At 36.0% G+C, this 72,089-nt stretch overlaps 3 protein-coding genes and 1 long non-coding RNA gene across 5 annotated transcripts; 2 read left to right on the forward strand and 2 right to left on the reverse strand.

Annotated features, from left to right (window-relative positions):
• The first annotated feature begins 5,572 nt into the window (after positions 1 to 5,572).
• LOC110677268 lies at positions 5,573 to 6,532 on the forward strand. Its single transcript, XR_002501072.1, has 2 exons — positions 5,573 to 5,867; positions 5,936 to 6,532. It is a non-coding gene; the product is annotated as an uncharacterized LOC110677268 (long non-coding RNA).
• Positions 6,533 to 11,949: 5,417 nt separating this feature from the next.
• Positions 11,950 to 30,982, reverse strand: LOC5571825 (charged multivesicular body protein 4b). Of its 2 annotated transcripts, none has more exons than XM_001659907.2 (5): positions 30,813 to 30,982; positions 30,443 to 30,696; positions 13,421 to 13,598; positions 13,097 to 13,350; positions 11,950 to 12,644 (listed from the first exon to the last, which is right to left on the reverse strand). In XM_001659907.2, the coding sequence occupies exons 2-5, from the start codon at positions 30,621 to 30,623 to the stop codon at positions 12,586 to 12,588; spliced, it is 672 nt and encodes a 223-aa protein (XP_001659957.1). In that variant the 5' UTR covers positions 30,624 to 30,696; positions 30,813 to 30,982; the 3' UTR covers positions 11,950 to 12,585. The 2 variants fall into 2 exon arrangements, with proteins under 2 accessions (XP_001659957.1, XP_021697144.1); XM_021841452.1 differs by having other exon boundaries at positions 30,443 to 30,718.
• Positions 30,983 to 41,263: 10,281 nt separating this feature from the next.
• LOC23687581 (U6 snRNA-associated Sm-like protein LSm6) lies at positions 41,264 to 44,130 on the forward strand. The gene is made up of 2 exons (XM_011494660.2): positions 41,264 to 41,397; positions 43,825 to 44,130. Exon 2 carries the CDS (start codon positions 43,826 to 43,828, stop codon positions 44,063 to 44,065), a length of 240 nt encoding a protein of 79 aa, XP_011492962.1. The 5' UTR covers positions 41,264 to 41,397; position 43,825; the 3' UTR covers positions 44,066 to 44,130.
• On the reverse strand, positions 44,122 to 56,238 carry LOC110675733. Its single transcript, XM_021841454.1, has 4 exons — positions 56,079 to 56,238; positions 55,864 to 55,996; positions 48,347 to 48,432; positions 44,122 to 44,446 (listed from the first exon to the last, which is right to left on the reverse strand). Exons 2-4 carry the CDS (start codon positions 55,891 to 55,893, stop codon positions 44,329 to 44,331), a joined length of 234 nt encoding a protein of 77 aa, XP_021697146.1. The 5' UTR covers positions 55,894 to 55,996; positions 56,079 to 56,238; the 3' UTR covers positions 44,122 to 44,328.
• Between the last annotated feature and the right edge of the window lie 15,851 nt (positions 56,239 to 72,089).

Below are 72,089 nucleotides of genomic sequence, written 5' to 3' on the forward strand. Positions count from 1 at the left end.
CTTTCGATCTGTCAAGTTTAACCATGCTCCAGAGCAGGGTTATTTCTAACCTGAGGGGAAATAACTATCGATCTGTCAAATTTTAACTAAAAGTTAAACGAATAGGTGAAACGGTTCACAGCCTAAGTCTTAGCAGGCAATGATTTTATGTTGTTGATTGAACTGTCATTAATTTTCACTCGATGTGTTTTTTGTAATTGTAATTGCTCAATCCACACCCTGGCAGACAATTATCCGCCAATCTAGACACGGGCTGGGTGAGGACAGACCCCGATTTGGGGGGGTGCCAAGGGGGCAAATGCCCCGGGCCCCCCGGTAGATGGGGCCCTCCGAGGAATCAAAATTAAGAACAACTATATAAAATACCTTTCCATATTTTCGCTTTAAATATTTGATCATATAATTCAAAGACAACTTTTCAATATTTGAGTTTATTGTTTTTCTTCACCTAATATCTGAATCGCACAGTATATTACAAGAAAACATGAATAATAGGCCAAAACCTTCAACATTCTTCTCTAATTAATTTAAAAAAAAATGGAATTAAAATTTTGCTCAACTTTTTTGTAGGATCCTACGGCTAAACCTGTAAAGCACTGCTAAATTCGAAGAGTTTATTTTATCAGAACTTCAAAATTTAAACATATTTGCAATTCTATCAGAGAAACTGAAGTGTATGGGAAATTCTTTTGTGACGCGGTGATCAGTATTTTTAAAAAACTTTTCTATTTTAAATGCCAGAGTTGATGAAGTTTTCTTTGGAATCAGTATAGGCTTAGTTTTGCTTTAGTAAAGGTTAAGCTATGAATAAAATCCATTGAACATACAATACTGGTAGGAAAACAGTACATAAAGGCCGATTTCCATACAAAAGGTTCAAGTTTAGGGAACTTTATAACAGCTTCTGACGAACTGATTGACCTGAAATTTGAATTACATCTAATAAATAACTTGAAATTTGATTTATGGGAAATTAATAAAACTCTATTCAAGAAATTGGAATTCATTTAAAAAACACTAAAAAATATATGCCAAAAATTTTTAAATTGGATTATTTTTAAGTGTGAATATTTAAAAGTAGGCATGCTTCTGCAAATTTGTTCACTTTGATGAAATGCCAAACTTTGTAAAAGATTATACTTATCGTAAATTGTTTGCTTTCAAAATATCTTAGGATCAACATTTGAAGATTTTTGTCAAAATGGGCGATTTTTAAGAACTTAGACACCTTTGCATAGAAATTGATGGATTCACAGATCTAATTTGAAGTTATTTTCAACATATGGTACAAATTTCAGGTCAATCGGTTTGTAAGAAGCAGAGATGCAGATCTCCAAACTTGACCAATTTATATTAAAATCATCCTTTGTAAACTTTTTCTTGCCAGTACTGTAAATCCTTTTTTTACCAGAGACAAACTGGAAACTTGCAGTAAGTAGAACCAAAAGGAGTCCAAAACGGCCTTAAACATTTTTAACAATTTTTCCCTCCATACAAATTATATGATCCGTGTTCAGACAGACAGGACTAGACAATATTTTGGCGTTCTAAATGAACATTGAGGACAACATCAATTCTGATTTTCCGATGCTATTATTATCCAAATTTGTCATCAAATAGATAAAAATAAAATATTTTGATATTTCGAATGGCAGAGGTACGTTTTCTTGAAGCCATTAAAAACAAAACACTAAGTCCAGTCCGTCTGAACACCGACCGTATAGAAGCCAATAGGGTGCAGAACTACTTGGGCACTTCCATGATTCGCTTTGGCATGGGGGGTTTTTCTCGGCCGTATCGTCTGAAATTTTGCTATAAGGAGCACTTCAGTACGACACATAATTGTGGCTTTGTAACTTTCAAAAAACCCCACTGCCGAAGTAAATCGAAAGTGCCAAGAATAGGATCCGGCTCCCTATTCTACGAATTGTTATATTTTTCCCATTGGACGGAAAAATCACCCAGAAATACTATTGGAAAGTTTGGAAACTGTTAAATTTTTCAATGTATATAGCTCACAATCGAAAATGTCATATACACCACTTTGCATTTGGGCCCCTCATATCTTTGGATCGTTCAAAACTCAAATAAACATATATAAAATAAAAGGGCCCCCTTTAGGAGATCTGACCCGGGCCCCCCGAAGCTCAAATCCGGCACTGGGTGAGGACCTACCAAGCCTCCCCCGTTAACATGTCCTATACCGTTTAGCACACCGGGTTCTTCCACAAGCAGGCGCCGGAATTAAAGCGGTCCCACAAGTTTCAGATACATTAAATAGATATAGTCCCTCTGGCACTAAACCGAATAGCACCCTCCACCTCATCACCAGCACTGCCATCCCGCACGCCAAACAAAATGCCGGAAGTGGCGTGTCGTGTAGCACATCAGATGTTCTACACAGCACACCACCTCCGACACCATGCTCAACGTACAGCAAAGACGGCGATAATAAAAACGGAAAGCGCCATTCAATTCAGTACCAGAGGGACTATAAATGTAACGAAGAGGAAATGAAAAGATAGTAGAAATGGTTTGGTTGTTGGATTGCTGAAACGAGAAGAAAGAAATAAAGTTATTACGTTAAAACGTGGTTTTTATGGTTGAATAAATGTATCGATAGTTTCTCATCTGTTTCTTTTCCGTATCGTAGTTCCGTCGATTCTATCCACCCCGAGTTTTGTCGACTCCGCTCGGGCAATGAGGACCGCGATGAAATGAAAAATATAAAAATATGTGCATTAGTGTTTATCTATTATTTAATGTGGTTCTTATTTGCTTTCAAATACCTAAGTAACATGTGAACTCTGCCTCTATCAGAAAAATCTAATAAATCATAATTTATTCTCCTACACTTTCCCTAACACAAAGTATTCCTATTTAATAAGACAAGTGCAAAAGCACAAATAAAAGTGTGGGACTGCATCGAATCATGTTGATGCCCTCAGAGCATTCTTCGATTTGCGAAATATGAGTCCGCTGAAAACACCGACCCGACTCGACGCAATCGCGCACCTCTACCGGCACCTCCGCACATGTAAAAACTTCTGCGATAAGGTACCCCGGGGCAAGTGGGACATAAAAAAAACGATAGTTCAAACAAATTGTTCAGAATAATTTTGAAATGTCAATATTTTGCAAATCCAACAACACGGTCACACTTTGGCAACATATTAGCTGGTGTGAGCATGAATTTGATCGAATAATTTCGAAATTGTGAAAACCTAAGAAGAAAGATGTACAATGAATTATTAGACGCAGTCACCTCGCTAAGCGGGGCAAGTGGGACACATCCGGTTTCGTGCGTAAAACCACATGAGTAAGTCAACCGTTGCAATAATAGGATTGATAAATCATAGATATTTTATTTTGAGTGCATATGTGATGTACATAAGGGATCAACCATAAAATACGTAACGTTTTAGGAAGACACCCAACATTTAATGATATGTCTCATCGCATTTAATTTTAACTGAAAATTTCTCACAATAAGCGTAAAGAGGCATAAAACATGTTCAAAATATATTATTTATAAGTTATCAATCAAAATGCAGCAAGTAAACTTTCAATAATTGACGAATTTTTTAATATGTTCTGTTATTATTGATATGCATGACGGAAAACCACTTAATGTGATGGATTCGTTTTCCGCAACTACTGAATTTGGTATAAATAGCACATAAAGTTCAATAGAAATAGAAAAGTAATGGTTCTCATGATGAATTTTGAATTACGTGTACACGGTGTGTTTGGTAGAGCAATTTCAAAACAAAAAATTCGGCATGTCTGAAATTTTGACACAAGAAAGCCATGATTGTCCCCTTTCATTTGCAACTAAAACGAAAATAATCGGTCGGGGGGTCTGGAGCATTTTTTTTTTTTTTTCAATATTTTTTACGGAGTTTGGGTCATAACTTTACCTTATTAAGCACCTAGGGCCTTTTGACCCATTTAAAAATTCAAATCATTGTAACCTTTGATTGAAACAACTTATTATTTTTTGTGGAATTTTATTTTTGCGAAAACAATAGTTTTGAATGACCCCTAGGGGAGCTTCTATAAAAAAAGTACAAACTGTGACTTAGGATCGTTTTCGACACGGAAATTTAAACTGCTTGAAAAAATCAGTGTGTTGACCGAATTTAGTTCTGTTGAGCTTATATGAAAGGTACACATGTCTAGTTTCAGAAACCCTTCCGGAGATCCGGAATCGGGTCGCTTTGGCCACCGAAAACCTGATACATCTGAAAAAAGTCCCTTAAGAGACCCTTACTTTGACGACCTGTAGTTTCGTAACTAAAGAAGTAATCTGAACCGTGTTGAATAGATTACTATGATTAAAGATTCTCAAATCATTTACTTATTCATACCCGGTTCTGGAAACCCGGAACACCCGAAAAGTAAGTTTCCATCTCAGTTTTGTATAAGTAATTCATATCAGAACTATTAATTGATGGACATTTTGGCATAAAATTTCTCTGCAATAAGGAATTAATTACCGGAGCACAACCCTTGAAAATTTCGGTCTAGTCTGGTTCATGCGGAACCGGTTCCTGGAGTCCCGGAAGGTAGTAAATCTGGACAATTCGATGAAATTACTCGAATTTATGCACCAAAACCAAATGAATTGTGTCCAACTCATAACGAGTTATTATGTTTGGATGCATTCTGCCAAAAGAATGAATAGATGGTTATTCCTTTTGCTCCTTTTGGAACACTGGAATGACCACCGGAAACTCCGTAATATAGGACCACTAAGTTTTATCACCAAAACTGCATGCGACGGCTCAAACTTCATGATTTTGAATTCTGTGACTCTTCTAATTCAATTATAGCACCAACTCGAACATCTTTTGATGGAACATTAGCATCAAAAGTCGTTCGAGTTGGCGCTTTCATAAGTTTTGAACACAACATATATACGAAACATAGTACTTGAGATCTGCTCGATATAAATGGCAAACAAGTTTGTATGCACTAAAGATCACCGTTTTTGGCTCGTTTTTGGAGTAATCGGATAGGGAGCCGGATCCTATTCTTGGCACTTTTGATTCACTTGGTCAGTGGATTTTTTTTGAAAGCTACAGAGCTCCATGCTAAAGTGAAGCATGGAATTGCCCAAATGGTTCTGCACCCTACTCTTATGATTTGCCTGAGATTTTTTTAAAGCTTCGTATGATTTCGTTATTAAGCTAGCAAAATCGTAAAATTACTAAGTAAAATTTTCAAAGCTGATTGAATTTATTTGTTTTATGTATTACTATAGAATTCCGTACAACTCTAATAAAACTATGCTAAAACTGAACATTTTTCTTCTTCTTTCTGGCGTTACGTCCCCACTGGGACAGAGCCTGCTTCTCAGCTTAGTGTTCTAATGAGCACTTCCATAGTTATTAACTGAGAGATTACTATGCCAATGTTCATTTTTGCATGTGTATATCGTGTGGCAGGTACGAAGATACTCTATGCCCTGGGAAGTCGAGAAAATTTCCAACCCGAAAAGTTCCTCGACCGGTGGGATTCGAACCCACGACCCTCAGCTTGGTCTTGCTGCACTCAAAAAAATCCACACGTCACTGCTACGTGAAAAATCATGTAGATCATTCCAAATTCATTTTGCCTAGACTTCACCTGACTAAGGTAATGATTACCAAAACCTATATAAACACCAAATGAAGACTTGGTCATTTTCACTGTAGTTAACCTATCGCACTTACGTGAAATTCACGTAGCCACTTAAATTCATTTTGACACTTGCATATCGCATTCATTCTGTGTTTAGCTCAAATTTCAAGATGGAGCCTGTTGATGTTCCAAGAACTTTGAGAGCGGACAGTATTGAAAACGTATTTTATTTCGATTTCAAGGTAATTGAATTCTTGAGGATTCTAGCTCAATTAATATACCAACAAATATTTTCATCAATTTCTTTTAGGAAACGAACAGCAGGATCGATTCAACTAGTAAACATTAGTACCGAAAGATTTACGGATGGGACTGGCCTTGGACGGACTTTTATTAGTTGAACGGAGATAGTGCGTTTGTAAATAGTTGATATTTAATTAGAGTATTTCGTAATATTCAACTGAATTAGTGTTCAGAACTGGATTATGTATCCGGTTTCACCACAAACGAAGTCGGCGGTTTCATTATTGAGCAGTGACACCCAGCAATACAATGCAGCAAACTAGCAGGATATTAGTTTACCTATAAACTGTTGATGACTATTATGATGCAAATATTTGATTCAAAATGTGCCTGTATCACCTGTATTCAATAAATAATTACGTCTATATAAATCGTTCAACATATTCGAATTGAAAAAATACTTGAAAAATAGAGTGGCTTCTATAAACATACTTCAATAATTTTCAATGAAATAACATTTAGGATCGATTGAAGCGCTTCGTAAAAGCTACGTGAAAATCCATGTAGCTGTTACGTGAAACTCCGATGGAACGGATTGAGTTCGAGAGTTCATGCGTTCATTTTGTGTTACTTATGATCCACGTAAGTGCTACGTGAAAAGTAGTATGGGAAAAATCCACGTATGTTTTCACGTAGCAATGACGTGTGGATTATTTTGAGTGTGAATAGCTGCGCGTTTACCGCTACGGCTATCTGGGCCCCCTGAAACTGAACATTACAGCATCTTATTGAGATCTCTAAGCAAAATACCACGATCACACCATCAATTTTTCACAGGTAGATTTGTTATGAATTAAACCTGTCGATTTTTGTTTGAATACATTAGCACTTTTCTACCATCAATTTAACAAGGAAGTGTATATTTGCCAGCATTTTTATGATTATTCTTATGTTTATTTAATAAATTTTCAGCCCTAGACTGGCTAATCCTAAAATATTTGTCAGCAATCCTGTTTGTTTTTCCATCGCAAACAAAAGAAATGTTCTGTCAATCTTCATAACCTGCACATGGACAATAGTGTCAACATTGTACTGCTATTGCATTTGGGTTGGAATATTGGATTTATTAAGTGTTATATTACGTCCACAGACAAACAGACGTCACACTCTCATCATTGTCCATCGACCACCTTTTTAACGGTCGATTCAAAAATATGGTAGGTGGCCAATCCGCCACCCGCAGCGCTCGCATCGTTTTTGTTCGTGTTTGACGTTTACACACTACCGCCATCTGTTGGCCAGTCGGCCAAACGCACCGATTTTAGCATTGGGCGTACATGTCCTCGTGACTATGATTTTGATCGAGATTTGTTCTAAGTGTTACGTCTGTTTGTCTGTGTTACGTCTGTCATTGACACAAATGTGAACTTTTCAATATTCTGGAATCTATGACATAAGGTCGAAAGGGCAAAAGATCGAAGAGGAATAAAGAGGGGATGAAAGGTCGAAGATCTTCATTCAAAGATGATTAAATTTTCCATTATGCAAATCACTTTCAACCTTTTGTCCTTTTGACCTTTTGCGTTTTCGACCTTGTCTTCCAAACTTTTGTTTTTCGATTTTTTGTCCTTTCGACCTTTTGTCTTTCGATCGTTTGTTCCTAAACCAAGTCAGAAAGATGAATATTGCTCTTGAGTTACAAATTAAAATTAATACTTAGTTGTAAAAGCAATGCAAATTTCAACAATGAATGAAGCAAAAAAGAGGCAACTCGGACCCACGCCTGTAAATGTTTAGGTGTAGAGCTGTCTAGAATATAATCTACAAGATATTGATACTAGATTTTTGCACCATTTTCACCTAAATCCGTTACAACAGTTCACCTCATCAAAATTTATTAATTTACGGTGCATGTAAAATGATATTACAAACAACAAAACTTCAAAAAAAAGATGCACTAGACCCCCCGATGGATTATTTTGATTTTAGCAGCAAATGAAAGAGGAAGGTCTTGCCTTTCATCGGTCCAAATTTGAGACATGCCGATTTTTTTGTTATAAAGTTACATGAAAAAGACACCGTGTGTAGGAAAAGTTTTAATTCTGGTGCTTGTTTTGATAGGTCCCACTTACCCCAGATATTAAGATATTTTGGGGTAAGTTAGGCCATAGAAATTTTCATATGAAATGAAAACAAAATACCTGTTTATCGTAAGCAGCCTGTTATAATACTTAATGTTGTAACTTACCGATGGTATTTCGATTTATAACACAATTATTTTTTGCGAGTCAATGCAGAACATGAAACGTGTCACAATTTATCATGCAAGTTGAAAAATGCCGCTGAGCTGACAACTGTTACAAGAAGCACTTGGTAATAAAAATAACAATATTTTTTGTACTAAATACATTCCTTATCATTGTATCTTCAACTTTCTAGAAGAATATCCCCTTGAAAAAACTTTCCTTAACGAGCTATGACGGAAGGTCCCACTTACCCCGTATTCTCACTTGCCCCGGGGTACCTTCATCCTGTGGTGTGAAAGAAATGCGCAATATTATTTTGAATGCAATCCTAACTTCATGACACGTAGGCTCTACGCGTATGATTGTTCATTATTTAGGCTAAATATACCTGTTTATATCTGTACATAAAAAAAAAAAAGAAAAACGACTACGAATATCTTGTAGCGTAAAGTACAAGTGATCAAATATGCATCCTCTCTTCGACCCTGCACTATAATAACCTCCTAATATAACGCAGAGCTAAAGATTCCTTCTTGCGTTACACAATCTGAACAAGAAACCATTTCCAAATACTTCCCATAATTTATGCGAGGCAAAACAGATTCCACTTTCTACGTAATGTAACCCAGCATAAACAGCTGACCAACTCACCAGACCTGCGCCCTCCAAGATCCAAGGTGCTACTGCCTTTCGTTCAAAACTTCTTTCCTCAAAGTCTGTCTATCAATTCCGAACTCTATTGCATACTACAATACCAATCAGACCCTATTTCTGACAAGACACAGAGTCACAACCCCAATGTGATGGATTTACCCACAACCTTGTCATAACCCCTCTTTCGTTTCGCTATCCTCGGAAGTCACCCATATTGATGCTTGGCAAAACATATCAGTATTCAATCCACAAATCCCAAATTACACCACATTACGTTGGTCCGTTTGGCGTCGCCGGTGGATACCTGTTCTGACATTCTTTTCTTTCAAACCCCATTTCAAGCCTGTCCCCCCACTTTATCAATACGAATGTTGACGAATCACGATAATCTGAAGATCGTGACCAGAACGGAGGTAGGATTTATCACTAGGGACCAACCACCACCATTAATTTTCACTCGATGTGTTTTGCAACAAAATTATTTTCGTGTTCAACTTTTTATATTGAGATAAACCATTTTCTTATAATTTTTAATTATTTCGTATGATTTTAGGCAACCAATGATTAGGATCCATTGAAAGTTTCCTGGTGTGAACGAGTTCCCATACAATTTTTGGATGGTCGGACTATTCGGTGTGGATTGTGGAAAACATACAAATATGAATATTGAGCGCTTTTCTACGCAAGCAAGGCACTAATTAATTGGCTATCGAGAAATTAAAGTTCTAAAATTTTGCTTGAACCCGCTACAAACTGATAGCTTTGCATGGAAAACAGCAGGTTTCATTTTCTAAGCAAGAAAAGTATTATCAATTTTCAAGGTTCATGGCAAGCAGCCGTGCGCTATGCTGTTGCGACCTTATTCTACTTTAGCGAACGACCGAAACCCTCAGCGCCAACTTCCTCGCATTTGTGAAGGCCAAGAAAGTCCTCCCTGATCGCAATATTATTTCTATTCCCACAAACTTCCTAGATGAATATTAAATTCTAACATTATTAGTAACAATGGATGGCACTAGATCCCACACGAAGTTTTCAATACCTCAATTTGGTATTATAATGGTATTGAAAAAAATCTTTTAAACAATTAAAAATACTTCATTGTGGTTGAGGTTCTATTGAGGTCTGCTGGAGGTATTGAACTACTATTGAAAAATTTCACTTTTATATGAAAATCCATCAAATATTATTGAGGTATTACCTGATCTAGTTATCAGTTTGGTGTTCGTAGAATATGGTTGAAATATTATTTGAGGTATTTTACCTCTTATGCAGGGCTCATTCATACCTCATTCAGGTTGTAAGTATTGGAAATTATCTGGTATGGAATACCTGAGTTTGGTATTCAGAATTTATTTTCTTCTGCTCGGGTAGACATAGATTTCTTCAGCAAAATCTCTACAGCACTTTTTCCAGATTTTTTTCCAAGGATACTCCAGGAATTTTCTCAAGGGATTTCTCCAAAGATGTATACAAGGATTCCTTCAGCTATTTACCCAGACCCTTCTGAGATTTTTCCAGCTTTTTGTTCAGGATTTTCCCCAAAGATTACTCCAGAAAACCCATTTTATTGTTCCTCCAAGAGTTGGATTTTTTCAGAAATCCCTCCAGAGATTTTCCCAGAAATTCCTCCAGAGATTTTCCCGGGTATTCCTACAAAAACTCCAGCAAGTATTTCTTCAGGGATTTCGCCAGAGATTTAACCAGAGATTCCTCCAGGATTTCTCCCAGAAGTTCCTTTAGGGATTCTTTTGTCAATTATACAGGGAATTCTTAATATTGTTTCTATAAAATTGTCCTTGGAAGCCTTCCAAGTATTTCTCCAGGAATTTATTTACGGATTTCTAAAAAAAATCTTAATGGAAGGAGTTTTTGCGAACATTCTTGAAAGAATCCTTAAAAGGATTCCAGATAGAATCACTGAAGCAATCCGTTGAGAGTCCACGAAAAAATCTCCGGAATAATTCCTGGAAGAATTTTGAGAGGACTACCTGTGGAATACACTAAATGCATCCTCTGAGGAATTTCTGGAGAAATATCTGGAGTTATCCTTAAAGAAATTGTCTTAGTGTAACCCCTGGAGGAATCCTTGAAGATATCTCTGCAAGAATCCCAGTAGAAGCATTCTAGAAGAATGCTTGGAGAAGTCTCTGGAAGAATTTCTGGAAAAATATCTGAAGAAACATCATGAGGAATCACTTGAAAAATACCTGGAAGAATCCCTGGACCAATCCTTGGAAAAAATCATGGAGGAATTCTTGGAGATAATCCTTGAAGAATATTATTAAAAATTAAATTCATGTTACTACTCTTGAGGAACTCGTTGCGAATTTTCTAGAGGAATCACTGTAGAGATTTTTCTTGAGGAATCCCTGGAATATTCCTTGGAGAAAACCCTGGAAGTATCCCTGGAGGAACTCCAGGCAGAATTTCTGGAGGATCTGCTGAAGGTGCTCCTGGAGCCCTGTCTGATCCGGTCCTTAAAAATCTGGTTGTGATCAAAACTTCTTCGTGATGGAAACTCTGTCAAAATTGTTGTATGGATCACTGTAGAGACTATCTAGAATAATTTTGTAGTAAAATCCATGGAGGAATCTTCCAAAAAATCCTGGACAAATATCTGGAAGAGCCTTGGGGAAATTTTCTACCAACACCAATGTTTTCATTCTCAATCTGACCAGGACGAATGAATATTTTGATTTCCTTTCCTACTACACAATTTTCTACCGTTTCTATACAACGCAAGTTCGACGAACCAACATGTTTGAATACACGAATATATTCCTACAAAATGTTCGCTAGTAGTTCGTGCACATATTACACAGTTCGCGCAAACATTCGTGCAACTTGCACAAATGTTCGTGCATTGCACGCACTGTGTAATCAAAGCTTAAGATATACCATTTTGTTTTGAAGTGCGGATGGACGAATACGCGATTGCCTCAAATCTGGTTCTGATGTCTTATGAGCACTTATTCTTTGGTTTACGTAAAACCAGTGCTTTTAAGACAGTTTTATTCGCGTTTCCGCACTCACATCAACTACTGCGATAGTCCAGTGCTGAATGAAATGTGCTCTATATTAATGTGCATGATGCTCCCATAAGGTTGGTAAGGATACTCGTGCGTGGCAGTATTTGATTGGCTTTCTCTTCACAGTCTATGCCATCTTCAAGCAAAAAACAACTTTTCAATGAACCTATATTAGTGTAACTTAGCGTGAGAAAATATATTTCCAAACTCTCCACAATGGGTCAAATATTATCGTTCTGGAACTCAAAGCTTCAAACATCCTTTCGTAAGTGACTATTGGGTATCCCTCTGCAACAGCTCAACTGTAGTACTGCATATATCACAACTGCACTGAAAGGATCGAACTAATTACATGTTTTTGGGCAAACTTCTACAACCGACACACAAACAATGCTCGCCGAGGCGAATGAAACTAATCCAATCTTTTACGGCACTGATAAATTAATTTTAAACGTTTTTTTAATGATTGTAAGAAAATAAACCAACGGAAAAATTATACATAAAATTTACACAGACAAATCGCCTCCCGAAGTCTTCAATCTCAATTTGAATCTTATCTGTTCGTTTTCCGCAGTGCAACGGGTAGGTACGGCTGGTTTTGGGTTACCCTTTGTTGACATATATTAAGTGCATTGGATAGAAGCCTAGCCTGTCAGTACCTATGTCTTAGCTTTTAATAGATATATGCATGTGGATAATGTCTTGTCTAAGGAAACGCTAGGTATCAAGGGGGAGATACGACGGACACCTATCGAACTGATCCGTTTCTCGTTCTATTCACCACCTTAGTTAGCCCACGACATCAGTTCCTTCATATCCGGATCATCATCATCCTCCGCAACAGCTGAAACAGAGAGGAAAGATTAGTTAGTAATAAGTAAATTTTACTAGGGTGGGAATATTTCCAAAAATCTTTCATATTCTAAATTAATAAAGTGAAATATAGTCCCAAAATAACATCCTGTGAAATAATGAAATTTTTTAGTGATTCTTTAGAGAAGGCGCAATAAGCCTAAGTTCATTATCGCGATTTTCGAGAATTCTTTATATTTTGTGTTTTTGTTGACCTTGCTGTTTTAATGATTTTAGAATCCATAATCGATAATGTAAGTTCGTTTACTACTTGGAGATAAGCCTGTTTATATAAAATTTGTCGAGAAATAAAATAAAGAGTGCAGTTATCGTTGAACAACCAATTCTCTAAAATCAATCGCGAAAAATACACATTTTTTCACAAGATGTTTTTGGAAGCAATGATCATTTCCCACTTTGTAAAGTCCCATTGTAATAACTTACCCTTTTTCTTCTCTTTCGCCTTGGCAGGCAGATCGGTTGCTGGCACCTCCGGCAGTTGATCCGTCTCCGGCTGCACACCGAGCAGTTCCTTGTCCAGCTCTTCCTGTTCCAGCTCTTCGAGCTCCTTCTCCAGCTCGTCGTCGTCGATGTCCTGGCCGAAGCCAACCGCCGACGAGACGGCGTTGGAGATTTCGTTGGCAATATCGTTCTGTTCGGCGATGTCGTCCATCATCTCGTGGACATCGTCGATATTCCTGTAGGAAATATAGAAAAGGTCAGTTAGAAAACCTTGAAAGCAAATAGTGATAGGCGATCCAGTCGTACATATCTTTGTGGGCCGCCTTCAGGGCATCTGATGCCTTCTTCATTGTGGTCAGCACGGCTGTGTTTGTATTGGCATTCTCCAAGGCTTCCCGTTGCATTTCAATCGTGGACAAAGTGCCATCGATCTGAGTCAGTTGTTTCTCATATCGCTTCTTTCGTTTGAGTGCCTGAAGTGCAGCTGAAAAGGAAACGAATAATAATTTTATAAATAAATTTTATTAAATGTTCAAAAGTAGTTTTCTGTTCAAAATGCATTTTTTCACTGTACAGTAATGTCCCGATTTTGTCAGCCCCATGCTGCATTTAGGGTTGACAAAATCGGGAAAGAGCTAAAATAGGGAAATTTCGACGGATTTCAAGTTTTACTTTAACTTAAGGACTTAGTTTTATGATTTTGTTAATAGTATATGTACCGTAACAAAAGGTAACATTGATCAGTTTCTTCGATAATTATTAAAAATTTAAAATTTCATGTGGCCATGGTCATAATTAAATTTGTGCACACAAAATTGCCAGTATTAAAACAAATATAGTGATTAAAACAATTATAAATTTAAGGCTGACAAAATCGGGCAAGAAAGGATGTTAAAATCGGGGGCTGACAAAATCGGGTCATTACTGTATTCCGAACTCAAGCATATTGCTTCCAATGTGTGCATTAGGGCAATTCAAATAACTAAAAACTTTGAAAACCCAATCTCTCATATCATTCGTTGAGTCCTTATAAATTAGAGTTTTGTTAAATCTTCTGCCATTTGGATAAGAATTTAAAATTGGACCAGGTGGTTGGTATATCTGAAAATTCACATGAAGAAACTATACACCACCATTTATATCTATACATTTAAGTTTTCGTTCACGTGCTCAGCTGTGCAAACCTCATTTTTTTTTTCATTTTTAACCTAGATTCAGCTTTCAATTTGCCAGATTGATTAGCAGCGAATTACGACTAACTGATACTCGGCTTTTATTTTCCGAAATCTCATCTCATGAAATTTAATTGCCGACTACTCGGCTGTAAAAAAATACGATTAAAATTAGCCGAGATTCGGCATATATATCATAGTGTGTACACTACCCACCAAAAGAATGGAATCGCTTCACACCCTTACACGAATTTAAGAAAACTTCTAAGTGATTAAATATTATAGTCAATTGGTATTTTTTTTTGTTGCAAAACTGTGATCTATTATCATATACAAGTAGCAAAATGGACAAATGTCGACAAAAATCTGTCAAATAATACCTAAAGGACCTCGCCATTCATTCATCGATTAATAATTTCGGCATGAACTCGTTAAGGATCCCGCAAGTAATTCCAAGCGAACGACTGGAATAACTCGTAACAAATCTGCTGAAATCCATACAAATTTTGCCATAGATAGACAAGAATTTCTTTAGAAAATCTTTTAGATCTCCGAAGAAATTTTCCAAAATATATTTTAGTTCGGCTTTTTATGATTGCTGGGAATTTGATACGAATGTCAAGAAAAATAATCGAAGGATCTGTTATAGATTCGATTAAAAAACTTATTAGAAAACCGAAATACACTGTTTACCTTTACAGAACTATTAAGTAACTTGTCTATCTCCTTGCCCGCTTAATAAATACCCTTCCTAATAAATCTTCAAGAATCTCAATGATGTTCCATTCATCCAGAAATTTACGAACAGGGTGTCTACTACCTGGAAAAACCTAGAATTTTCAGGAAATTTCGATAACAATCAGGGAAATTTTTTGATGCCGTAATTCATGGAACAAAGGACAAAGGTTTTTCTCGTCACTCTCAAAACGCACTTTGAGCTATCTAGTGAGGATCTTTTCCGGTATGAAAAGTCTTTATTTTTAAATCAAAATGGTCTCTATCGTCTCTTTTTCCCATATATCTTGCTTGCAGTGAACTCTGGTGCAAAATTCAGGGTGTCCATTCAAAATCAGTTTTTCGATTCCCGGATTTTTCCCGGATGCCCAAAAGATTAAAAAACGGATGCCTAAAAGATCCTGCACCTTGATATCTTTGTTTGTTTTTTTGTTTTATTTCATACTAAATGGTCAAAGTGTAAGCCCTTGATCTAAATTATTTATGTATAATTTTTTAGTAAAATTTCCCTGGGCGTGGAATTATATTTTCCAGCTATACTTGACCAAGTTTTGAAGATAATCAATGAGTGAAAGAGAGTGCGCATCGTACCTTCGTGCTGTGCGTACACGAATTCTCTCTGCTCTTGGAAGTTTTCTTAAAAACTACCTAAAGCAATAAAACAGTACTTTTCAGTGCTACACAAACAGTACTTTTCAGTGCTAAAATTAAAAACGGTACTTTTCAGTGCTACTTAAACAGTACTTTTCAGTACTATTTTTTCTACTATTGATCCCTTTACGATCCTTGTTTGGACCCGTGCCTTCGATTTTTCGTTGGACCCGTTGGCGAAAGCTAACGGTGGTAATCCTTCTTGGACACCGTCTAGGGAAAAAACCTCTCGAAGGTCACGTCTTTCTCGTTTATTAACTAAACATGGTATCAACAACTAACAAAAGGAAGGGTGAATCTCTGAATTCACTACTTCCTTCCAAAAAAGTGGGTTTTAAAACTGTCACTACACGTGGCAAGAATGGAAGAAAGGACGCTTCCCCGGAATGCGAAGTTTCTTCCAAGGGTGAAATGAATAATTGTATTGAAATGAGCAATCAGTTCGATGCTCTAGACAAATTTTCCGAACACCAAATCGAAGCAGCCTCTAGCCCAGGCTCTTTGATTCAAGTGAGGAAGCAAAGAGTGCCGCCTATCGTGGTCAGTTGTTCCGAATTTGGGGGATTTAGGCAGGAGATCTTGAACTCCATTAGGGGAATCAAGGTTTCCTTCCAAATCGCAAAGAAAGGAGACTGTCGCGTTTTGCCGGAAACTCTTAAAGATCGCGAACTTCTTCTCAGATATCTTGAAGAGAAGAAGCACAAATTTTTTACTTATGACGACAAAACTGAACGTTTGTTCAAAGTTGTCTTGAAAGGTCTCTCAAGTGACTATAAGTCACCTGAAGAGATCAAAAATGGAATAAATGATTTACTTGGATTTTCCCCAGTCCAAGTAATGAAAAAGAGAACCCAATCTGGCATTGTTCGGAAAGGGCTTTCTCAAGAATATTATTTAGTTCACTTTAACAAAAAAGAACTAAATAATATTAAAGCTTTAGAAAAAGCTAAACTTATGTTCGATGTCCGTGTGACGTGGGAACATTTCCAGAAACCTGGAGGAAATTACCAGAACCCCACTCAGTGCCGTCGGTGCCAAAAGTGGGGTCATGGTACAAAAAATTGTCGCATGGATGCTAAATGCATGATTTGCGGAGGTTCTTCTCACGCTAAGGACGACTGTCCTGTGAAAGAAGATACCAGAAAGTTCCAATGCGCCAATTGCAAGGGCCCTCACAAAGCTAACTTTTGGGAATGCATGTCACGCAAAAGAGTCGTTGAGGCTCGTGCCAAGCAGATGAAGGATAATATCCGTTACGATAACGGTCGTTTCCGGAATTTGCCTAGTAGAGTATCGAACAATGCTCATTTTTCAGTTAACGATCGCTTGATTAGGAATCATACCCACCAGGAAGATCATAATCATGCTCATTCACAAACAAATTTTAATCCGTCGGGTAGCCGTTCGAATCTTTCAATTTCGAATGTATCTACCCACGGTAAATCCTTTGCCGATATCGTAGCAGGTAATTTGAACTCTTCCCCTGTTCGTTCCATGAGTACCCATTCTACTTGTTTCAAATCAAATGGAAAAAACCCTACCGCCACAGGTAACTCCTACCCCGCTTCTTCGTCTACCGAAAATTCCAATGGGAAATCATCAGATGATATGTCTGCCTCTGATTTTAATTTTCTAACTGAACAATTGAATCTAATGATTGATGCAATGTTCAAAGCCACCACTATGACTGAAGCAGTCCAAGTAGGTGTAAAATTTACAAATCAAATTGTTATTGGATTACGTTTTTCTAATGGATCCAAATAATAATTTAAATATTTTAAATTGGAATGCTCGTTCTCTGAATGGTAAAGAGGACGAGCTGTTTAATTTTCTTACAGCTAATAACGTGCATATAGCAGTTATTACCGAAACTTATTTAAAACCTGGATCCAAACTTAAAAAAGATCCTAACTTTTTTGTTTATCGTAATGATCGACTTGATGGGGCATGTGGGGGAGTTGCAATCATCATTCATAGGCGTATAAAACATCAACTGTTTTCGTCATTTGAAACTAAAGTTTTTGAAACTTTAGGTGTTTCTGTTGAAACACAGTTTGGTAAATATACTTTCATAGCTGCCTATTTGCCTTTTCAATGCTCTGGACAGCAAGTTAATTGGCTTCAAACTGACTTGCGAAAATTGACTCGCAATAAGTCAAAATTTTTTGTCATTGGTGACTTTAATGCCAAACATCGGTCATGGAATAATTCTCAAAGTAATTCCAACGGCAGAATTTTATTTGATGAGTGCTCTTCAGGATATTTCTCAATTCAATACCCTGACAGCCCTACATGTTTTTCCTCTTCTAGAAATCCATCTACGATTGACTTGGTCTTAACCGACTCTAGTCATCTTTGTAGCCAATTAGTTACTCATGCTGATTTTGATTCTGATCATGTCCCTGTTACATTTCAAATATCGCATGAAGCGATTCTCAATCCTATCAGCTCCACTTTCAATTATTTACGAGCCGACTGGAATATATATGAAACGTATGTTGACTCTAATCTTGATGTTAACATTTCTTTAGAAACTAAAATTGATATTGACAATGCTCTTGAAACTTTAACAAATTCCATTGTTGAAGCCAGGAACATTGCAATTCCAAAATGTGAAGTAAAATTTGAATCCGTGATTATAGACGATGATCTTAAACTCTTGATCCGTCTTAAAAACGTGAGGAGAAGGCAATTTCAACGCACTCGTGATCCTGCTATGCAAATTATATGGCAGGATTTGCAGAAAGAAATCAAGAAACGTTTTGCAGATTTAAGAAACAAAAATTTTGAAAATAAAATTTCTCAATTGGACCCCGGCTCTAAGCCCTTTTGGAAATTATCTAAAATCTTGAAAAAACCTCAGAAGCCTATACCGGCATTGAAAGAGGAAAACAAATTATTACTAACTAATTGCGAAAAAGCTCAAAAACTTGCTATGCAGTTTGAAAGTGCGCACAATTTTAATTTAGGACTTACTAGTCCAATTGAAAATGAAGTTACTCAGGAGTTCGAAAATATTCTCAATCAAGAGAACGTTTTCGAAAATGCCTGGGAGACTGATTTGGAAGAAGTGAGAACTATTATTAAAAAATTCAAAAATATGAAAGCTCCTGGCGATGATGGAATTTTCTACATCCTCATCAAGAAACTTCCAGAAAGTAGCTTATCATTTTTAGTTGATATATTTAACAAATGTTTTCAATTAGCATATTTTCCTGACAAATGGAAAAATGCTAAGGTTGTTCCAATTTTAAAACCAGACAAAAATCTTGCTGAAGCTTCTAGCTATCGTCCAATCAGTTTGCTTTCCTCCATCAGTAAACTTTTTGAAAAGGTTATTTTGAACAGAATGATGGCCCACATCAACGAAAATTCAATTTTTGCCAATGAACAGTTCGGATTCCGCCATGGACATTCGACCACTCATCAACTTTTACGTGTAACAAATTTGATTCGTTCCAACAAATCTGAAGGCTACTCTACTGGTCTTGCTCTTCTAGACATAGAAAAAGCATTCGACAGTGTTTGGCATGAAGGTTTGATTGTAAAATTGAAAAATTTTAATTTTCCAACATACATTGTTAGAATAATTCAAAGTTATCTGTCAAATCGTACACTTCAGGTTAATTATCAGAACTCCCGATCTGAAAGACTTCCTGTAAGAGCTGGTGTTCCCCAAGGCAGCATTTTGGGACCAATATTATACAATATTTTCATATCTGACTTACCTGAGTTACCTCAGGGATGTCAAAAATCTTTGTTTGCGGATGACACAGGCCTCTCCGCCAAAGGACGAAGCCTGCGTGTCATCTGTAGTCGATTGCAAAAAAGTTTGGATATTTTTTCTTCATACTTGCAAAAATGGAAGATTTCTCCTAATGCTTCCAAAACTCAACTAATAATATTCCCACATAAACCAAAAGCTCTTTATTTGAAACCTTCAAGTAGACATGTTGTCACGATGAGAGGGGTTCCAATAAATTGGTCAGATGAAGTTAAGTATCTAGGACTCATGCTAGATACGAATTTAACTTTCAAAAATCACATTGAGGGCATTCAAGCCAAATGTAATAAATATGTAAAATGTCTCTATCCCCTTATTAATAGAAAATCAAAACTTTGTCTTAAGAACAAGCTTTTGATATTCAAACAAATTTTCAGGCCAGCCATGTTGTATGCTGTACCAATATGGACTAGCTGTTGTAATACCAGGAAGAAAGCTCTGCAGAGAATTCAAAATAAAATTTTGAAAATGATTCTGAGGCTTCCTCCCTGGTATTGTACCAATGAGTTACATAGGATATCCAATGTTGAAACATTGGAACAAATGTGAAATAAAATAATCAATAATTTCAGGCAAAAATCGTTACAATCTTCTATTGCCACGATTAATGCGTTATATGTTTAGGTTAAGTTAGGTTAAGTATATTAAAAACTTTTTTTTTCTCTTATAAGCAGGTGAAATCAACTCACCTGTAAAAAATCTGAACTGCTACGGCAAATGAAATGTAATATGTTGTTAACAAAATGTTAATAAAATCTTAGATTTGTTTTACCAAATTAGGATGATAGTGTTGTCTAATAACACAGAACACCTAGATATAAGAAATAATGAATGTAATGTTTGGAATGATACTAATAAAGAAATTTAAAAAAAAAAAAAAAAAAAAAAAAAAAAAAAAAAATGAGTGAAAGAACTACCTATTAGGAAAGTCACATACCCTAAGTCCATACATATACAAATGTTAGACACAAAGGGTCATGGCGAGCATTCAGTATGTATGATAATGACTGATTCTTACCTAATAAGGGTACTGGAAGACCACGCGAACAATTTTGAAACAAATTATTTATATACATAATTCTTACGATCCGAAAGGCTCAGCTATGCTGCAAAATCGTTATTTTGAAACTACTCATTAGTAACTGTCATATAACTAACAGAACGCAAGAGTGTGTGTTTCATTTTTGGGACGTATATGATAGTAAAGGCACTTGACTTCCTTCAGACCTAGAGCAGTAGTACGACATAATAGGTTCAACTTTTCATAGATATATTTTTTTAATTTGTTTGTAGGCATTTGACATATAAGATAAGTTTAAATTTCCATAATGACAATGATCATTAAATTAATCAAACTAAACATAATTAATAAAATGACATCACAGTTCAAAATTCTCCTACATTAACGACGACCTATCAATCAACATTCGATAACATCGACCTTTTATTCCTTTATCTTATACTACCTTTGGTCTCAAGTGTCTAACTACAAAAACAAATCGTAAACAGAAAAATACAGAAATCCATACAAAATCTCCTTGGAAGCACTTATTAGGCTTCGTTATAAATCAATAACTAGTCAAACTATTCCAAAAAAAAACTTCACCAAGAATCGGTGTTATCAATAACCTCAGTAATCCGCGAACGGAATTCTTAAGTAATCCGTCTGCTTTTGTAAATCTCTCAAGAAATTTTCCATATATTTTTTGACTCAGCTTTTTGCCAACCTTTAAACATGTACTAAGAATTTTATGGCTGATACATAAATATATTCTAGAATGATCTTAAAATCTCATTAGTATCAATCTAGTCATAATCTTATCAGTGCCAAAAAGAACTTACAAGAAATTGGTCAGTTATTTGCACGATTCCCGTGAGGATTCTAGCAAAAATCACATTAAAAGTTTGTCCTGAATCTAAATGGAAATCTAACAAGCATATTACCAAGAACCTTGCCAGGAATCTTTATATCCCCTTATAGGAGCTTTTCAAGGATCTTTATCGTTGACTACCCAACTAACAATTCAAAGCCACAAACAAGCATGCATGTTTAATTATTGTTCAATAATGGTAATGGCAGCTGAATAAAAATTTTGCTCTATAACGAGCTGAAAAGGTGCTTTTTTAACACAAACTGAGGTCAATGTTCAACGTTATGCATTAGAATGAACAAAAGTTGAATCGCCACTTATTAAACGTTTCCAAAGATTCTCATTCGACTAGTCAATATTGTTTTACTAATGAGCTGAACAAGACATGTTTCCTCCAATTAAACAGCCAATATTCCACTAAACAAATGTATATGTATAAAAGGATATTCAGAAGACTAACTAACGTTTTACTTGCGTCGCACTTCAGCTACTTGCACATGTTTAACAAAAGTACGAATAAGAGCTGAATAAGCATCTTATAAAATCCTTATTCAGCTTCAGTATATAATAAGAACAGTTGATCCAATAGAGGCCAAAATGACGATTAACAAACACATTGTTCAGCAATAAATAAGCCTTGTAAAAGCGATCACACTATAGCTAAATTTCATAAAATGGACAAAATATCCGAAATTCGTGTTGAGTTCCGAATGCATTTCGAAGCTTATAACTTATGCTTTCTCAAAACTTTTTTAAAAACTGAATATAAACATGGTCAACCTCCAGAAATGTAGGATTATTTTGGAACACAAAAACAAACATTTGAGCTAAGTATCCCTAGTAGTAGCGAAGTACTGACAAACAAAGCGTGATATTGACTTGATTGACATAAAAGATCTGAAGGCAACATCAAAATTTTGTTTGTTGTTTTTGTACGTAGTTAATTTTAGATATCATTTCCAGATCTTTTATATATTATATCTATCCAGTTAATATCACTTTTAGCGATCCATATTATAATTTGCTATTGCTAAGCTTTTTTAGCCTGCTCGAGATGTTGTTCCGTACAAGAAAAGTGGAATTTTTTTTGACAGAATTGATTACATAAATTTCTATAGCGAGTTACATTTGAAATGACATTTCTTCACAACTGAATAGTGAGATCTAAAAAAATGATTTACTTGGCCATTACTGAAAAAAATCCCACGCGTCAAGATATTCGAACATTTTTCTATTAGACGCATAGTCCTCAGAACACTTCAAATGATTTAAATATATTCATACAGAGGACTATTTTTTTAATGCATAATAGGTTTATGAAAAATACAAATGAATAATATAATTAATTAATACAAATATAATTTATAAAATAAATAAATGTCAATTTAAGTTAATGAATCATTCAAATTGAAGTTTTGAACAAACTAAAACTTATAATGAAATTAGATTAAGGTGAAGATGCATCGAAACCAAACCTTAAATTTTCAAGAACACAAATCTAGAGAACTAAACATCCGTTCAAACTGAAAACTTAATCGATTGGTCACCACCAGTGTGTGACCAATCGATTAGGTTTTCAGCTCGAACCGCTGCGCTGCCTGGTTCTCTAGATTTGTGCTCTTGAAAATTTGAGGTTTGGCTTCGATGCATATTCACCTTAATCATTTCAGACTGATTTCACTTTGTGTAAATAAACATTATTTTTGACCATCATTGACATTAATTTTCTCACTGTGCGCTAAAAATAGCCGACTGAACTCAGCTTGGATCAGCACTAAACAGCAGCTGAATAATACGCTTGTTCAGTTGTTGATTAGCGTACCATGTGTTGATTAGACGATGTCGAATAGAAGCTCAAACATGATCAATATTCAGCTATGAGAGGTTTATATTTTGCACTGGACGTTTTGTTCTTCAGTTCTAGGATGGCGCAGATGGCAAGGCATACCACTGACGATTGGAAGGTCTCGAGTTCGAATCCAGTATCCAGGCGATTTTTAAATATGGTTGTTATATCATGATAATTGTGTACACTACATTTGAAGCGCCAAGAAAAATATTTTTTGTTTTTTTATTTGTTTTTAATTATTTTTGGACCAGTCATATAAAAGCTGAACCAAATGCTTGTAAAACGTTTCAAAAGCTGAGAAATAAAGTTGGAATTCAACGACATGCTTTAAAGTTTCTCCAAATTTGTGTGAACAACGCTTGAACAAAGGTTGGCCATGAAAATTATTAAAAGGTTATTAAACATGATGCTGAATAAAACTGCCATAAGGCTGATACAAATATTAATTTTCTTTTATGTCCGAGATCACTTGGAAGGTACGAGGGGGGGGGATAAAAATAAATAAGGAACAAAAAAAATAAAAATGAAAAAAAGTTTTTTGTTCGAATATTTATTTTTAACGATTGTTGTAAAACTTTTTTCAATCGTCATCTGGATCATTATTTTACCTGGTTTTTACTCTAAAAATTAAAAAAACCTAACTGATGTCAAAAAAAATGATGAATCTTTTTTTTCTCCCCTTCAAAATTTTTGAATTTTTGAAGGGGGGGGTGACATAAAAGAAAATTAATATTTGTATCAGCCTAATGGTGTTTGTTAAATGAGTGAATGTTAGTTGGGTATCTCTATAACAACTCACCAAAAGATAGTCATGATGCGAAGTACGAGTTGACAAAAAGTTGTGCACCTCCTGAAAAACTTATAGTGCTTGAAATGGGAGCAACCCAGTATTCTAATGTTTGAAATATATGATTTCCAGGTGTATTCTTCCAATTCCCGGGTATTTCCCGTATTTTTCCCGGTTATTTGTAATTCCCGGGTTTTTCCCGGATTTCCCGGATGGATGGACACCCTGAAAATAATGCTGGCTCCAGTGAAAGCCACGAGGCTTTTCAACTAATTCTTCAAAAATTCCATCTCAGATTTCTCGAGGAAAAGCTTCAGGTATTATCCTAGTGATTTCTCCAGAGATTTCATCTGGAATGCTTTCAGGAGTCCAGAATTCGCTCCAGGAAATTTTCGAGCACTTCAACGTTACTATCTCCAGTAATTTGCTCAGGGATTACCTTGATTTTTTTACAAACACTATCTTAGGACTTCCTCCAGATTTTTTACCACTAATCTATCATCCGAATTTTCCAGTTGTTACTCTAGGAGATCTTCCAATGATTCTTACTGCGAAGCTTTGCAGTTTTTGAAAAAAAAACAACTGTTCAGGGATTTTTTTTTTTTTTTCAAGAAACCCGACAAGAATTTCATTTATTTCATTCACGGTAACTTCAAAGAATTCGTCGAATTCGACCCTGTGATTCATCATTGAGTTCCTTAATCCTCTAATACCCAAATTTTTATTTCCGATCTAAATATAATTTTCAGTTACGTAAAATCGTTCTAAACACGTTTTGGGCAATGATTTATTGTTATTCGCAAATCTATGGATTTTGGTTTTTGATTTTTATAAATTTTATTTTTGAACATTCCTATCTTTTTTCATTTTTTCTTGAAGCCTCTTCTAGTTACTGATTTTTAGCAATAATAAAAAAATATTTTTACGGTGCTTTCGAAAATATTTAATTTTTAATGTTGTTCTGTTTATTTTTTATTTTTCGTGTAAATAACGGAAAAACAAAAAATTTGAAATTATTTTAATACCACCAAGCTCTTCTTCTGTGACAGGTTGATCGTAAAAAAATATAAAAGTTACGATTTTTTATATTACACCTTAAATGAACCCCATGCATTTGTAGATTATATAAAAATATAATTTTTCAAACAATTTTCAAAAATACAAAAATAAATCAAAAAGACATAAACAATCGCTTTGATTTCCGAGTTACGAAAAATTCCAAAGTGTACCCCGTCTAATGGCGATCAGAGGACTGATTTTCTAAGAATTTTTACAGAATACAATCAAAGAATTACAATTGCAGTTTTTGCCACACTTTTCCAAAAAAAATCCTACACATTTTTCAAGGGATTCAGTCCGATGTTTTTCAGAAAATGCTGCAGGATATTAGCCAGAATTTTGATTATTTTTTTCAATCACCCTTACAATTTAACTTACTCTTCTAAAACTTCCTTTGACTTTTCATAATTTTTTTTTCAAGATTCATTGACATTTCTATGTAAAAATTCCTAAAAAAATACTTGGTTAAACCATAATAGAGTTATTTGAGAAATCTTAAAGAATTACTGTGGGAATTCATAAAGAAATCCCTGAGTAATTCTTGGAGATATCCTTAGAGAGATTCCTAGTCAATGTCTTAATGAAATTCCGAAGGAGAATTTTTAGGAAATCCCTGGAGGCATCTTTGGAGAAACTGTCTTCGAGGATGTCCTAGATAGATAGAATCCCGGACTATTTAGGTCTTTCTTGAAAAATATGTGAAAGCATATAAAAAGAAATTCCTGGTGATATCTGAGTTTATTTCTGTGGTTATATTTGTCAAAAACAGGTTGTATTCTTGAGATATGCAAAACAAAATTCTTTTATCGATTCCTTAGAAAAATTCTCGACGGGTTCCTATGAGAAATAATAATTAGACAAACTCTTGAAAAAGATCAGCTAGCCTCGGGTTGCAAATCTCTAAACTAAAGAAATCTATCAATTTTTAATAACCTGAGGAGAGTAATATCTGAATCTTTGGCCAAATACCTGAAATAATTTTTTAATTATTTGTCGTAATGTCTCGAGGATTTTAAAAATTAGAAATCTTTGGTCTGATTTCAGAGAAATTTCCATTTTCTACAAATGCAAACAATTCAAGCACTAGAGGACCAGATTTTGTCAGCCCCTCTTTAAAACCGTTCTTCTACTCCCATTTAAAACGTAAACAAGTTATCATAATTCTTTCTGCCTTATGTTGTGCATATTTGACATGTGCATACACACTAAGCTCTTACGGTGAATTTCACCGTAATCTCAACAGCTGAACAGTTCGGTGAAATAAAACACCGTAACTTCGTCGTAATTTAACGGATTCCGGTGATTTTTTACCGAATACTGTAAAAATTTACCGTACTCCGTTAATTTATTTTACCGAACTGTTCAGTTGTTGAAATTTTACAGGAATCCGTAAAATAATTTAAGTGTGTACTTTGACATGAGTTGATGAAAAATCGATTACGAAACTATTAGAACAAAAAGTTCCCCGCAGAAAGAGGCTGACAAAATCGGGTCAGTACTGTACAATGCAAATACAAAATTTGTTATACACGTCGGACTCGATTATGCAAGTGTTTGATTAACCTGAGTCTCGATTATCCGGACTGAATTAATCATCCAGGGATTCAAAAGTTTTATGGATTATTTGTGTTTACTTATATGGGAATGTATCTATTCAACTTTGTAGCAATTTAGTATTGTAACATTAACCAACCAGACATATTTTGAATAACTTGTTTTTTTTTTGCAGTTCATATGTTTACAATTATATGAGTTCAATTTAGAAAACAGCGGTGAACGTAAATTATATTGTACAATATTGTCACGAACATTAGTCATTAAACGGCCCACAGGGCGTTGAATTTATGGAGATGCGGGACATAAATAAAAATTGGAAGATCAAGCCATTTGCGTGCACCTTGGTATGCTTAGCTTAGCTTAGCTTAGACTGACTACACATATCAATGGTTGCTATTCCGTGATTGACCGAAGTCAGTGAAAATGCACAAAGAATCAACTAGAAGTTCGGCTGGGATTGGCCATAATCTTCTTCAGTGTGCATAATTCAGTGCCTCTGTTTATACAGGGTCAATAACGGCGCCGGCCACGTCCTTGCAGTCAGGTGGGATTGGGGGAAGGAATGTTAGTGTGTAACCTTTGCTTTTTGGAGACCGTGTTTGCCTCTGCATCTCCACAAAGGTTACTGGGAGGGATGTTTGTTAATGGGGAGGATCGTTGGGTCATAGGATTCACTTTGATAAGCGATTAGACCATAATAAACAATGATTTGTGAGATATATACATGCTTATACGTAAATATAATATTTTCATTTGATATGAACAATTTCTATGTAGAGGAAAATTATGCCGACACTTGAGGTGACGAACCATTCAAAGTTTGTTGAACAAATACCTAAATGTAACATTCCTACAGCTGTCAGGACGAAAGCATGTGTTATTATATTTTACTCATTTGAAAAGAAACAAAAAACTCGATTGGTTGGGACATCATAGAACACTCTTATTCTTATGCCGACACTTACAGTGGCGAACCATCCAAAGTTTGTTGAATAAAGTGAACCTTTCGCAAGTCTACACTTGTAGTGTCGAACCATTCAAAGTTTTTTTAATTACAAAAATAAAGGTATATAAGAGGTGTTCTGAAAAAAAATGTTAAACATAAATAAATCATGAATCAGAGTTTGTGTCGACACTCACAGTGACGAACCATCCATAGTTTGTTGAAAAATCATATTTACATCCCACCATTGTAACGATTGAATGTGCAGTCATACATATTTTATAGATTAGAAATAGTAGCATGAAACGAGCTCACCAATTGATCCGTTATCCTTGACTGAGCAGCCACAATCCACTTTCGGCTTCACTCGTTTGCTCGGCTATAAAAAAGCACTCAGGAAAAAAAAAATAAGCGCGCGACCCAAAAAGAATAAAAAAAAAACTGTTCGGGCTTTCTTGACGCACTGCCCAGGAGCAAGCGTCAAGGTCGAAGGATCAAACAGAACTAACCGATCGCGGCACTTTTTCAGTTACTCCAACCGAACTCACCGATCACGCCACTTTTTCACTTACGAGACCGACGCGCGACATGTTTGATCCTGCCCTCGTCGCTCGCCCCGGCAAAAGCAAGTGTCAAGGTCGAAAGATCAAACAGAACTAACCGATCGCGGCACTTTTTTACTTTCTTCAACTGAACTCATCGATCACGCCACTTTTTCACTTACGAGACCGACGCGCGACATGTTTGATCCTGCCCTCGTCGCTCGCCCCGGCAAAAGCAAGTGTCAAGGTCGAAAGATCAAACAGAACTTCCGAAAACAAGCATATAACAATGCTAGAAAAATCTGTCACCAATCACCTGGCAACACCGTCATCCCTTGCAAACATAAACCATACCGATGCAGAACAAAAATATGCGATAAATCCAATAAAAAACATAGAAATTCCGTTGCCTTTCATTAAATTGTAATATTTTCTTTTTATATGTACTATTGAACAGTTGATTTTGATTTCCAATACTCGTCAATCTATCAAATTTTCCATGTGTTTACATAAAAATATGCTTAACACTAATGTTATATATTTTGTTTGTTTGTTTTGAAAATATACATGGAAAGGCCACCATTTGCGTGCACCTTGGTATGGAAGAGAAAGTTGTTTCTGGTCAAAAGAGCTACAATTTGCATAATTGACATATGGTCGGTGTTCAGACAGACCGGACCAAGTGTTTTTCAAAGGTTTCAGGAATACATACCTCAAGCATTCAAAATGCCAAAATGTTTGTATTATTTTCTGTGATAATGAAACCTATTTATTTGATATCAAAATTTCAGCGAAAAAATCAGAACTGATGAAGTTCTTAACGTATCTTTAGAAAGTCAAAACATCATTTGGTCCGGGCTGTCTGAACACCGACCATATGATATACGTATAATCGCAAAACTGTCCCATGCGCCAATTTCATAATTTTTAAAGAAAAACCCTACAATCTGTACTTTTATTGCTCATAAGGATGTAAGACGTTATTTGCAAATATGTCCCTTGTTATTCGTAGCGGCAAAAGTGACTTATATGACTTTATGCAAAAAAAAATAGCATTTTTTAATTTTACAGTTTTTAATATAAAATTTGAATAAAATTTTGAAAAATTCATTTTAAATAGATTGTTTTAAGCATAAACTTGCTTTGGTGTAATGTCTGGTTGAGCCAAGATCACATAGTTTTGCACGATTTTCGGATTTTTAAACATAAACAATTTTAATTCGGGAGTATATCGAAAATAGTCAGAAATCTCGAAGAGTTGCATGTAGAGATGTACCGAATTATCGGCCGAATACTAAATAATTGAAACATAATTATTCGGCCAAACAAATATTGGGCCCAATAATGACTTAATATCCGGACAAAAAAAAACCTTACAATTCGGCCGAATAACACCCATGAGTTTTCCTAGAAATCCTTATTGATGAATAGTGAATTGGAAACTTACACTAGTTTTATTACGCTTTGAGATTTTTGTAATAAAATATCCCACAATTTATTTTTCAACAATTTCTCAAATAAATTAACTCATTACGCGTGGTAAAAATGGACAAATTATGGGTGAAATTGTGAAAAAAAATCCACGTGCTCGGCTCGGCCATAATTTGTCCATCTTTACCACGCGTAATGAGTGAATAAATGTAATAACCATGCGGATTGGATTACCGAACAGCTTAATATAAGCGTCAATTTAATTTCTCAAATTTCTGTATAACTGTATTGGAAGAAAGCTTGAACCAATCTGTGAAGAAAGAAGATTTGTCCAAGCGTTCCTTTGAGCTTTTCAGATATTCTTGGAATAATGTGAATGAAGAGAAATCTCAAAGAATTGCTGGAATAATCCCTAAAGCAATCTTAGGAGGAATCGCTGCGGTAAAACTGAGTAAAAATTGTGGGATAAAATCTGCCAAGCGTTTCTAATACTAGTGGTTACAAGGCTCAAAATCATCTAATTTGACCTGTTTGAATATCGACTAATTGGTTCAGAAAAATATGCATCGCTAACATAGCTTGCAAAAATTCATCACGTTTCAGAAACATGCATAATCTTAAATTTGTGTCTCAAAATTCTTGAATGCAAGGTGGTATTATTCAAAAATAAATGGTGAATCTGCATTAAATGAATATGTAGTTTATTGTCGAAATTATTAACTAAACATAGACTTCGTCAGCTAACTATATTGAAAAATTGGCTGACATAAAGAGCAATGCACTGCTAAAAAGTGTTTACGTTATCTCTCTAAGGTCCCTAATCTTTAAGCATTGGCATGAGTCATCCATCCTAGACGCTGATTTTGCACAATCAGTTCATTAATAAACAAAAGTGCGAACTTTTGCTACTCAACCCCCCTGTAAAAAAAACTTTCCCCATCACTCACCTCTCTTGTTTTTGGTTCCGTTCTTTCGCGCAGTGTCCAATTCAACTTCGATCTTTTTTTCCAGGAATTCCTGCTTTTTGGTCAGCATATTCTCGATGTCCCTCAGCTTCTGGATGGCCTCACTTGGCGTTGGCGCCGGTTCGCCTTTCTTTCCGGAAAATAGCTTCCCGAAGAAACTCATCCTGATGTGCGTTTCTTCTTCTGTCCTATGGGATCAACAAAAACCAAACGAGGAACTGCTGTTCAAGGACTTTCTGTTCGGGGGAGAAGCGAAATCTGATTAGCGAAATTCAATCATAAACAAAGTGTCATTTCACAGAATAATTATTATCGCCTTCGAATCGCACGATTAATGCTCAACAGTACTCACCTTCGGTCAAAGAACAATAATTATTTTACCAAGTGCAGTCTGCTCGGAACCGTGACGGAACAACCACTTTTCACAAGAATTTCGCAGTTTGTTTCCAGACGAAAAACTTTTGGTTTCCTTTTTCACTAAATCTTGCACGGATGCGTCACTTCGTCGAGCAAAACAGCAGCTTTTCGATCAGCGCCAGCAGGTGACAGATGTTATTCGTCGACAATCGATGAAAGGATGACGTTTCGAAGGTTTGTGTCCATGCTTCGGGCGGCTGATTAATGGAAACACCAGCGTTGCCAACCTTACAGATTTGTCTGGAATATTCCAGATTTTTGAGGCCTCGCTTTACAAAAATCTGGAAGATCCAGATAAAATTTGTAATGAATTTGTAAGGTTTTGTAAATAATTTGTAAGGCTCTCCTGTCAAATTTTCAAAATCTTAATGGTTTTGGAAAAATTTACGTGGCATCCCTGGGGTGCACGGAGAAACAAGAGTCTCGCGTTCAGTATGGACCTATGCACGGGTTCATTACTTGACGTTTTAGCGGTGCCGTGTTATTTATGTGACCATGGAAACCAGTGAATTCGGCACCGCTATAACGTCAAAATAGTGAACTCGTGCATCGGTCCATTATAAGGGCCCATAAGCCTTTTCACATGACGTTTCAAATCAGCTGATCCGGAAGCTCTTTGACAGTTCTTCTATGAAAATGACAGGCCCGTGTTAGCACCGGTCCTCCACCGATGTAAACAAATGCATAGACGGACCTGTCACATGAAAAGGCCTATTCGCAAATTTCATAACGCTGTAGGGGGTGGGTGGGTGTCCTAGTGTTGTTACAGCTCATACAAAATTCGAAAAACATTCATACAAAATGCGTTACGAGGGGGTGGGTGGGTATCGAAAATGACCATTTTCGGCGTTATGAAATTTGTGAATATACCCTAAGGCAATGATCGATTTATTTAAAATATATTATGCATCCGGTAGAAATCAAGACCAACACTTATTTAAAACTATTGTTTTCTCGGGCCCTGAGCGTCGCAACTAATATTTGAATAGTGCGCTGCTGAGACGAGACTCGCGAAGACGGTCTTCTTTTTTTGTGATTGCTGAGTTTTTTTCTTATTCCACTTTGTGTTTATACTAATTATGCGCAAGCCGTTCAAATCCTCACATGAACCTCTCAGCAAAAAATGATTGAGTTTGCATCACATCGAATCATAAATAGCCGTATGAGTGAAATTTCATGCCAGCAAACGTAGCAGACATTAGAAATAATTAATCTTCTGCTTAGATTTATCAGCAACTTTGGAAAAAAACTGCTCCGCTGACTGAGGTTTTCAATAACAATTTACTTTGAACTCAATACTTTTCACTTTTTCAGCCATAAAAACGGTGGGCTGCATTTGACGTTTCGTGAGAGGGGAATCTGGGCTGCATATGACGTTGATATTTTTCCTCTTCGCGAGTCTCTCTCAGGTGCGCTGTGTTCATAAAATTGTAAGAATGCAGCGCTGCCGTTATTCGCATAATTGTCCCATGTTCCAAAATATGCATTCGAGAAAAACGCGTTTAAAGATTTTAACATATTTAGGCCTCGTATTGACCAGGTGCGTGGTAAATTAAATTAAAATCTTTACAATAGTATAAAGAATAGCGTGTTTATTAAAGTGAAGAGTTTGTATTAGGGTATATTCACAAATTTCATAACGCCGAAAATGGTCATTTTCGATACCCACCCACCCCCTCGTAACGCATTTTGTATGAATGTTTTTCGAATTTTGTATGAGCTGTAACAACACTAGGACACCCACCCACCCCCTACAGCGTTATGAAATTTGCGAATGGGCCCTTATGGAAATAAAGTAAATTTACCTACGAAATTCAAAGTGGGACTGTTATGCCTAGAAATACGAGGTTTTTGGTGAATTTCTACGCATAACAGTCCCACTGACTGATAGTAGTGATCAATTATGTGCTAAGTATACTGCTGTAGATGACCGTTCTAACGTATAGAATGTATCGAATGTAGAGGAAGTATATCCTCAAGACTATGTTAAGGCACCTAATGAAGGCTCAAGGGGCATGTGCCAAACGGACCCAAGTAACACAGCTAGTTGTATATGAGTAAATAATTCAAGTTTTTAACATATTCTGTTGTATTCTTCTAGTAGTATTTACTTTAACACTTGTATAGCTAAAACAGCGCAAAAAATGGCGGCTTATATAACATCTTATAGATCTGACAACTAGTTAAAATCACATGCAATCGACGATTTATAAACAAACCCCCAACATAATAAAGATGTAAATTTAAGTTGCGGTGATCATTTGTTCTAATTATGTTATTTTTCAGTACTAAACACTCACAAATCAAGAGTATAGAGCGACATAGTTCATTTGTTGAAATTGAGATATTTGAAAGTGTAAATAACGTATATATGATACAAGATTGTTATTTTTAATACTGGTAAATGTTTTGGTTGTTGTGACATTATTTGTAAGCTATATAACTTGAAAAACACATTTGTATAACACACTATCTAATTAGAATGTCCAACGTCAAGATATATACAAAACGAATGAACTTACAGCAAAATCAAAACAAATTTTTCGTCATAATAAACATGGCTACTCCAACCTGAAAAACATTTTTCAAGTTATCATATCTATGATTGTTTTTTATCACTGAAATGAAGATTAATGAAAGTGGATTATGTTCATCGATACTTGGGAAGTTTGTTATGCGCTTCAAAATTTATGGTGAAACTTTCTATTTTACTCTTCAATAATTCATGGGCCATTTAAATAATCCTCAAATATAATGCAAATCCACCCAAATTGTGTTGTTTTCATGAATTTGCTTCAAATTTTAACGAAAACATAATATGGCAGGCTTTTAATCAATCCTACAGCACCGTCCGAAAATGTTCGAACTATTCAATTATTTTATTCAACTTTAATATTACTTTGATCATATCGGTCACACTCCAAATTGTAACTTATTATTTTACATATCTTGTCATGATTGCTTAATTCACTGAATTGAACCCAGATTTCTAACAAAATTATCTGGTTAATATCATCGACATGCGGCTTCAATTGATTCGAGTTAAGGTTATTCAAATTTTCAACCGGTACTGTAATCTAGATTATTTATTTGGCGAAATGTGAAATGGTTTTGTTTTGATTCTGAAATAAGCTGAAATTACGTTGGAATAACATCCTCAGAGCATCTTAACTAAGCATTTTTGATAGACTTATAATAACGTTTATAATACATCTTGAGAACATCTTTTCAACATTCTCTTTGAGAATTTATTTAATTGTTCTTTCGATAATAATAATAACACCCAAACAACTTTTATATAGCTTCTTGCTTAGTGAATCGATTTTTATCCGTCAAACGTCAAACATCGGTTAACAAATGTAAACATTGTAAAATTTGCAGTATTTTTTACGGAAAAAACTCGTGCGGTAGCTGTTTTTTATTCATCGATTTGGAAGCGTATTCGTCTACAATGAATGCAGCCAACACAGGGGAAAAGAGTTGCTTTATTTTAATAGATACTCGTTAAAGATCATGATTAGGATGTGCTTTTTGCTACCAGAGCAATTTGATATTATGTTGATTTCAGGTGTCCCTAGTACAGGTAACGCTCCGGATTATGTGATGTGTCAATATCGGTGTAAAAAATGCCGTCAGAAATTGGCCACCTTTTTGTGTTTCTTTGTCAAATCAAATACCGTCAACGTACCAGTACCCGCTAATGTTCCAGTAGCCCGCTCACGAGCTTAAAAAGTATGGTAATTTGAGAAAATACACAAAAAAAATGTCCACACCCGGATAAAAACGTATCATTCAGTGAATGGAATAAACCATTAATGTACAATATAACGTATTGGATACAATACAGCGTATTGTAATTGAATGTCGAAGCAATATTATTCATGTTTGGATATACAATTCAAAAACAATATAATATGTTGTAACAGAACATTGTATTGTTTTTAATTGGTTTTATACCTTACAATTTTGGTCAAATTCCCATTTTCGCGTAAAACAACTGTTGCTTTTTTCTATGTAGCTTTGCTGAAAGAAATAAACAAAACAAGTTCAAAAAGCAAGAAATGTTGGGTGGAAAATATTCAAAAAGTCAAAATAAGTAGTTTTTTAGAAGTCACTTGACATTAGCTGACATGCAACCATGATACAGTTTGTTGAATTGTTTTTGTATTGTACAACAATACACGAATTGCTTATCAAGACAATACATGAACAATATATCATATTGTGTTTTCAAAATATTTGTATGAGAAAATATCTATATTTGTATTGTTACGATACTTAACCACCCATACATTATATTGCAAAAATCTCATATACCATACAGTGAACTGTTGAAAACAATATATTGTACTGTAATTGTATTGTCATTTCACAAAATACTGTATTGTATTTCCAATATATTGAATGGTACTGTTTCAATACGTTATATTGTTTTTGTATTGTATTTTTTATCCGGGCAGTATGATTAAATTTGTCAATTTGAACCGTATAGCGGCTATAGTTTTCAAATTGACTTAATGCAAACTTATCTTTTTTCAGTGTGAGCGGGCTACTGGAGCATGAGCGGATACTGGTGCACTGATGGTATAGCGAAATTCGTGAAGTTCGTGGCTAAAACAGGGAATCCTAGAAGAAGAGACAAACGAAATTGGAAGAATTTGTGTTCAGATTGAAAAATATGCCTATTTAAGGTGATTTGTGTGACCACTTATGGCTCGAAAGCTGTTATTTTTCTCAGCAGTTTCTGTGATTTTTTCACATTCTCACCGTTAACCTTCCAGTCGTCGCATGGTTTGGCACCGTCAGAACCACCACGCTGCTGTTGTGAACAAAAAGCGATGTTTTTTCAGCGGTGTTGTACAAAATACAACAGCGCGACGACTGAAGTGTTAATATTTTCAAACCAGTTGTTTTTTTTTTGTCATTATGAAAAGTAACCGACTTCCAAGAACCATCGCTTAGCGATTTCGTTTCATTTTGGTACCGGTTGATTTTTCTCCAGAGGGCATGAATATGGCGTTTTCGACTTTTCTGCTTCTGGAAAATGGCGCACAAGATTTATCAGTTTCGACGGTTTTATCGATGTTTGAATCTTGTATAAAAAACGTTAAAAACACATTATTTCAGCTTAAATGTATGACCTCCGATTCATTAAGTTTAATTAACCGTTTTGAAATGATTTGTTTTCTGGGAGCTATTTTATAACTGTTTTATAACACAAGATGTCATGGTATTCACTATTATAACTCTTATATGACAAAATCTGCTATCTGGTATCAGAGAAGATGTTTTCGGTGTTACTTGGGGAGCCACGTGTTGTGAAGTGAAGAAATACGATTTTATAGTTTGGGATAGGAGGGGCCCAGATAGCCGTAGCGGTAAACGCGCAGCTATTCAGCAAGACCAAGCTGAGGGTCGTGGGTTCGAATCCCACCGGTCGAGGATCTTTTCGGGTTGGAAATTTTCTGGACTTCCCAGGGCATAGAGTATCTTCGTACCTGCCACACGATATACGCATGCAAAAATGGTCATTGGCATAGTAAGCTCTCAGTTAATAACTGTGGAAGTGCTCATATGAACACTAAGCTGAGAAGCAGGCTCTGTCCCAGTGGGGACGTAACGCCAGAAAAGAAGAAGAAGTTTGGGATAGAAAGCAAAGCTTTCTGTATGTGTGATAATAAGAAAATGAATGAGTTAGGGAAAGAAAGAGTGGATGAGTAAGTTAGAGAGTTTATAAGATGTAATAAATTCCTATATCGACTCTTCCAGCTGCAGGCTTGACAGAAACTCGTCTGCGAATTCAAGGTTGTTCTGCGAAGTAAATATTTAACTCAAAATCCACGACACAAATCTTCAAACGATTTGACATTTCTTTGGACTTGATTTGCAAAATCATGATATTTCCCGCATAGAAAAATACAATTCGCCTTAGTTTCCAAACAATAAGCTGCATGTAATTGATACGGTTAAAATATCACAAACTGTTGCATTTATGTCAAACATTTTGACACCTCAAACTCTAAACAATAAATTACGTTTTATGAGAGCCATAGCAAATTGTTATAATTTAGTGTTTTGTTCTTATATTGTTGAATGATATGAAGTTGAAAGTCGTGAGAAACAGTAACAACATAAATCTACCTTCTGGGGAATGATTTTTGTTTCTTTTTGTGCAACACACACACATGAATATTTAACTATAAACTACTTTTAACCAACAGTTTGGCAAACAGTTGAAGCGATACACGCTTAAAATATTACACCGTGATAAAATTCACAGTATATTTTATAGAAGTTCCATATTTTATAGAAAAAAAAAATAGATATCTCCTCACCCTTGATAACAATATTAAAACAAGCGCTGCTATTTTGTTTTTTATAGAAGATATAAAATCCTTTAAAAAAAAAAACTACTGTGTAAATTTTTTATTATACACTCTGTTGAATTTTCCATGCGTGTTTGTTTTCACGCTGTCTGAAAAATAGAAAAATAAAAAACGTCGCGAGTTTGTTATTTCTGCTCCTGCTAGTTTATAGTCGTTTTTTTCATTGAAATGAACAACATATCATGTTATTAGAACCGGATCCGGAAGTGCTGGTAAGTAATCTGATCCCAAGTTTGATCCCATGAATCATCATGTAATGTGCATCTGTTTGTTTCTCTCCAGAAAACAGCTGCCGTTTTTGCTTCGGTCGGAACGATGATATGCGGAAGAATCAGGACGGAATGATGATGATGCCGCGCAGCTTGGATTGCACCTTATCAAACCAGTGTCCCGAGCTCCTACATTAAAATGCTAGTGATTTAATGATGAATAATAATAGTTTTAGTTCTACAATTCTAGTTGATCATTTTCAATAGCGAATAATGAAACAAGTAGTGCGTGTGGGCTGCGCTCATTTCAAACAAAAAAATTGTTTATAAAGTGATAACAAGTTATTCGTGATCAATCGTGATTCCATAGGTTTTAATTAAAACTAAGTTTTTCCACACTTATTTATTTGTTTCATTGCCTCTTCTAAGAAATATCCCCGTTCTTTTTTTAATGGTATAAATGTAATAGAACAGTTCAGCATACGTTTAAAATACCATAAAGTACCATAAGCCAACAATTGGGTCCTAAAATTTTTAATGAAATCTTGTTTTTATTTAATAACACGAAAAAACATGTTACTGTAACTACTTTAGCAATTTTTCCCGCTCAAATAATGGCTATATCATGCTTAAACTTTAATTTAAAAATTTGGTCCATAAATGAACTTTGACACTTAAGTTCATGTTTGACGTTCGCTTAGTCGACAAAAACACCACAGGGGTTTTAGTTCGACCACTGGGGTTGTTCCTGTCTGACATTTCGTAAGGGACACGGAAAACAAAATACACCCAACATTTGAGTTTAAGCCAAAGGATGTGACAAAATCTAAAAAAATGTTTTTTGGGCTTAAACCAACGGAAAACATTAGAATATTGAGTAAACATGTGTTTTTCTCTTAAACTTAAGCGTTTGGCACTAAAATTGGGACAGGGCTTTAGGACCCTATTACACATAAATTATTTGATTTCAATAAATAAATATGGTTTAACAATTTCTGAACTATTTGCCCAACATTAGATTTGGCAAAAAATGGATGGTTTACCCACCCTTTGGCAAACCATCCACGACAAATTTTGTTCGAGAAAATCGTCGTTTTTTAATGGTTACATAACTTAACCGCCTATTCCCCACATTGTTATTTTCCCATTTACCATTTACCGAACTGTAAAAGTCGTTTGCGGTAGTGTCGGTTAATTGTTATTTTGGATGTTACAGGAAACGGGTTAGATATTGTCGTTAGTGGTTGTGGATAGTTTGGTAAATTGTACCAGTACGGTTCTGGTTTATGCGGGTTGATACATCTTAAATTAAGTTTAAGAACCACCAACATATTTGCCATTTGCACCGAAGAACTAATTATCCAGAAAAACCCACTATGTGACCAGGTCTTCCAAAACCTCTTGAACTATTCTAAGTTTGATATATCGCAAGATAAGGTCTCAGAACCGCAAATATAAAGGGAAACAGGGTATCCAAAACAACCTGACATGTTATCAAGTCATCCAAGAACCTTTGAATTACCCTTCTTTAGCTTTGATTTGCGAATTTATGAAGTTTGATGTTGCCAGCAAGGTTTCAGAACCGACAGTTTAGAGGCCATTTTCCTCAGGGAACCGGGAATTCGGAACAATCCGACATGTGGTCAAATCATTCAAATACATTTGAACCACCTTTAGACTTGATTCGCAATTTCATGAAAATTAATATGTCGCGAGCCAGGTTTCAGATTCGCCAAAATAATGGCCACTTTCATCAGTGAACCGGTATTCGGAACACCCAGCTTGTGGCCAAGTCATCCAAAAACGGTCAAACTATTTTTATTTAGACTTGGTTTGCTAAATCATGAAGTTGATTTGTCGCCAGCCATGGACTCGAAATTAAAGTGATTACTGATTCTTCAAGTGGGATTATTTAAGTACTCCCCGTGATGAATCCAAAATTACGGTAAATTTCTAATCGATGAACGTGGTTCCAAAAACTAGAAGAATTTTGTGATCAACCCTGAAACACAGACAAACAGACGTCACACTCTCATCATTGTCCATCGACCACCTTTTTAACGATCGATTCAAATATATTGTAGGTGGCCAATCCACCACCCGCAGCGCTCGCATCGTTTTTGTTCGCGTTTGACGTTCACACACTACCGCCATCTGTTGGCCCATCGGCCAAACACACCGATTTTAGCATTGGGCGTGCATGTTCTCTTGACTATGATTTTGATCGCGATTTGTTCTAAGTGTTACGTCTGTTTGTCTGTGCCTGAAAGTTTAAAATTGAATTTCATTTCATTGAAAAACTGATGGGAAATAATGTTTTGATATTGAAAATTTCAATCAAATTTGACGTCAGGCTCGCATGAATGATGAATGCATCCCGATAATACAAACACAAAACAGGTTGTGTTCCGCATGGGGTGTAAAGCCAACGTAAGAAGATATTCAAAACGATTTTCCCAAACATCAGCTAATTCAGAACTGTCTACTGAACATTTTGTTCGAGATCAGCGCAGCGAATTGTATAGTGTGACAGTTATGCGTAGAAATACAGTAGTGGGACAGTTATGCGTGGAAATTCAAAATGGGACAAATAGACTTGGCTTGCTTTTCATTGAGTTTCCGAACAAAGTTAATTTTTGGTAAGTGTTTTCTAAAACTATACGTAAAAATAAAGTGTTTGATGGCAAAAAGTCAAAATGCTCAAAAAGTAACATGGGACAATTATGCGTATAACGGCAGAGCGCTACACTAATGTCGTTTTCGTTTTTAGGAACTGAGTCGGTGATCAACACATAAACAAACCAACGTCAAGCAAATTGTAGTTCGGTCGAACCTGAATCGGGTTGGGGTTGGAGCTGTGATTCAGAACGGGTTGTGCCAGTTCCAACCTAGGTTCAAAAACGAATTCGACATAAAAAACTGATTTCAAAATGCGGCGAGTTGAGGCGCGTCGCGAGTCTCACTGGCGCGATCCAGTTTTATAGTGGTGCGACTATATATACTGACGACCTTATTTCAGCACCCCCTTGAGATATTTCTCGATTATTTTTTCAAATCGACGTAAGTAACTTTCATACGGTTTTGAGAAAGTTAATTAAGAAGAATCACTACCTTTCTTCTAAAACTGTTCAAAATGAATCCCCTTTTTAAGTTTTTTTTACCGTGTATATCGCTTAAATTTTGCATGCAATCAGCTCGCGTTAAAACCCTAGGTAGTTCCTATCATTTCCCACAAAAAATGTATGACAAAATGATAAGCCGTTTCAATCGATTACTTACGACGTTTTTGTACCAGTGTAAAATCGACTCAAGTAGTGTTTTGTTTTGATTCGTGGTTAAGTCACTTTGTCTCCCATACAACAGAGCGGCGAAAGTAGTGGTTAGGTTGCGAAAGTGGAGAATCTTATGTCGAATTCGTTTTTGAACCTAGGTTGGAACTGGCGCAACCCGTTCTGAATCACAGTTTCAACCCCAACCCGATTCAGGTTCGACCGGACTACAATTTACTTGACGTTTGTTTGTTTATGTGTTGATCACCGACCCAGTTCCTAAAAACGAAAACGACATTACTTTCGTCGTTTTGTAAATCCGGAAATTAAACGTTCTAATAGTGAAAAATCGAGTTGGTTTATAGCGGAACGTGTTGGAATTCGTCTGCGAAACATGTAGGATTGATAAAGTAAGTTTGTGAACTTTTCTGGCTTGAGTGTGTTTGAATAAGTTTTCGAGATTTTTTTCCGTGTTTGCATTTATTTAGCCGCCTTCAGAATCTGTCATATTGGCGGCTGTGAGGTGAAAGCGATGTGTCAGATTTTGTTTTGATTCAACAGTCGAAGCCAAAGAGAAATCGTGGACGCAACGTTTATCTTTCTATTATCTTCATTAGTTAACTGAATCGAATACCAGTTTTACTAAAATTTGTAATGTAAGTGCTCATGTAAATTATTAGTTCGTTTAAATGTTAATTATTCTATGATTGAGAGCTTTGTTTGAGAATAATATGATTGTGATGCCAAAGGATGTGAAGGCACGGCAGAGATAGTCGTATCAGCAGTTCCCAAACATATATATTGTTCTGTTCTAGCATACACTGTAAGACTAAAGTACCCTTTAAAGGGTAAAAAAGTACCCTCTTTGAGAGAAACTAGTTTAACTCATAAAAAGAGTAAAGGGCCTGTACCCATTAAAGAGTAAACGGCTTGTACGTCAATCTAACGAGTAAATTTTACCCACTATTCGAAATGAATTCAGTTAGGAAAGAGAGTAAATTTTACTCTTTTTCTAGTTTTACGACTTATAATAATTCCTCGAAATCAATTTATGAATAATAACAATAAATAAGGGCCCAAAAATACAGCAGTTTTGCACTTTATTAAGTTCAATAAATAATGCTTTTGTTTGATATTAGCATCAAGTTATATATAAAAGTAATGTAAAATTTCTTCTGGGATGCTGCGTGTCACGACCGGCTCTCGGGCGTTTGGCCGCAGTTTCCTATCTGGTATCATGCTCCTAACTGAACGAACAGCAACGAAGATCTTGGTTTCCCAATCCATTCTGTAAAAACAACAGCGTTTCTTCAAATGAGATGGATAATGTTTTTCGATTTTGGACTCACCTGCAATTCTAGATACTCCTCCAATATCAACGACCCAGATGCAACTTTAGTTACAATGAAACATAACGGACTGACAGCATCCGCCAAAATATCTTAAGCATTTTTTCACTCATTAAAGGGTAAACCATCGAAACTTACAAATGGGCAAAATTTACCCACTATGCAAAATTTTGAACTACCCTTTATTTGACAGCTTCATATATCAGGAAATAGAGGGTACTTTTTACACCTTAAAGGGTAATGACAGGTTTACAGTGTATGGGGCTCTGCACAAAAATAATTTAATGTGCCTCGTGTACCTCTCCCTTTCACTCTTTCATGAAATTTGTAAACAACAAGGCCAGTAAAAGTCAAAATCCCATGCAAAATCAAAACAGTGCAGAGGCCTATATAGAGTACCGTACAAGCACCATATATCAAAAAGTTAGACTGATAATCAAATCAAGTACATACCCGATTCTAAAGATAGCCTTTCAGTTGATATCGAAATACGCGAATCTGTTAAAAGATGCTAATCTTTTATTAGAAATAAATGTTTGTATTTACGGATAAACTACCTCGGTTCCCTTTTCACTTAATATTACAGTTTCTAGTATTAGTAGGTATCTTACTTTATATGCACAAAAATATTTTTTTTTATTTCTGCTTTTAAAAATCTCGCATAACTTCTGATCTCGCTCTAAAAGCCATTGGTAACCATGTGTGTAGCCTGTTGTTTCTGAGCATTTGAATGGATTTTCATGTCATTTAACAACGCTATGGGAAAGAAAGGATCATTATCTACCTGCCCGTGATGTTGGTTTGGATGCATATTCTTTCTTTTGATCAGGAACAACGAGCTACACACGTGGCTACCAATGGCTTTTAGGGCGTTATCTCAGAGTATGCGAGAAATACTCTCATCCCTTTCGGGACGAAGCTGGACATAATTTTTTAAAACGTCTCATTCAGAGCTGGCTTCACATACACTACATTCTTCAATGCTCCATAGCCAATAAGGGATGGTACACAAATGATGTCACGCTAAATTTGAACTTTTTCGAACCCCTCCCCCCATTTATCACTTTTTTGTATGAGTCTGTCAAAAATTTTGTAAGGCTAGTCACGCTTGGCATGAACCGCCCCCCGTCCTTGTAGGACGTAATATGCACAAAGTTACATTATCATGAAGACTTCAATTCATTCTAAAGTCTGAAACCAACACTCGTCGTAATTACCCAACTCGGCAAGTCTCGTTGGATATATCTCGCATACTCTGAGATAACGCCCTAAAAGCCATTGGTAGCCACGTGTGTAGCTCGTTGTTCCTCATCAAAAGAAAGAATAAGCATCCAAACCAACATCACGGGCAGGTAGATAATGTTCCTTTCTTTCCCATAGCGTTGTTAAATGACATGAAAATCCATTCAAATGCTCAGAAACAACGAGCTACACACATGGTTACCAATGGCTTTTAGGGCGAGATCAGAAGTTATGCGAGAAATGTACTACTTGCTGTAAAAATCATCATTCTGCAACTTGTTGCGTAAACTATTACCGAAGTAACGTTTTCAGCTGGGTAACAGTTTATTCAGCTAAAATATACTCATTTGAGCTGACTCGGCTACTAATGTTACTTGGGTATTTCAATAAAATCGTAAACTTAAAGACAATCTGGACAAGTTCGGATATATGTTCAAATATGTTGGCCAAAACTGATCTAACTTGATTGCATTGTCTAACCACTCATTCCAGAATGTCACGCAAAGAGGCGCTCTCGCAGTTCATCAACCAGATTCACGGCCGCCCGGTAGTGGTCAAGCTGAACAGCGGAGTCGATTACCGTGGCGTGTTGGCTTGCCTCGATGGCTACATGAACATCGCCCTGGATCAGACGGAGGAGTACGTTAACGGTCAGCTGAAGAACAAATATGGCGACGCGTTCATTCGAGGCAACAACGTGCTGTACATTTCGACGCAGAAGCGGCGGGTTTAGTTAGGCGATGGGAAAACGGGGGACGTTCTTTCACGAATAATAAAAGTTTGTGTGTATAAATTTGATTGTTTATTTTTTTATCTTAGCGGTTTAGTTACTGGGTACAAATCAACAGTATTTAAAGTAAGTCTTTCAGAATTGCTGCGCTCCGGCCACTGATAAACGATTGGGAACTATCGTTACACATAAAGTTAACATTATTATTCTTATGTACATTGTTTCTTGCAGTAAACTAATTTTCCTAGCCTAATTATTTGTCTATATCAATGAATTCCATCCAGTGGGGAGTAGCTCTTGTATTGGTAAAGATCAGGACCTCCATATCCGTAGAGGAGTTTTCCGCGTCCATTTTCATCGTAATAGGGGTATCTATATTTGGGCCTGAAAGAAACAAATGTTAGAAATGCATACGGTAGATAAGGTACCGCGGGGCAAGTGGGTAAATGGGGTAAGTGAAAATAATTTGTATATTTTACTGAATGTGTGAATTGACATTTTAGACTTATGCGTAAACCTTTGAGGCCATTGAGAAGATTACGATAGGTAAGAGATTTCCGAGATTTTTCAGCCATTATTGCATAATAGAGCGAAATATTGTTGGCCTGTCAACTATCACTCTGTAACAAGTTGGCGGCGTCCAAACTTATTTTAATATTTTCTGCGGAAAAAAATTGTGGACAATAATTTTCTGCACCACTTCTAAGTTGTCCCTTCGGACAGCTTTAAACTACAATAAAATAAATTAGAATTAATTCAACATAGACCTAAAAATAACTTAATTGAAACACCGTCAATTTTCTTATCACGTGGTGCAAGTGAAAAGTTTCTCATTAGAGATTGAATTCGTGTTTTCTCTTTAGGTAGCTATAAGTATACAAGGTTTGTAATTATCATAGAACAACAAAACGTGCAGATAATTCAAGAATGACTATACTCAAAGCGTTAAAAGCTATTATCATGGCCAAATCATGGAACTTCTCTAAAAAAAGATTGTCAAATATTGCTATATTAATATGTTTACTTCGAACAGCCGATTATAGGAAGACGTTGATTGTAATGTTCCAATATAAGTATATATGTGTCTATGTAAAGCTAGTTCAGAACGTAAAAATGGGATATAAGTCTATTCACATAAAAAAGTTTCTAAATACTTTATTAAAGGATTCCGTTTGATTTCTCCCGAAGAGTTATCCGACGTCATATCCAATTTTCTTAAAAACAAATAACGAGCGGTGGAAGGTGGGTAAGCGAAAAAACACTATGAGCGCGCGAAAATGAATCGGACTTCTCTGGCCTTCGCAAAGTACTCACGATCCCGACCTAGAAAGTTGTTCAAAAACAATTTGAAGAAACACTGTTTGCACATTATGTTGAAAACAAACAAATACCGTAATCTGGGGTAACATTGATCATTTTTTTTAAATATTTATTAAATATTTGGTTTGAAAATGCAATATTTTTATATTTTAAAACAAGTACTGTCACCCAAAGCTCGTGGCTATGTACTGTATATTGTTTTTAGAAAGATTTAAGCATCCTACGCGGAATACGCCTAAAGCTAGGCAATATCCTAAGGATATTCTAAATTCTCAACAGTAATTCGTTAATGTTGCTTAATTGAACATTCTTATGAAATTTTTGACAACAGAATCGTTTTCAGCGGTGCTATGTTTAGTGAGAACCACATTTTCCTTGCTCAAATCGCTTGCAGAGCTTGTATGAGCCTTGAATATTCGGTAGTGTCATCCTTAACCATCAAAATCGTTGTTTCAAAAAGTTGACAAATTTACGCATTAAGTAAACGCAATTTTTGCAAAAATCTTAATTTTCGTTAGCTCTTGCGTATGTATATGAAGGAGAAGCGCAATTCCTGCTTTGGAAATGTACCATCAATAAATGATGATGCGAACGTTTTACGAGATGAGTGATTCCGATCAATGTTACCCCGCTGATCAATGATACCCCGGATTACGGTACGGTCTTGATATGGATGTGTAAAATACCGAATAAACGAAAATGAATCTGTAATACTTCACCCTAGCTTAAAACTAACTTCAAATCAAACATAACGGTAAAAAGCTTCATATTGTATAGAGAGATAGTTATTTTGGCCTTGAAACTGTAAATCCAATTGAATTGTTTGTTATATACTATTCTATATACAATATTAATATTAATTTGCGCATCAACTATCCTCATACTAATACTAAGCAATATGCTACCCTATAAAAGTGAAGCCCCATCCTTGAATAAAGAGTCAGTCTTGTTAAACCTACCACCCAGTATACAACGAATCTGGTGCTAATCCGAAAACCCGCGTGTGGTGAAGTCCCCCCAGTGTCTGTGTCTGCCGTTTGTGCCAGTCTACCTTGAGCGTCGAAGGTCGGTCCGCGAATTTCATCGAGTGAATTCGGGGCCGGAAAAAGGTTACTGTGGTGTACAGGATGAAAACATTTAAATACTAGCGGATAATTAATTTGTGTACCGTAAAACGGGGTAACTTTGATAGTTTTTTTTGAAGAAAACTTAAATATTTATGCATGCTGTTTCAAAAAATTACAATTTATATTTTTAAAACAAGTACTGACATTATAGGTATCGATTGCACTTGATAGATTGCTAAAAGATTTATTCTGAATGAATATATTATTTTTCATTTAATCGAAAGTCGGTTTTCTGTTTTGGGATAACTTTGATAATGGAGTATGAATCGAACAAAATTGAATGAACTACGAACATTTGTAGGGGATTGCATACCTCTAGGCGTTCGTTATATGGAAATTTCTGACTTAGATTACAAAAATGGTCCCAGTTTGTAAAAATGGGTTTCGCTAAGAGATTTGAAACCGAATTCATGTTCTACTATAACTAGACTGTCAAGGATAAGTGAAGAGCTCATTATGACTTTATCAAATAGTGATCGTAGAACAGATTGTATGTAAGCGTTGCAAAAATGATAAAATCTTGTATTTTTTAATATTTGCATATAATTGCTCAAATGCACTTGATTCCATTGAAAATAGCATTGACATGAAGTGTCATACTAATACTTTTTACTTTTGCATTCGTTTTGCTTAACTGATTAACAGAAACATCGTTATTTCGATTAATATGTTGTGGGTCTCGAACTATCAAAGTTACCCGCATTATCAAAGTTACCCCGTTTTACGGTACTTTTATTTACTTCAATACTTCCCGTATCGCCCCTTCATTTAATTTATTTATGTTAAAACGCACTTGTTCACATCAGTAGCAAATCGGCCCTCAAACAAAAAAAAAATAAAGCAATCATAACTCAAAAGAAATGTAAAACAATTTTTTGCAATTCCGATGCAAATCAATCAACTTTTCATTGAGAAGTTGATCAACATAACGGCCTACTTTTCCTACCGAAACAAACAGTGCTGAAAAGTACTACTTTTCAGCACTCTTTTCGGTGCTGAAAAGTAGCACTTTTCAGTACTGTTTTGGTATCAACCGAATAACCCAGCCTCTACATGCCATTTTGCTTGTTCTGCGCGAATGAGTCGAGGCGAGTTGTTCTCACCACGGGTGACGTGAGGCGACTAATCAAATGGGAGCGAGTCGATACCTCACCAACTTGTCTCGCCTTGCATCCCGCACAGCATAAGCACAATTGCATCATATTCTTGGGTATCTTGTACGATTGGCGTGAGGTGAGAATTGTCGATCTCGTACAGCGAGGTGGCAATTCTCGACTCGAGTGAAGTGACTTTCTATTTGATTTACATGGCGAGTCACTTCACTCGAGTCTATATCCGCTGTGCGATCTGGTGATTCTGATGTGGGATCGGATCGTCCAGCATTTGTAGTCAGCTACTGTATGTGCTGTCTTACCTGTGAACTGCATGATACCGATGGGAGCGAGAAAACTTGTGACATTCATGAGTACTACTGTATCATAGCCTACGTGATTGAAAAATACAGAATGCGTAATTTCACGCATGGTTGTATGCCCATGTGGGTTGTCTTGAAATGTTTGTTTGTGCTTTTAGAGTTCATCCAGCTAAAACGACATTTTTCGAAACAGCAAAAAATGTTGTATGCAACTCGTTGCAAAACTCGATTTTTTCAGCACTCGTTGTATTTATCCAACTCGGCGAGCCTCGTTGGATAAATGTACAACTCGTGCTGAAAAAATCATCATTTTGCAACTTGTTGCATAAATAACTATTATCAAAGCGAGAATCAGCTAGAACTGTTGAATACCTAATACAATTTTCGATAGAATCGACCTAAGCAAAGACATTTAATTCTTACCTTTCAAAGTACTGGAAATTCGGTGCCTTGGGTTGGATGGTGGACTCTACTGTTTGCGTTATGAGTGAGAGCAGAACTGCAAAGACCTAGAATAAAATATGTCTTTTAGTGTAAGATATTTGTGAGATACCATGCTGGGCACAAGTATTGTATACAAATGCAAAAACGAACAATTGAAAAAAAAAATCTGTTCATCTGCAGGACAATGCAAGCTGAGAAGCAGGTTCTGTTCCAGTTGATACGTTACGCCAGAAAAAGGAAGTGTGTTAAGTATTTTCTACCCTAAGTTTTCATAATCCTTCAATTCTCCAAAGATTTTCCTACGGATATCAGATACATACATGCATGTTTAGCAAAATTACACAAATTCGAAATGTTTTCATTTTGGTAATTTGTGGAACATTGCTTTCGTTTTTGCTTCAGCTGGCTCCACGGGCAGCTTTCACGGTTAGTTTCCTTTCGACCCCTCTAACTATTCAATCTCTAAGCACGGTTTGCTTTCAATCGCATGACACTAAGAACTAAGGGGCACCTGTATGATGGAATTAAACCACTGGAACAGGCATTCCGTAGTGCTATTTCTTCCTCTGAGGCCGAACAACCGGATACGAATCATAAAGTAGAGCATTGGTTTGTATGGAAATTTATTTCTGACTCACCAAAATGACTAAAAATTTGACAGGAATCGTATTTTGGTCATAGATATTGTAAGAGTGGAAATTTCAGTCTTTTTTGTTATTTGATTTACTCATGTCCTTTTACGCATGTCCACATCAAGGAACCTCCAAGTTTTCACAAAAAAAAAAACAATCTTCCGACCCATGAAAGTTTTCCGAATGCCACAGCTAGCGAATCTGCTAGACATCAACAACACTTAATATCATCATAAACATGATACCATTGTAAAATGGGATATTTGAAGTCCAAAACGCGACTAAATTGCTTATCTCAGCTGCCACAAAAATCATCCCTTTACAGGTGTTGGTCAAACAATCACTCAGACATCGAAACCGATATTGGAGATATTTCAGCAAATTTCGTCTTGGACAGACGTCCTTTTGAAATTAACATCCATATCCTTCTGGAATGATTTATTTCATCATGGTCGCTACTTGAAATAGTTAGTATCTATCGATGACTAGCTAACTAAAGAATGGCTAAGCAAGAAAGCTTTCACAGCCCAATAAATTCGCAGAAGCATTCTGCCCAAAAAAAGAGTAAATTTAAGGGGGCAGGATCCGTCATTGATTTCAGAATTTTCAAAAGCAGTTTTTTCGTTCAAAATTAAGAAAATTTACAGGAAAATATGTTCACTGTATTCTGTTTTCCAACCGAAACACAGTGAACACATTTTCATCGAATAATTTTTAGTTTTGAACAGAAAAACTGCTTCTGAAGTTTTGATGATGACGATGATTACGATGACGGAGCGTCGAACGATAAGAAGCTTTTTTTCTCATTCTGTCGGAAACTCAAGCAGCATACCCCCCAATTTTGCTATTTTGAACCTTTTTACGAAACCACTCTCCGCGATAAACCATGTCCCTTTTGAATTTTCTTACTTACTCTCTCTTACTCGATATTCCGTATCTCGATATCGAGTTAGAGAACCATAGTAAAAGTTAGTTTTCATGGCTAACTCGATGGTCCCTTGGATCGCAGTTGCACTGGTTTTGTGTTCTGTAACTCGATACCTTCCTAACTCGATGGTCCCTTCAATATCGAGTTAGGGAGAGTTGACTGTATTTCAGAGTACCGTTTTGACTCATATTGAACACTTATGGCCAACCGTGACTTAAAATGCATCTGATGGGCATAAAAACAAGATGATATTTGTGAAAATTTTAATTTCTACGTAAAGTCAAATGTGGGGGTCCGGGGGCCATTGTCTAGTGGGGGTTTTTCCCCGAAAAAACTTTTTGATACTTAAAATTAACTAGATATTTTTTAATGCTATTTGTAAGGTTTTCATTATTAGAAGCCAAACTATTCTATAACGTCCAAAAAATGCTTTGGGTTACTAATGTTTTCTCAAATATTTCATATATCTTTGAAGAGTTCATATGTATGTTTACAAGTTAAATTCAATGTTTTTGGGTCTTAATCTCCAACAACAAAATCCTTTTGATGATTCCCTCCTTTTTAATCTCAATTCAAATTATGCTTATTATATGTCATGTTTCAATATTCAAGTTGTTGAACATACAGATTTACTTATCAGTTTTGAGTTGAAGAAATTGGTGTACGGCTGGTAGCAGGACTCCTTCTCTGCTTTAATGTAAGTCTATAAAAAGTCTCTACTTACAATAGAGGTCTCTTAAGTCTCTATTTTAACCAAACTGGTTTCTATCATCTTTTTTTCCTTATTCTGATTGCATGATCATAATCAGGGATCACAGCAAGCGACGCGCGCGAGCTGACGTGTTTCAAGTTTTCGGTCGCAATTTTTTCGCTTCGCGTAAATTTTTATTTCGGCTGGTGGAAACGCGAAATGGCTGATACAGGTGTATAACTTTACTAATCTAGTCGTATTTGTTTTATGTCGCGAATAGATTAAAAGTGCAGAGTGAACTACAATGTTCAGGACCGTCGTGAGTTTGCAGATTGATTTTTTACGCTGTGCGTGGGATTATTGAAATCTTATTGAAAATTATGAATTACAAAGCTGAAATTGTATGTTTTGTTGTGAAATGCGTGTTGGAAATCTACATCAAAGAAAAACATAATATGCTAAACAGAATTTTATGCTCGTGGTTCGAATCGTCGACGCTTTCGTTATTTGATCGCTCGAACGTCGCTCATTGCCATGTGAAGTCATCAAGATTCAAAAGTGAAAAACTAATGTAAACCTGGATGTAACTATTGAAAAAACTTCAAGTCGATTGGTCCCCGAATACCTGATGTTTGTGGATGCTAGATCGAACGCAGCCATTTTATTGCTTTGGATTCGTTGAGATCTTTCTTATTTGTACTCTAATAGAAGGTTTGCTCGCTGATTGAATAGCCAGCTTTTTCAAGTCTCGTGATGATAAGCAATGGTTTTTTTTTCTTTCCATTATATTTTAATTCAGTTGCTTGAGCAAATATAATAATAATAATATCAAATATAATAATAATAAGGAGTATATCGAAAAGTAGTCGCAAACATTCAAAACAGTCTCAAAAATATTGGGTTGAACCTACAAACAATTTTTTGATCAGAAATGCTTTAAAATGTATTTAAAAATTATGATGCGGTGATATTTTTTCAATAAAGTGACATTTTGTATGATAATTTTGCAAATTACTAACAGATGTCGATAAAAATCTTGCACACCTCTGAAAAAATTGATATGTTAATAAATCTGTTAAATTTTAAGAAACATGTTTTTTGTTTAGGGTAGGTGTACCAATTATGGATGCAATATGTCAACAGTATGGATAAAAATCAAATTTTAACCGCGTTTCTAAAACGTAAGCATGACTTGTTGATGTTAATTACTAGTTTGAAGCCTTGCGAAACAGTTGAATTAAACAGTTTTAGTACTAAATTACCTTAAAGCTTCTAAAAATTGGTTTTAAAAAGCGTTGTCTTTGTACCAATTATGGCAATAGCGTTCCTATCATTCGACATAAAAGTGTACCAATTATGGACTATCGAATATTTGCACGAAATGAAGTCAAACATCATCCAGAGCGAATGATAATGCAACGCTAATAAGTAATGAAGTGATTGCTCGTAAATGTTTCCAAAAAAATTGTGTTAAATAGATGTTAAATCTATTTATTGCAATGGGTTCATGGGAGGAAATGAATTTTTGAAAAGGAGTCAAAATGTAGTGAAAATGCAAATTATGATACAAAAAAGCATTAATGAACTCACATTACCTTTCCAACGCCTAATTTTAACGAAAAAAGAGCGAAAATTCAAAAATCGAGTATCGCTGAAAACTCCTCTATACCATGAAATTAGCATCTTCCGCTTGTGAACGTTTTCGAACGTGTGATTGAAAAATCTATGTAATTGAGTACAAATCATGAAGATAATGCCTTACCGAACCGTCCCGTCGTGGAAGTCACCGGTAAAATAGCTTTATTTCATTCATTTTACTGATCAAAAATGTAAACAAACCGCCTCCAGAGTATCGCCATAATTGGGCTCTCATACACTCTTTGTACCAGTTATCGACATAGTGGAAATAGCACGATTTCCAACTTAAAATAGTAGATTTAGTTGCTCACCAGCTAAATTTGTTTATTTGTTCTCACTAGGCAACATACATTTATCGGTTGAAGTAGTTTTACCGGATGAAAACATAAATTTCGTGACGGGTGTTCCTTAGCGAACTGCTAAGAAGGTGACATATGTGTGAGGCAAATTTTTCAAATGTTCATTTTTCAAAGCTTATTGCACGAATGTTCTTATCAAGGCTTAGTTATCATCAAAAACAAATAGGTTAATCGTTCCTGTGAATATCAGCCGTTATATTCTATTAAAACAAAAAGAAAAATCTCTTTTTGTTCCCACTATTGCCATATTTGGTACTATAGCCATAATTGGTACTTCTACCCTACGCTTATATATTCTGTGCCATAACTCTCATGATATAGTGTAAACAATATTTTGAAAAATACATTAACACGCATTTGAGAGCAATTGCAAAAATCGAAAAAAGTCGATTTTTAAGGACCTCGTTTTTTGATTATTTCGATCTACACGTTAATGGTAATATAGAATGATTTTAACGAATAAAAAAATGTTTTTTGATTGGAAAACTTACTTTGCATATTTATGCAGTAACGTAAGCAAAATATGGTACTTTATATAATTACCGCTACATATGACAGAGCTTCAAAAGTTGATTATACAAAAGTGACTTTCTAAAACCGACCTTATTCCAATAATTGAGCTTTCTTAGAGCAATTTTTTTTTTGAAATCCGTTTTACGTGCTGTGTGAAGTAAACATATTTTCAGATAGAATAAGCTTCTCATCCTATTTTGTTTGATATGCATTTTATTCGATATAAATCATCGAATTTTCAGAAGACACTTCCAAAATGTAATTTTGTGCAAGATTTTATTTTCTATGCTTTATAAACCTTGTTGTATTTATATAAAGACTGCATATTATTCAATATGTTTGTAGTTGCTTCAATATTTGATGACATGATGAAGGTTTGTGTGAAAAAAGCTTTTAAAAAGATAAACTTTGCTCTGACATACACCGTTTTGAATGTTTGCGACTACTTTACGATACACTCCTTAATAACAAATGTTGCATTTTTTTTTCTGAAGTTATCAACAAACTTGGTCTGTTCTGACTCAGAGTCAATCAGTTGATTTAGTCATAATATATAATGACGGAGTAGGGCCTGGCCATTTTAATATTTATTCCATATCACCGATATGCTGCAAATCTTAATACTGACAAGAAAATACTAGTAGAAACTCCAGTATTTCCAGGATGCTCTTCAAATTGGCTGTGCAAGTGCTTAGAATAGAATAGAATAGAATATTCTGATTGCATGACCAAAATCATGATGCAAAACTCTAAAGGCTTCAGAGAAAATTCAAAGATTAGAACACAGCTATTCAAGAAATTCGTGTCACATTTGTCGAGTATAAACTTAAAGAAATCTCGTCCAGAGATTTTATCTGGAATATTTTCAGGGACTCCTGCAAAGATCTCTCCAGAAATTATTTTAGAGATTCCTTTAGCAATTTTCCCAGAAATTCTTCCAGCAATGATGCTTAGAGGTTTTTCTCCTGGAAATCGTTGAGCAGTCCAACGATCCAAGTAATTTCTTCAGGGATCACCTCGATTTTTTTTTCAAAGATTGTATAGGAGTTCCTTCAGATATGTTTTCACTAATCCTCCTTCACTAATTAGTTGTTACTCTAGGAAATCTAACAAAGTTTTTTTTTAAGAGGTTTTAAATGGAAATCTTGGAGGATAAACTAGGAAAATCGATGAAAGAATCACTGGATAAAATCTTGGATGACTTAGGACTTCCATAAAAAATATCTAAAAGAATCCTTGATGAAATTCCTGATAGATCCTGGTTATTCTTTGAAAAATCCAGGTCATATTCTTGAGATATCCGCAACTAAGTTCTTGTAGTAATTCAACGGGAAATAAATACTTAATGAACTTCTGCAGAAAACTTCGGAAAAATCGCAAAATCTTTTAAAAAATACCTAAATTTTCACGAAAATCATGAAAAATACGTACAGTAATACGAGCAGTAATACTGTCATAATGCCACGAGGAATTACAAAAAAAGGAAAAAAAAACAAAGAGTCTAGCTCTTATCTTTTGGTTCTTGGCCATGGCCCTCTCGCCCCCTCCGTAAATGTGGCCCTGTTTTTCTATTTATTTATTTATTTATTTATTTATTTACAACATTTCGATTCTAATGTCAAACACGGTGTTCATTCTGTCGCATATTCCGAACATTTAGATTCAAATTACGAACAGCACAAATAAATCGTATTCAAATGAATAATTTCACAAATTAATTTTTCTGAGCTAGTTTTACTGACCTCGAAGAATCATCACTACACCCGAGGTATAAAACAGATTGGAAGACATGGAACATTGGATCAAATCGTCATACAAAAACCGAGTGTTTGGAACATGAGTCTATTCGGAACATGAGACAAAACGGTAAAACTCAATTAACTTTTCTTTATAAAACAGCAGAGAAATCAGTTTAAATATCGCATCGTGAATTGAACTTGGGGTCATTTGACTCTAAGGTACAGACAACTTATCTACTTTTTGGTACAGACAGAAGGTTAAAAGAAAACGAATTCACTTCACCTTCCGTGTTTCTATGAATGACATTCTCCGTTTACAATATGGAATTCTCTGGAAGCATCAATGAAAGCAAAATCGATTTGATAATATCGCAGCAGTGTCACTTGATCGACTGGTTCGATAAAATACATTCACTCTCTGCTGCAGCCATGACCCACTTATCGTGTCATTTTCGGTAAATCCAAACCTCGCTCAGATACCTCTGCCGATCCACGACTGGCGTCTTCCAGACCAATGTAGGTCTATCAGCCTCTATAGTGTCTTTGGCTCGCAACGGTTTGTGAGCTGCTGTGCACTGCCGCACGAAAAGTGTTACACCGATTACGTAAAACTAAATAACTTCAAGGCGAAAAACGCGCCTCACAACGTTTCGCGGCTTGTGCGCGGCAATGATGATGGTTCGACGATCAAACATGCCAATACAACCAACACACCATCGTTGAATTCAACATACAATACGGTTGTTGGCTTGCGATTTTAAAATTGGATCACTTGAACGGTAACAACAATCATCGACCAGGCGATCGCCAAATGTGCGAAAGTTTCCGGGACACTTTCATCGGTTTACTTTTCCTGGCGTTGCACTTTCATTCGATTCTGCGGTGGTATTCAGTCATCCGCATGCCTACATGTATGTATCCGACTTTGTTCCAGGTTGGCTTTCGCTGCCTTTGCGTGATGAAATTTACAATAAATCAAAAAAGGGGGGTACTTACTGCTAGACAGATTGCACCGATTCGATTCATGGTTGAGCTCAACGATCTCGATTTATCCTCAAGAAACCTTCAAAGACTAGTTTCTGTTCTGCTCCAACGCCAACCCTTTCCTTCGGCTTCTGCAGGTGTCACTCTACAAGCAAGGGTAAAAATTCAAATTTCAAAGGTGCCTTTGAGACCACTTCGTAGTCTTTACGCTTATGACGTATACGAACTTAGGAGCGAATACCACGCGTTGAACCCACTTGATGGACGCTAATGCCGTTGATGTATCTCGTATGGATTCCGACTTGAGACTGGTTTCGGCAACGGCTGCAGAAGTGTTGATTTGGGAGACTCAAATGGAGCCGAAGATCGGCCAGTCTCTCTGAAAGCGAGCGTGATTGTTGTAGGTATGGGGAGCTGAAAGTTGTTAGCCATAAAAACCCTAAACCGCATGGTGTAATCGTGCTTCTTCGGGCTGCAATCGTGTTGTGAGCTTAGTCTATAGTTATGGTTACAGTTGGGTGACAAATAAAAAGGGGTAGCGCTTGATATGCTTTAAGGATCGAGTTGGGGAGGCACACTGGGCAATTATAGATTAGTGGGAAAAAATTACCAGATTTATATCTGATGATTTCTTGTTCTGATACAGATTGACAATTTAGATAAATTAATGAAGCACAAATGACGTGCAACAGCTCGTTTTCTAACGCAAACCTGTTTTTGAATGTGTTCGTCTTTGCATGTTGATGAAGATTCATTTATGATACTGACGGTACACGGAAGTTATTCATGATTCGTTGTATGAAATTAAATATACATAATTGTGGGCGAATATTTTAAAGTTAGTAATTGGCATGGAGGCTCGAATGGCAATAGAGTTAACCACACAGCTATTCAGTACGTCCTTGCGGAGGTCATGGGCTCGAATCCTATAGGTAAAAGATTTTTCCAATGAAATTACTCTCGGCATCCTATACTCGGACATCCTATACTTGGGGCCTTTCTTAGCCGAGTGGTTAGAGTCCGCGGCTACAAAGCAAAGCCATACTGGGTTCGATTCCCGATCGGTCCAGGATCTTTTCATAATGGAAATTTCCTTGACTCCCCTGGGCATAAAGTATCATCGTACCTGCCACACGAAGTACGAATGCGAAAATGACAACTTAGGCAAAAAAAGCTCTCAGTTAATAACTGTGGAAGTGCTCTCAGAACACTACGCTGAGTAGCTGACTCTGTCCAAGTGGGGACGTTAATGCCAATAAGAAGAAGAAGATCCTATACTCGGAGAGATGAAGATGAATCGAAGCCAAACATCAAATTTTCAAGAGCAGAAATCTAAAGATCAGAAAACTACCGATCACACTGAAGATGTGATCGCCATCAGCGAGTGACTAACCGATCAAGTTTCCAGCTTGAACGGACATCTAGTTCTTCAGATTTGTGCCTTTTGAGGTTTGGCTTCGCTTTATCTTCACCTTAAGCTTACCAGGTGAAAATTTCAGAAAGAGGGCACTCAAATATTACTGGCTTGTAAAAGGAGGAAATTTATTTTTTTGGCGAAATTCAGGAATACCCTGACTACGTACTTGCGCAGTTGACTACATTGGTTTGAATAATTTATGGGGACTATGCACCAGAAAAGAAAAGTAGTTGCCTCGATACGCGGGATATGTCTTTCCAGAAATGGAAAGCACCTTTATTTGATCGCAGTGTGCAGTTGAAATGAAATGTAAAGGAGATCTAAAAGAGATCGCTGTAGAATATTCCTTGACCATTTTGTTCGAAGATTTTAAGCGGAACAGCATACTTATCTTCAGAGTATATTCATAAACAGACTGTCTACTACTTGGAGAAACATGGAAAACCTGGGATTATCAGGGAATTTTATTGAACCTGGAAAAAACCTGGAATACTCAGGGAGTTTTGGCCACAACCAGAGAATTTATTTTGAATTAGTAATACATGCTAGAATACGTCCTTTTGTTTAGAACATTTTCGCCTGTTTCTGCAAAGACAAAAAACTTTGTAGGAAAACAGCAAAAATTACAACAGGTACGAAAAAAGTATTTTTCTCAGGTAAGCAGGTCTCTTACTACTAGAGTCTTGGTCAGTATGTTAATGCTAGTCTTTAAAAAGTTTCTATTGTAGTAAGGTTTTTAAATCTATTTTTCTCAAAATGGTCTTTAAAGTCACATTTTTACATATGCTGTTTGCAGTGAATTTTGTTGCAACATTCTAGAGGCTCAGTGACAGTGATGGAAAGTGGCGAACAGTTCTGCTGAGCTGGACCAAAAACAAAGCCAAACGCTCCCGAGCGTCAGAGCGCTGGTTTACTCGCATCTGTCGTGCTCCCGGGTAACCGAAGTTAAAGTGATTCGTGTACGTGTACGTGTTCGGAGCTGCTCAGAGTCATATTGTGCTTTTGGGAAAAAAGTTGCTTCCCCTCCGAGATTTATGGTTTCCAAGGGTTTTTGACTATAAACTAGTAGTTTACTGTCGATTTGATGGTTATACAATTGATTTGTCTATCAAAACCATAATAAATCATACTATACTCGGTTACTCGCGAGTAAACGTTCCCGAGCTGCTCCTTCTTTTGACATGTTCTCCCGAGCAGACGAGTGCGGACTTACTCACACCTACCCAGTTCGCGAGTTTGTGATGTTTGTTATGCGTTGGTATACACTCGTGAGCTGCTTCATGATGCGAACTATTCCACCACTGCGTCAGCGAAGCCTTCAGAGACTATTCCACAAATTCCTAATGATATTTTTCTCAGATCCTTTGGAATTCTTCAGGAGTTCGACCGATTTCTCCAGAAATTCCTTCTAGAATACTTTGAGAAACTTCTTCAGGGATACTAACAGCGATTTCTCAAAGAATGGATAGAGGAATTTCTTAAGAACTTGGTCGAAAATCCATCCAGCGCTACGACCTTCAATAATTTTTACAAAGATTACTCTACAAAAATTCTAGCAATTATTGTAGGTAGATGAAAAAACCGAATTTAGTACTATACCATTTAATTCCACTAGAGTTTGTATCCTTTGACAGATACGCGTATTTCGACCTCAACTGTAAGGCCGTCTTCAGTGTCGTGTACTAGACTCTAGTACACGACACTGAAGACGGCCTTACAGTTGAGGTCGAAATACGCGTATCTGTCAAAGGATACAAACTCTAGTGGAATTAAATGGTATAGTACTAAATTCGGTTTTTTCATCTACTTATAGGTATTCTACTAAACAGCTCGAAGATTTATTATCAATTATTGTAGGATTTCTTGCATATTTTTTTTAGTTGTTACTTCTAGGAGTTTTCTCACAGATCTTTTAAGAGTTCTTCCACAAAGATTTATTCCAAAGTTTTGAAAAAAAAAAGTTTCGACATTTTTCCTTGATACCCTACCTTCTTCTTCTTTCTGGCGTTACGTCCCAACTGGGACAAAGCCTGCTTCTCAGATTAGTATTCTTATGAGCACTTCCACAGTTATTAACTGAGAGCTTTCTTTGCCGATTGACCATTTTTGCATGTGTATATCGTGTGGCAGGTACGAAGATACTATATGCCCTGGGAATCGAGAAAATTTCCATTACGAAAAGATCCTCGACCAGCGGGATTCGAACCCTCAGCATGATCCTGCTGAATAGCTGCGCGTTTACCGCTACGGCTATCTGGGCCCCTCTGAAACCCTACCATACATCGCTTTTTTATGGCAGGTATTTTCGTGAGTATTATTTTCAAAATTCATCTACGATTAGTTTTAGAAATTGCTGCAAAAATCGAAATTTGTCCAACATTTCATCAAAACATTATTGCAGCGGTTCAAACATTTCTCGAAAAAATTTTCAAATAAAATCTCCACATCTTCATAGTTTCTTCACAACTTATTTAAGGTCCCAGACCAGTTATTATTATGTACAGTTATTGCTCCAGTCATTTCTAAATAAATTACTTTTTCTTCAAAAAATCTTGTGGGACATTATTCAGAAATTCGCGTGTCACTATAAATTGCACATTTTAGGGTTTCATTGAAAATCAAATTTTTAGAAGAACTAAAACTCTTTAAAAAATAATATTAATGCTTATCCTAAGTAACCATGCTACTGAAGCTGCCATTGATGCTTATAAATGGTGAATCTAAAGCTAGCATTACTGTAAAACTACAATTAAAGTTGATAAAGTGGGAAAGGACCTCACTAGAGCTGCAGTATTATGATCGATTACTCTTAATCGATTTTTCTTTAACTAATTACTTGACCGGTGACAGTTCTCAACTGCAATTTTTGATTTAGTAGAACGTACGTATCGTCCTTTGTCATGCTGCATCTTAAAACTACGATGGAACTGAAATGGAACTAAAATCGATTGAAATTCGTGTGCGATCTAGATACCCCTGTATGATACTCAACGCGAGAGTTACAACATCAACTCGATATTTGGAAAATGCACACGAAACATAAATGTTATTCATTATTTGTATTGTTTAATCTGTTAAGATTCTGTTGTTTTTGCTTTGGAAATATTATTTAACTTTTACTTTCACCTTACTAGAGGTTAATTGGAAGCATACCTTCAAATTTTATCATACAAACATCGAGTTCACTATCTTTCTGATGGAAGCTTCTAAAATATCAGCGATGGGGTGAGATTCTTCACAGGTCTTGTCTCTAGCATTCGCCCATATCAAATAATAAGATGGATTCACACCTGGAGTAATTGAGACTTAATCATATTTTAGAAAACAATGGCTCATTATGGAGAGCCGTGGTTCATATGAATGTGATAATCTGCTCTGTTTAACACAAAACCTTTGAGCTAATATTGATTTAAGATGTCTCTTACCGAAGGAATAAATTTCTTCCTCAAAAACTGTTATAGGCCTCAGTATTTTTTTTTTTAATTCAATAAAAATAATGGAGGCATATCAAACCCATAAGACGCAAATGCCCGCAAAACTAAGACCCCTGTAAAATATTTTATTGTGACCATGAAAAACACGTCCTCTAAGAACTTCTCCATCCTCTGATACTGAACATACTAATATTTTATAAAATAAAGAGTGATTTTCGAAAGTGGAAAGTTCATTATTAGAGTATACCGCGCCCAAGATTTGCTGGCGTAGCTATTCTTGTTTCGAATGCATCTTGAAAACTACTTGACAGATCGCGATAAAATTTTACACTCATAAACATAACACTCTAATCTAGTATTACCCAATATTTCATTGATTTTTTTTTAAATTACACCCAAAACAAAGTGCCGCATTTTTTCCGAGTCCAATCATTAGAATAATTTTCTATACCGATTTTGTCTCCTCGTCCATCATAAATGGGCTTTTTAATTTCTTCATTAGTATCATTTCAAGTATTACATTCATATATTATGTCAATTTGCTTATATGAACTAATTACTTTGAGGAATTTACCTGGTTGTTGTTGTTGTTTGTTTGAGCGGGACTTTAACCCGAAGGTCATTCGCCCCTTTCCGTTTCCCTGGTGGGTTGCGAAGAATACGCTTGATGGTTTGTTAGGTGGGTCATGCTCCTGAAAAGTCTGTGAACCTATACTCTACATGTTTTCAACAGTGTTGGAATTGTTGTTTTCCCCATTTCTGATCTCATACGTCAACCAAGTTATTAATCCAAATGATTTAATTAAAAAAAAATAATTTTTAATGTATCATATTCTCGTTGTCAGAACAAGCGGCCATATTTGGATTCTAACGGGTGTTCAGTAAAAAATGAGAATGAATATGAACATATCTGTAATTAAAGTAAAGAGCTTTTTTTCTCCAAGAGATTTGCTCTCTGGATTCCCTAAAAATGAGTGCCACGTTTCTTTTGCTGTCAGTTCAATTGAAGAAAGCGTCGAAACAACAAGCACTCCGCGAACGTGTTGTACGGTTTTACGAAACGCCGTACGTACCGAAACAAAGGAACCTGACCAACTTGCCCCAGTGCCGTCCCATTGAGGATATTTCCGGCTCCCTCAGTGCCCTTCTTCTTCTTCTTGGCATTGACGTCCCCACTGGTACAGAGCCGGCTTCTCAGTTTAGTGTTCTTATGAGCACTTCCACAGTTATTAACTGAGAGTTTTCTTTGCCTAAGTTGCCATTTTTGCAGTTGTATATCGTGTGGAAGGTACCGTTTTGTCTCAAATTCCGAACAGACTCATATTCCGAACACACGATTTTTGTATGGCGATTCGGTTGAAAGTTTTCACTGAAATATGGCACCAAGTAACAAGGAAATGGTAGTCGATTGCAGTTCAATTTTAACGTCTCCAATATATTTTATATCATGGGAGTAGTGATGATTCTCTAGTTTGAGACCAGTAGAACAAGCTAAGATAAATTTATTTGCGAAATTATTCATTTGAATACGATTCATTCGTGCTGTTCGGAATTTGAATCAAGGTGTTCGGAATATGAGACAGAATGAACACAGTGTTCGGCATTTGAATCAAAATGTTGTTCCATACTTTTACGTAAAAACAATACTGAAACTAATTGAAATAACATTATTATTGGTACACCCAACAGCTAGCAGTTAGACTTTACGAAGAAATAAAAATTTATACAAATATCTGCCAATTTATGCCAATCAGATGCATTTGAAGTCACTGTTGGCCTTAAGTGTTCGGAATATGAGTTAAAACGGTACGATGATACTTTACGCCCAGGGAAGTCAAGGAAATTTCCATTACGAAAAGATCCTGGACCGACCGAGAATCGAACCCAGACGCCTTCAGCATGGCTTTGCTTTGTAGCCACGGACTCTAACCACTCGGCTAAGGAAGGCCCCCCCTCAGTGCCCTAGTGTACAACAATAATTGGCGGGCCAAGGATACGAAGCAGTTGATCACGAGTATCTGGAAGTGCCGTCCAGCGTTCTTGTGAGTGCATCGCGACTAAGTTGCGCCGTGCGGCTGATCAAGGCCCTTTCTACAATATTCATTGACGTTTTCTTGAAGAATAAACATTATGCTTTTAATAAAAATATAATGAATTCGTTGAAATGTTTTTTACTATTTGATTAAAAATAATCTCATTTAATATTGAACACCCGTGAGCTTCTTTGTCTAAATGTAACTCCTCATACTGATAGCTATGTTTTTTTTTTTAAATTATATTTCAATATTTCTATAAATTTAGTTTAGCTGAAAATAACAGCAGAAGGAGTGGTGGTAGTTAGCTTAAATAAAAATAATATCACCAATATCTTGAAGAGTAATGTAATGCACTTGAAATTATTTTGGTAAAAGTAATTTTGCATGAAGCAAAAAAATATTTTTTTTTTAATTTTTGTCAATGCGATTTTTAGCTGTTGATTTTTTCGACTGTTTATTAGTTTGGATTTTTAGCTCAAAGATCTATAACGAAACCAAATACACTTTTTAGCAATGAGGAAGTCATGTCCGTGTTACAATATTATTCTAGACGCCGAGCAAAATTAGCACTGCTGGTCTAATGCCAAATCATTCCATTTTACTTCCGCTTATCTCTCTATAAAGGATCACTAGTCAATTGTGCTTTTGAAAAAAATGGCATTTCCCTTCCGAGATGCACCCAATTCTGTTTTTGCACGGATTTTTTTACACGGTCGTGCAAAAATAGTTTCCATAAATTTTTTACCGCCAAAACCTTATTTTTGCATGGAACGTTGAGAAATGATGTTACTTTTTTGCACGGTTTTCTAAATTTTTAAGTGATATCTGATTTTCACTACAAATTGGTAGTTTACTGTCGATTTGATGGATGTACAACTGTATCATAATAAATCGCACCGGTAACTCGCGAACAAATGTTCTTGTTATTTTTTTTAATATGTTCTCCCATTTTAGAATAGCTTAGCTTAGACTGACTACACATATCAATGGTTGCTATTCCGTGATTGACCGACGTCATTGAAAATGCACAAAGAAGTTCGGCTGGGATTGGCCATAATAACGGCGCCGGCCACGTCCTTGCAGTCAGGTGGAATTGGGGGAAGGAATATAAGTATGTAGCCTTTGCTATTTGGAGACCGTATTTACTTCTGCATCTCCACAAAGGTTACTGGGAGGGATGTTTGTTAATGGGGAGGGTCTTTGGGATTCACTTTGATGAACGATTAGACCACGATAAACAATTATTTGTGAGATATAAACATGGTTATAAACATAATATTTTCAATTGATTTGAAAAATTTCGAAGTAGAAGAAAATAATGTCGACACTTGAAGTGACGAACCATTCAAAGTTTGTTGTACAAATAGCTAAACGCAACATTTCTTCAGCTGTCAGGACGGAAGCATGTGTTATCATATTTTACTTATATGAAAAGAAAAAAAACTCGATTGGCTGGACCATCTCAGAACACGCTTATGCCGACACTTCCAATGACGAACCAAAGTTTGTTGACAAAAGGGAAGTATCGGCATTCTTTCTGCATATAAGCGCATATAGGGATACTTTTTCAAATCATTGTTAATTATGAGGGCTGAGTGCTAACACATTGAAATTATGGACTGTAAAGACAATATGGCTACCAAAACAAATGACAGGCTACTTAGCCTTAATCTAACTTCTATTGCTCGCTCCACTGGAACATAGAACATCAGAATCAACACACTACCCCAATGCCCAGAAAATCGCGCGCAAACAGTCGACACGAGGAAAAAACGAACACGATTGCTTGGGCTTCCGCGGAACACTGCCCAGCAAATCCCCAGCAAACAAAACGCGTTGAACAAGAAAAAAGTCACACAGGCGACGCGAAACCCGAAATAGTTTGCACTCAAAATAGCATTTTAGAATTAACGAAAAAACATAATTTAGTATTATACCATTCCGCTAGAGTTTGTATCCTTTGACAAATAAGTCGAGTCTAGTACACGAAACTGAAGACGGCCTTACAGTTGAGGTCGAAATACGAAATCTGTCAGAGGATACAAACTCTAGCGGAATTTAAATGGCATACTATATTCGGTTTTTCGTTCATTGGTATTCCACTAAACAGCTTGAATGTTTATCATCATTTTAGAAAATATTTTTTGCAAAAAAGGATCGAATGCTGATTTCAAGAATAAATAATTTCCAAGAAAAACTGAAAATAAGTACTCAAATATTAGGAATTTTCAAAATGAGAATTTAAAATAGCTTTCATTTTTTATTGATATCTCTTTGATATATCAGTGCTTATTTTTCTTATTCTGTTGTCGTTTTTATAATTTTCCATGATTTAGTTATAGGGTTTTGGTACCGGGAGTACCGGTACCGAAAGTACCGGTATTACCGATCAATTTTTGGTACCGAAATACCGGTACCGGAAAGCATTGAGTACCGGTATTTCCGGTACCAATGAAAAATCTAATAATCTTTTGAATATTTTTTTTCCCAATAAATGGTTGACGACTTACTTCTCAGGTCGATCAAGGAACGTATTACATAAACTGCCCATAAACGCATTATTGTCCCATGTGAATAGGAATTCTAGCAAACATGGGACTGACATGCATTTATGGGCAATAAAGGCGTAGCATCTTTTCAGCATTAAGGATGATTTTTCGCCGTACATGCTTTGGAATATTTAAAAAAAACTAAGGATGGAGTTTTTGAATTGAAATGATTCAGTAGCTCCTATGATTACCAACAGGATTGTCGATTAAAAATGAAGTTGCTGATGATGAATATCAAGCTTTCTGACAACTAGCCATAAATATAAATAAATGTTTCAGGATATTGAAACATTTGAAGGTGCTTCAGTCATGGCACAAGTATTGATAGAAATCGTTCGGAATAATTTATATAAAACGAGTCTATTGAAAGTGAAACATTTGTTGAGACTTAGAAACGGCTTTTTCCGCGTATGAAAGTTTTGTTAGTAAAATACATACACGTATGGCAGCTAAGCATTGAGCTTTGAACATGCTTTGCATTTTTAAATCCTACTTTATGAATAAAAGCAAGGTGATAACATGAAAGTAGTTAATAAGTTATTCATTTTGAACGATTTTCGGCACCACATACATAATACACAACATCTGCAACTTTTCCAAATTTCCTATAAAACGGTCAACTGTGGATAATTATAGGACAGATTTGAATGAATGTGGTACAGTGGTCCACCACGTCAGACAAAACTTGAATTTCAATACTTATTCGTGAGTATTCCATAAGTTTTAAAGTTCGAACGGCTCTCTTTTTATTATTTTAAAACCATATTTGGTCAGTATTATAAAAATGAAGAGTATGCTTCAGCAAGCTTGTGTTAATTGACGAATTTGAAAATGTTCATACATTTTTATCCAATACTGTGTGCTTTATATTCATTGCAAAGAAAACTTTCAGTACCGGTATTTTACCGGTACTACCGGTACTGAGAGTTACAGTACCGTAGAACCGGTACTCGTCAAAAGGGATCGGTACTAGGAACCCTAATTTAGTTATAGTTTTTCATTGGGATTTTTTTGAATATTTATTAATTATTATCATTTTTTCCGTGGTACAACTTAAGAAGTTAAGTGCCAATTTGAATGTTTGTAGTGTCAATTATGTTATTTTATTGTTTACGAAATGTAAAAATGATTTTTTAGTGCTATTTTAAGTATTTCATTGCTGAAATGATCAAAATATTTTTTATGTATACTTATTTTATTGACTACTTTTTGATAAAACATTCTTCTTATTAATTTGACTGTCATTAAAAAAGGCCTACCATAACCTAAGCCATTTCATCAAAATGGTAAAAGAAATCATATACTTATTAGACAATTTTTACTACTTAGTAAAATGCAATAATTGCGGAATAACTTGTCCGTTATGGTTCCGCTGTGCTTTTCCAGATCTTTCATCGCCATCCGACATCGAGTTGTCGGTGATGACGTCGCACCTGTTTCTTCTCTTTATCGCTTGCCACTATGTCTCGCCCAGTAAACTAACTGCATATGACGCCATTACTCACGATCTCTCGAAATATGTTCGCCGCAAAAGTGAAAGTTGCTTCGGGGTTTGTGCTTTTTTATGGCAAACAGGCTCTCTCGATATGCTCAACTTTTCAGCATTTGTAGTGGTATGGTATTGGTATACTAAGAGACAGCCAGGCTGAGTAATATACACCGCTTAAGAACATGCAATTTGTTGTTATGGGCTTATTGTGCCCGAACAGTTCAGCTTCGGCGTTTCTGCTAGACCTTCGAAAGGTACGCATTGGCTGTGTTCTGTTCGTGCGATCATGATAGTTTTTTTATGTGCTGAAAAGATTGCACTTGTTACGGCCAGATGATTACGTACGTGCAATTTTCCCCGTATACAAGCGCCTGTTCTTTGCTGTAAGCAAATCTGAGATTGAATGACGGTGAGGTTGCTCAACTCCAAAGTGTGCTCAATGAGGTTCGACGTAGTGGGAGACGCGATGATTTGTCATAGCTTGTATTGTAGTTTACCGACTAAAGAGTGGAAACAGCGTAGACGAAGATAGATTTTACACATTATGCGTTTATTAAGAGTAAGAGATGACAGAGCCAATTTCCGGTGGAGACCTTGGCGTTTGTATAAGCGACGAACCTTAAGTATAAAAGGTGACTAGTAACTAAGGTTTAAGATACATATTCCTATAGGTACCTACAAAAGTTGTTGGGTGCCAAGTTATAGCTTTTACGTCATAGCAAGAACGTTGTTCAGTTCCGTATGGAAAGGCATAAAGATTTACGATAATAGCTGTAAGCGTAGACAGCGATAACGAAACTGACCGTTGTGTTAAGCATAGGTCAGTTAATTCAGACTTCAATCAGATGGAAGTAGGTTGAGGTAATTCAAGTAAGCACATCATATGGGTGCACGATTAGGGTGGAGTTTGTTTCCGAAAGATATTTTCGTAGTCTAAATTTACAAAGTGGAAAATGATAATCGGTTAGTACTATACCATTTAATTCCACTAGAGTTTGTATCCTTTGAGAAATACGCGTTTTTCGACCTCAACTGTGAAGACGGCCTTACAGTCATTGATAAGCGGTGTGGAGCAGAAACAATATTTTCACCCTAATTTTTAAAGTGTTTATTTTCTATCAAAATTTAGGAGATGCTCTTGCCATAAAGCCCTACAAAAAATGACGGAAATCACGAAAAAAATATATATTACAAAAGAAACTACAAAAGAAATATCTGTAAATAACATTGGAACAATATATGTTGAAACTGTTTTTAATCACTATCGTTTCTAACTTAGCTTAGGTTTAATTAGCTTGTTTGGTGGTGTTACACCCTCACTTTATAAACTTTAACTACGAAAGATTTCCAGAAACAAGCTCCACCCTAGTGCACGATCCACAGATTCTACACTGGGTCAAGTAAAACAATTACAAATATTTGCCAGTATCTGAATGGATCAATATTTTGTCGATTCATGACTCAAGCCTGATTCGGTCACGTACGCCATCCGCTAATTGAGATTCACCAAAAAAAAAAGGTTCCTCTGTTCCGTTCATTGGCCATTTCTTGCAAACCCCTCCATCGGTCATCTGTTATACCTGAACTAGATTGCAACGAAAATTACCCACCAGCGACGAATCGGCATTCAAAGGTAACTGGAAGAACGGTACTCGGAAGACACCACTGTTCGGAGTTCGATTTTGTCCAATGTCAGGGGCAAATTTTTGCTATGATGTGCAATTAATTTGAACGGGGACCCGAGTTGTTGTTTTTTTTTTGGTAGGATTCGCTATGAGAACCAAGAGCCTTATTTCCGAATTGTATCGCTGTGACGTGGCCGGAAGCAACACGTGTTGAACTTTGGAAGGTATTTACAAGCCAAATATAACAAACTGAATTATTGCCGCGTTGCGGTGGTGACTTGGAATCGTATTAATTCAGGTGGCCTTCGCCTTCAAGTGTGAATAGGTTTTCGTCGAGAGGTGTACCTGCATGCCGGTTGGAGCTTAATGACATAAAAAAATAGAGGGCTACGTTTGTTTTGGGTCGGAAGATTCGAAGTTTCAAGATTCTTTGATTTATATAGGAAAATGAGCTGAGTCACCACATACTCATATTTGGATTATTTATTTTTATGCGACATCTAGACCAATCACTAGATAGTAGTCGACGGTTCTTGCATTGTGATGAAGATTTTGGATTCACATCCTGCCATAGCAGTAACAGATTATTTTTTTTTCTATTCAGGTGTACATAGCATATACAAAAAGACAAGCGTATATGTTGATACAAGTAACACAAAGAAAAGGACTTGCCTTTGTTCCAATGAACCAAATGAATTATGTTTTATTAAGAATAAACGCATTAATTTGAGTGTCTTTAAGAAAAGTAACACGAGATCATTAACATATTAACTTATTAACCTTACATGTAAATCAAACAATCATTGTTCCACAAGCTTCGAAACTTTCCACAAATCCCGCTACGAGGCGTCCCAATTTCAAACAAAAACTCCAAACATCCAACGAACAATTTCTTTTCTCAATTGTTTTGAATATCTCTGATGTACACACATACAGCACAGCACGCGCCGGCAGATAAACGCAGCACCTTTCACTCAACATGCACTTGAAATGTGTGCCTTCTGCTGTTTTACTGTTTCGGTGCTTCAGGTTATTGTTTGGGCCTTACCAGCAGAGATCGGCCAACAGTGGGGCAACAGCAGCTCTCCAAATGATTGACCGGGTTCCGCGAGCAAACCACTTGCTCTTCCTGCTGCTGATCGTGATATGATGGAATAATGCTCACTGTTTCGATCTCTTTTTGGATTCCGGTGAATGAACAGCTGTGGTTTGGTGGATTTTAAAGTAGGACTACGTCTTGCGGTACGATGTTTAGCCTTATCGTGTCTCTTGCTCCATAAAATAATTTTCAGTTTTTCTGTTGTTACAGAATTAATATATTTAGATAAGTAAGTAAACTTAAGTATACATTAAAGATCCTAGAGGAATCACGCCAGGAATTCCCAGAATGCAACTTTTTTTGGTATGATTTGAAGAACCGTGCAACCACGTTAATGTGAACGGCATTTAATGCAAACCATCAGGGTTCGTACTTAATTTGAACTTCTAATTATCATACGAACAACAGAGAAGCCTATTTATGGTTACTACTCTAGCTGTTTTGCTTTGATGCTGCATTCCGTTTATCGATGTTCCCTTTCGCTTTACTTTGTTCTATGAGTTGAATGACGTTTGCAGGATTTTTGATTTAAACGATGTGCAGATTAGCGGGGTACAAATTAAAACGAGGGTACCCAGTACCCATACAACCAAAATGTACGTATAACGAAATCACCTGGAGGCTTTATATGTGCATAATTTCACTTATAAGATGTCGCGAAAAGGCCTTCTACGTACAAAAGTGGAGGCGATATGCGTGTATATATTATGTGATGAAAAATAACATACAATGCGAGTGTATAAATATTCTACCGAACCAACCTGTGATCTTATGTGACTTAACTTATGATAACAAATGTTGATTTGACTTACTTTGTACGAGTGTACGAGATGAAACAAAATGTATCAATGAACTCAGAAAAGAAGTGTTTTATGCGATGAAACTCATCAAACTGACGAGTTTATCCACGGTGTTTTGCGGGTTTGATGTAATTAGTATGAATAAACGAGTTGTAACGTGAACTTTCATTCGATTTCTGGTTGTCTGGGTATCTTCTAAAATTCATTCAACACAGATATTTCTTTAAAAAATATTTATACTTCTGAGAATACATTTACGAGCTCATTATTTTTCAGAAATTATTTCCATAACTACTTCAAAACGCTTTACAGTAACTTCTCAAATAACATTTGATAGAAACCAAGAAGAATTATTCGAAGAAAACTGGTCCCAGTGACTTGGATACCCGATAAGGAATACAAAATAAGGCATGTATTCTCACAGATAAAAATATTTAAATTCTTGTGTAGTGTAATATTAACCAAATTAATTTATTGTTACAGCATCACGTTTAATATTCAACTAAAGCTACTAGAATGTCTCATGATCGTGTCTAGACAAGCCTGGATTGAAGGGAAAGGTGGATGCCAAAGGGGCAAATACACCCCCCCCCCCCCATCAAGCCCCCCCCCAGAAGAGAAAAAAAGAGAAACATAGTCCAATGAACGGAAGTACTAACATAGTATTAATATGAAACACAATTTACGCCTCACATTTAAAGCACAACAGAAAAACGATTGCTTTATTTTTAGAAGACTTTTCAAAATATTTATACAATCATCAAAATTGGCAACACTGCTGTGATAAAATCCATTTTGTTTTCCACATATTATTTTCATAATATGTTATTCTGAGATTACCAATTGAAACATTCGAAGAAAAACGTTTACAATTTGCTGTAGATCGATAAATATGCGTACAAGATTTTAAAAGTATGAGACTTTTTAGTAAAACGACCATAAAGAGTAGAATGTATACTTAAGACTGCGGTTTAAACTCACGATTTAGCTCTCGTACATTTTAAAAGATCTTATATTTTCATAGAATTGTAGAATAATAGTTGTACGATACATAGAAAACCGATTACGATTTTATTAATAAATTTAAAATTTATAGCACAAACAAAGTGTCCACTTTATAAAATGAACGGTCCTTATCTGTTTTTGAATTTCAAATACATATCCGATAAGATTATTAGTAGTTGGGGCCCAGATAGCCCAGATGGCGCTATGGCGTTATGGATTAGATTCCCAACGGTTGATGATTTTTTCAGGTTTCACGATTCCTAACAAAGAAAGTATGACATAAAATTATGTTATTTTATAGTCAACTAGTGATCCCGGCAAACTTCAAGTAGGCTGTTGAAAATTAGCGCTCAATCTCTCATGCAAAATGTCAGTTTAGTTATCTCGCATTTTTCGACTATTTCGTATTTTCTTCACACACACGTTGGAGCTCTGGACGAATGCGACAGTGAAAGAATTGTTCGAATCCATTGACCCGTTCGCAAGCCATTTCGTGACATAGAAATACCACTGAATTTTTATTTTTATAGATAGAAGATAGTTAGAAAATTACATACGATATTCATTCAGATAAATGAAAATATTTCTATTAGCTAATGAAAAGCCAACAAGGTTATATCACAAACTTTAAAACTTTGCTAGATTTAATATACAGCAAACTGTCACAGCTTTCTTGAGAAAATACAGTTCTCCATTTCCTGGAATAGTCTTGAAGAGATGAAGATACTCTGTAATTTATAAATTTTCTTGATTTCACTATCAAGGTACTCAAACAACTTTTCTA

The sequence above is a fragment of the Aedes aegypti genome, chromosome 2, assembly GCF_002204515.2.
Source record: "Aedes aegypti strain LVP_AGWG chromosome 2, AaegL5.0 Primary Assembly, whole genome shotgun sequence".
Classification (NCBI taxonomy): domain Eukaryota; kingdom Metazoa; phylum Arthropoda; class Insecta; order Diptera; family Culicidae; genus Aedes; species Aedes aegypti.

Coding starts and splice junctions, on each gene's coding strand:
- LOC23687581 (XM_011494660.2), top strand. CDS start 43,826: ATGTCACGCAAAGAGGCGCTCTCGCAGTTCATCAACCAGATTCACGGC.
- LOC5571825 (XM_001659907.2), bottom strand. CDS start 30,623: ATGAGTTTCTTCGGGAAGCTATTTTCCGGAAAGAAAGGCGAACCGGCG. Junction 13,351..13,420: donor AAGGCGGCCCACAAAGATAT/GTACGACTGGAT, acceptor TATTTCCTACAG/GAATATCGACGATGTCCACG. Junction 12,645..13,096: donor GGCGAAAGAGAAGAAAAAGG/GTAAGTTATTAC, acceptor TCTCTGTTTCAG/CTGTTGCGGAGGATGATGAT.
- LOC110675733 (XM_021841454.1), bottom strand. CDS start 55,893: ATGAATCGAATCGGTGCAATCTGTCTAGCA. Junction 48,433..55,863: donor TCGGTGCAATCTGTCTAGCA/GTAAGTACCCCC, acceptor ATTTTATTCTAG/GTCTTTGCAGTTCTGCTCTC. Junction 44,447..48,346: donor AATTTCCAGTACTTTGAAAG/GTAAGAATTAAA, acceptor TGTTTCTTTCAG/GCCCAAATATAGATACCCCT.